General features: G+C 42.8%; 1 protein-coding gene and 1 pseudogene across 1 annotated transcript; one reads left to right on the forward strand and one right to left on the reverse strand.

Moving 5' to 3' along the window:
* The first annotated feature begins 8,888 nt into the window (after positions 1-8,888).
* On the forward strand, positions 8,889-15,954 carry LOC148055778 (uncharacterized; annotated as a pseudogene).
* Positions 15,955-31,140: 15,186 nt separating this feature from the next.
* Positions 31,141-58,616, reverse strand: GRPR (gastrin releasing peptide receptor). Its single transcript, XM_009476260.2, has 3 exons — positions 57,644-58,616; positions 39,493-39,844; positions 31,141-35,909 (listed from the first exon to the last, which is right to left on the reverse strand). Exons 1-3 carry the CDS (start codon positions 58,060-58,062, stop codon positions 35,517-35,519), a joined length of 1,164 nt encoding a protein of 387 aa, XP_009474535.1. The 5' UTR covers positions 58,063-58,616; the 3' UTR covers positions 31,141-35,516.
* Between the last annotated feature and the right edge of the window lie 13,473 nt (positions 58,617-72,089).

The following is a 72,089-nucleotide window of genomic DNA, read 5'->3' on the forward strand; positions in this document are numbered from 1 at the left end:
AATCCAGAAATAGAAGCCAAAATTTCCTATCTAAGTGACCAAGAATCTCAATTCTTCCCCATGATCACAATGTCACAATGGAAAAAAAGGTATTTTACAGGAAATGCAGAATAAATCAATCTTGTGTACAGGTTAATATCCACTGTAATGTGTGGAATACTTTAAAACCCTAAGGAGGTTGCCAAAGGCAATAACAAAACTCCCAGTGACTGTCACATTCTTTTGCTAAGGAAGAGGCATTACAATGGCCAGAAGAAACTGCTGCTATTATTTTTATCTTTTCCTTATTTAATGGATTAGAATGAACAAGCCAGCTTTTTTAGATCTGCAATTTGAGGGAGAGCTGCTAAATCATGACTCCCAAATAAAAAGCTAACACTTCTGCCATGTTGGACATTTGCCAGAAAGAGGAGGACAATGAAAGGTACAGAAGGTTTAAAATGGGTCACAGAGAGTCTGGAAAGGTGGTAGGAGATGAAAGAGGAGGGAAGGAATGTGTTGGGAAGAAATGCATGACAAAGGGAAGAGAGTAGCCTGAAGGCTGAGGTGGGACAGTACCTGCAAGACGCTTCCAGAGATTTTTTTTTTTTTTGCTTATCCTGATACGGACTTTGTTTTGAGGTGACAACTGGTTAGATGCCAACTTACAGGATATTCACACTGCACATCCCTAGAAGTAAGCACTTAAGCAAAACCTACCTCATGATAACCTATGTACAGGGGCAGGTCCTTAGTTCCTGCCACATTACGGCATCTGAACCCCCTCTGACTTCAGCCTCCAATTTGGACAGAGAGATATCCACAGACACCTGGCTTCTTGGGAATTGTCCAGAGGCATGTTGAACTATGCAGCTACCGTGTAAATGGCTCTCGAAATGTCTATCTAAACCCTTAATTTATGGATCCAACTCCTCACTAATCAGAGATCCAGTATACTTGCTACTGTCCTCCCCAAGAAGAAGAAATTATTATCTTGTCTTTGCTTAGATATTCATTCACTCTGCCCAGTGTCTGGTTAGCCAGCTGCACCACAAAACACATATGTGTGACCTGTTTCTTTGAGGACACTCTAGCTCCCTTTATCTCCCTTTTCCCTTCCAGGTTCGTATCTCAGGTGATTTTCTGGAAGGCTGATTTTCTGAAGCCAGCTGATTTTGATTTGCTTTTTTCCTTCTTCCTTTCTTAAGGGATGTGGATTCTGTCATCTCATGGTCACCTTCCCCTTAGTTCCATTTTGCCTCCCCGTTCTGATCCCAGTTCCTTTCTAATGTTTACAGTTCTTGCAGTGTCTCCTTTTCAGGTGCTTTCTCAGCTTGCAGTTGTTAAAAGCTGTTGCCAACATCAAGAAATTGCTGGATTGTCTGTGCTTTGCCGTATTCCTGTCCTGGATACTGGATTCATCAATGTTACTTATTCTGTAGCTACTGGCTCTTTCTGGAAGACAGAGCTGAAGACCTCAGGCTTTGTTTGCACTGGCGGTACACTAAAATGCAGCTTTTGCTCTACCATGTATTATTGCTTCCTCCTTTGTTCCCAACTGGACTGCATTTCAGACAGCAGAATGAAGCTGGCTCTCCCTAACTTTATTAGACTTCAAACCATCTTTGCTCATTTTGCATTTTACTGTCATAGCTTATGAGCAATGAAAAAGCTTCATTAATACTGATTTCTTGGATAATGTTCAAAGAGCACTGCAGTATGATCCTCCTCTCCTGGCCTTGAAAGCTTCACTCCTGGGCTATCACCATCCATCTGAACCAGGCAATTAAATACCACATCCCAGTTAACATGAATGTGGTGGTGACTGTTTCAGCAGAAGAAATCTACCGTTCGGTAACTCGGTCTTTCCAAAGGACCACTGGCACAGAGCACCCACTGCAGCCCACTGGATGTCTGTACTTCCCAGCATGACAAAGCCCACAAACAGGTTGTAAGGAGGGCATACTAGATTTGTTTAACAGGTTACAAATACCATGCAGTGTATATGGCATTTTGTGTTGTCTCACTGTCTCAAAGTCGAAGACATACAGTAATCTCACGTGGCTAGCCAAGGTGCAAGAACTGGCCAGGGTTTCTGACAGATCTTAAACAGAGAAAAGGGGTGGCCTTTCCCTGGAAATCTGGAGGGATTATGTTTACTAAAAACAGCTGAAGACCAACAGCCACCATGATAAGTGAAATCAGCCAAGATTCAAGACTTTGGTAAGGCTTGATACTTTCCAGGTTCAGGTACAGTGCAGCTTAGAGGGTATGTAAGTACTGGGAATAGATGAGCACCCAGCATCCTGCAGGTGTTCAGAGGAGAAGGGGTGCAATTTTGACAGTCCTATGGCATGTCAGCCTTGTTTTCCATGCATCTCTTGGGGAAGACTGAAAGATAGAAACTCATTTAGACTGTTAATACATGCTTTCAAAAGGGAGAACAGAAGCATGTACAGAAATTTATTAGATCTTGCCAGTGTATCTTATTAACCAGAACATTTTGTTAGACCAGGATTTATTGTGGAGAACTTGAACTCTCTTTCTGTGGTTCTATGTTCAGTCTTCTTGGAAGACTGCAATCTTGGGCTGAAGACTGCGAAATATTTATTGAGCATCTATCACTCAGGGACTCTAGCTGCAATATGCTGTATACCACAGTAGTGGACAGTAAGGTTTGAAGTAAATCAACGAATAACAAATATAAAAGTTTAGCCCATTTAACCACCCCTGGAGGAAGCTTGGACTGTTGTAGCGAATCCAGCTGAACACAGTTTTCTTCAGGGCTCTAACCCACTCATCTGCTTTTACTGTCCTTGGAAAGGAAGGGAAAGATAAACGTTTTCGATTGGAAGTCCAACAAGTTGTTGTGAAATTTTATACCACGTACTCTAACCACTTCCAAACTTTTACTGATATTTTCAAGCTCATTTTTCCTCTCGAAGTAGTTAAATGACTCTATGAGGATGACAACAGGGAAAAAAATTGATTACTGTTATTTTGTTGTGAGGGCTTCAGTGGTATTTTGAGGGAATTGATTCAACAAAAAATATACAGAACAGATTTGCAGGGCTGTTGGAGAGGAATAATAGTCTCACACTCTGCCTGTCTATATCATCATTATTCTTAATGGTCTGCTCTTGCATTTCTAAGATACAGTGTACCTAAAGGCGGAGGACTAGCTGTTCTTCGGGACTCAGTGCATTTGGATTCAAAGCTGCATTTTTGCTGGATATGGAAGCTCACGCCATAAATATATTATCTCTGTCAATGTTTCTCAGGCAGTCTCAGGTGCTGTATGTATGCCCTTCTGTGCTCTTTTCCTTTCGTTTTCTTTTTTTCTGATTTGTTAAGGACTGCCAGGGATAACACTGAAACCCAGTCTGACTTCTAATGCACCTCTGGAGAACTACTGGATGAATTGCTCTTCTTCTGTCAACAGAATTTTGTTTCTCCTGCACATCATTTATGGCACCTGTCTGCCATTTTCACCGTAACTTTGGAATGGGTTCTCCCAGACCACAGAGTGGTCATCACTTCCTTCAAGTTATTTTGCACAGGAAATTAAGACGTCCATGTTGTTTACATTGAGATACAGTCAAACAAGTGCACACTTTTTTACCGTGCACACAATATTCTGACAAAATTCTTTAATTTTATAAGGCTAATCTGCATTCATGCTTTTGTAATAAGGGATGCCTTTACTGCTAACAGCCAGCAAAGGAAGAAGCAAACATGTCAAATCAGGAATGAGATTACTCTCACAGATCAGATTTACAGGTGTATTCATGTGGTCAGAAATCATTTGCTATCCAAATACCATAAAAAATACACCCGATTTTTCAGAAGTAACTATTTAGAAAAGTTCATTTATTGATCCTCTTCAGGAAAATTAATGGACACGCTAACTTCTTAGAGTTTTGCCTGTCGGATATGCTAAAGAAGAAGCTTTTTACCATCCATCCCGCCTCCCGAACTCTGCATTTACATGCAAAGAGACTTGCCTTTCCTGAAGATATCTTACACACAAAGACTAAGCATGCTGCAGCAAAGAAATACTAGAAATGAATGGCAAAAATTACTCCATTTGGACCAAACTAAAGGCAGCATAAATGATAGTATTGCTCAAGGTAACATTTTTTTAAAATATGGATAGTTAAAATGAGGCTTCTAGAAACAATAAGGCACTGAAGAGTAAGCATTTATAACTTTTGGCCCAATTACTAATGTGGCTAAACCTGTGTTTGAAAGCTTAATTTTGGGAATGCATAAAAAAAAGAAGACAAAATAGGGTGTTGTATAACCTCTAGTCCAGAGATTTGCTTTTCTAAGTCTCTAACAAACACTTCAGTTGGTCATTTCTTAAGAAAAAAAGAAAGTAAAAAGAGCTATAGCAGATACCATTCAGAAGACTAGTGAACACTGAAGCTTCAGAAGTCCTCCAGAATATTTTCTTAGACTCTTGTAATCTCTGTGCTGAAATACCCACATGCAATAAAACTCCTTTTCTCTGTATTTTACTGTAGAATCATCAGAAGAAAAAACAACAAACCAAGGCATCTCTATTTCCACATTTTTGTTAGTGTTCATGAACAGTAGAAATCAGGGCGCCTCTTTCAGCTTCTGTTTATAAATTTTTACACAAAGAAAGCAAGCTCTGTGTAACTGTAGGCCAGTGCTGATTTCTAATGCAATCAGCAAATACAAACTGGACACCTGATACCAATCAAGAAGCTAGCCCACATCTCGCCTCTGCTGGGCCAGTTAATTCAAATCTATTAAAACTCCCCAAATCCTTCTTCCCCACTCACGCATGGGATTGCAGTGTGTTTAGTATCTGCAGCTTCAGGATGTTGCCTCGTATATAATTTAAAACAAGAAGCAGGAACCCACACCAAGGCAAGGCATGAAAAAAACCCCAACAAACCCAGAATTTAAAAGATGAAGGGAAAAATATTTCTTTGTCCGTTGCATTTGTTACTTACCAAAAAGAACAGGCTCTTTGGTGAAATGAAAAGTACCCCTTAGGCCGGAATCAGAAAATCCATGGCACATGGTATTTGTGACATGGAGTAGTTGTGATTTGCAGGTAAAAGAGTAGCAGAAGGAAAAGGAATCAAAGCATATAGCAGAGCTTTTCATATGAAACACAATCTCAGGTATCCTCCAGTGAATTATTTCACTTGCCTGCTGTCTCTTATCCAACCTCGCTGTCATGTCCCTGCGTGGGCTTCTGTATGTCCCTATAAACACAGCCACTTTGGACATGATGTCACTTGTTAATGCAGCCATTCTGTGTTTGTCTCTCTTGTGAGAGATGTTGTTCATGATGGAGTTGTGGGAATAACCTTGGGGGAAGGCGTTCTTCCCTGGGAGCTGGAGGATGACCACTCTCAGAGGGTGCAGCTCAGAGACACATCCCACCCTCACGTGAATTCACAGGTGGATGAGGTGATGATTAGGACCACAGCGCCCATGTGTTCAGAACACGCCTCTGTAGTGGCACATCTTCAGTCAGCATAATTAATGCCATTAACTTCAAAGAAACTATGCAGACTGCTCTGCGTGGCAGTCTGTCTGCCTAGATGAAAGAGGTAATGCTATGTCTGTTTCTTTCTGCAGTATGTGTCCACATTTCCCACAAAGAAAGAAAGTTAAAGCTTTATTTCCAATCAGTTTCAGCTTATATTAATCACAGCTAACAATACCCTGTGTCCCTGTGATTAATTCAGACACATGCATGTAATTGTTTGTCTTGGCAGGTTCAGTTCATTGCACAGTAACTTATGGGCTGAATTTCGGAAAGCCCAAGTCATACGCTGAAGTCAGCAAGCACTACAATTGCTCACCGCTTGCGGTCGGGCAGTTAATGCTGCCTGGCTTCCAAACACCTTTGCCATTGCCTAGAGCACTTCCTTTGTCATCTACCTTCATAGATTGTTCATGATAACTGTTAGAAAGATGAGCACATTGAATAAATTAGTAATCAAACACATATTTAAAAATCACAGTATCATTTTCAATGATAAAATTATAAATCTGTGTTATACTTTTCTGGCGATGATTGCATAAATGGTTACTTCTCTTGTTTAGGGCCTTGCTTTCCCTCCATATAGCATGAACCCATTACATCTGTAGCACTAGTAAATCATATGAAGTCCCAGCGTAAGAGAATGTTTCAGCATGAGTTGTCTTTAACTGGTTTACAGGCTGTACAGGCGGCTCGGTACTTGGGTACCTGCACAGCTCAGCCTCAGAAGCAACCCTCTTCCAGTGTCGCTGTCGCCCTGAAGCCAAGACATGCTTTTCCAGGTTCTTCAATAGTCACTTTCCAGTGGTGTCCTTCTTCTTTGGTTTCCCAGTTGGAAGGTCTGGGTCCAGCTCCCTTTTCTCCAGCTACTGGCTCTTGTTAGACTTTCCTCCCCAGAGTTGTGGTACTAAGGAACCACTGAGCGTTGATCTCTTCCAGTTCATTCTTCAGGATGACCTTTTCTGTTCACCCTTTTTGCCAAAGCGTTTTCCATAGAGTTTACTTCTTCTCTGAAAGACCAACACACCTTTCAGACACCCTGGTTTTCCAGGCACAGGCCCCTCTTCGACAGGAATGCTTGTCTTTTCTCCTGCCTTGACGTATAACTTGCATTTAGCTACACCAAAATGAACTTTCCTCAATGTGGGAACTTACGGAATGACCAACATGTTCCGTTTCCCCAGTCCTTAGTGTTTGTTGACCTCCCTGCTAACCTCTGTCATGCTTGTGATTTACCAGAAGTGACTGTATATCTGCTTGCAGATCACTGATGAGGGTGCTGAGTACCTGGGGCAGATCCATGAGGAAGATATATATTCCCATTCAGCGACCTCCCTGCTGACGGAAGCTTGAAGTCTGTCAATGAGCTAATTATTTGTCTCTCCAGCCTCTGTTTTTTTCTCTCTAATAATTCCACGTTTTTAATCAGAATATTTTGAGTTATTGAATCAAATGCCTTTACACAGTGTAAGTCTATTATATCAATGCAGTTATCTTTAATCATTAAATTTGTCATCTTGTTGAAGACTTAAATCATATTTGTTTGACAAGATTTTTGTTATCCAGAAAATTGTGCTGAGCAACACTAACTAGATTTCTGTAATTTAATTCTGTTTTAATCAAATCCTTACATTACCTTTTCTGTTATTTTAACTGCAATTTATGTCAGGCTGGGCTACAAAAAACTGTTCCATGAATGGAGGAGTTAGTCTCTCCCATACCTCATTAGGCACTTTGTTCTGCACAGTGCTGCCCAAGGTGGTCCCAATCTGTTTATAAGAACTGAGGCATTTTGGAAAAATAGCTTAGTAATAATATAAAAAATACTTCACCCGAAGTAGGCAAAGATAGACAGAAGAATAATTTTTTCTCCTTTCTTAAGATGAAGTACAGAGCATTGAACTGATAAAATTTTGCTTGCATTCTATTTGAGAGCTGCGAAGAAAATCCCATAATTGAATTATTAATGAATAGTATTTATTTCTATTTGTTTATTTAGATGTATTATTATAGAACAGTTTCTGGGAAGAAACCCTGCTTTCACTCAAATATTTATTTTGCAGAGCTCAGACCCTTTCAATAACTGCTTATCTGCATGTTTTTCAAAGCAAGAGCTCTGGACATTCTTGGATCTCTTGGCTGTTCCCACTTTCAATTAAATTTTTCTTTGATAAGCCAAGAGTTTTAACATTCTATTAAATTTTATTTAGATGTTCTGTTGGGAAATATGACTTTATTCCCACCCAAATCCACTTGAAGGTCTCTGGTCAGTAATGGTGCGTGTTCCACTAGTGCCTTCCCTTTGAGGCTCACTTCCCTGAGGATCTGCGTGGTCTCAGACATCTTGCAGAGCCTGAGTGAGTGATCTTGCTTGAATATCAGTTGGTGCAAGAGAGCACTGGGGAGCAGGACCCCTGGGCCAGCCTGGGAGAGCTGACGTGGAGTGATGTGACCATATGGGGGAAGCCCACATGGCATTTTTGCTGGAGTTGGACAACATGACAGCTGTGACCATGATCAGAGCTGGCCATAGCCCCACAGTTGCAAGCACAGACATACTCAGATAGAGCAGTGTGGTTCCTGCACTGTCATCTCTCTCCTAGGGCCCTGGTTTTGACCAGAGCTGTGCTGAGCCTGGAGGCTGGCAGGTGGTCCCTCTTTGCCTAGCCAATACTCATCTTAAAAGCTGAGAAGGGCTGTCAGAAAGTCAGAGCCTGACATTTTAGCCTGTGCCACGGGCAATTTTTTTCCATTTCCTCCCAACTAGTGGGAGTCAACAGGCCACCACAGCAGGTGACAACCCTGTATATGTGCTGGAGGCAGAGGCATGCAGGTATGTGGTACAGGAACAGGAATGTGTTTTATTCAGTGTGAAGTACTTTGCTGCTGAGATATTGATGTGCCCAGGTCACTGCCCGCCTTGCTCCCTCCTAGCTCAATGCTTTCTCTCCTTCCACAGCCAGTGCATTGTGAAAGTAGCAGAAAAGCAAGCTGACTGTGCACAACAGAGTTGTGTCTGATCCCAGGCTGACCCTACCTAGCCAAGACCGTGGGCACATTTCAGCAGGATCGGCAGGAACAACTCATGTCATCCCTTGCACAGTTGCTCTTCTGCACCCTTCTGCTTTCCCTTCTTCCTCTTTGTCCACCTTACCTAACTTCTGACCTCTGTGATGATCTGTCTCAGCATGCCTGTCAACACCATTGACTTCCATTAGTGCCATGCTAAGTCCACCTCCCACAACAGATCAGATTTGACAGGAGCTTGGCTAAAATGCAGAGTGGAAAAAAGGCATTGCTACTCAATGCCTTTTCTGAGCATGTGTTTCAGAATTGTCATATCAAGTTATGGATCTGGAGACTGCAGGAAGAGGCCACCATGGATGGTGAGCGTTTCATTATTTATACTAGACGCTATCACCTGGCCTAGTATATGCTTTCCATAACAATCATTTTGCTTCCCTCCTCTTCTTAGAAGGAGCCATCTCAATTCTTCAGGTCATTGGTAGTGACTCTCCCAATAAACATGAGAAAAGAGGATGTGGAGAATTATACACCAATGAGATTAAGAAATTATTTGAATCAAATGATGAAGTATTTAGAAAGTACCTGAAAGGTAAAGAAAGAGTTAAGGATGCAGTGGGGATTTGTAAGGAACAAATTGTATAAAAATAATCTAATTTTCCTCTTCAGCAGAAAAGCAGATGTGGAACTAACCTATAGAATTTCACTTTGGGAACTCTTTTGATTTGATCTTACATGACATTCTTATAAACCAGCAAAAGAAATACAGTCTGGATAAAATCACTAGATGGTGTATACAGAACCTGTTCTGTATCTACACTCAGAATTAGTTCAATGGCAAAATATAAAGATGCAGGAAGGGCTCTTCCAGAGGTCTTTCTGCTCTGATTCTGCTCAGTGATTGCATCAGTGATCCTGCTCATACACTTACAGAGGACACAAAGCTGAGTTGGAAAACAGATTTGGGGTTCAAAGTTATCTTGATAAAGTAGAGAAAGGGCATGAAAACCAAGGACAAGTGCAAGGGAATGCTCTAAGAGATGAGTGCTCAACTGTATGGGCACCATATATTTAACAAGTAGTTGGGTTGCTGTTTTCGGAGAAGGATCTGCAGGACTGTACTGGATCAGGAGCAGAACACAACGGTGTTCTACTGTTATGAAAAAGGCAACATCGTACCATGACATACAAACATACATGGAGTTGGCAAAACACCTAACGTATCAGTAAGGCCTGAGCAGGAATATCTTGTCTGGTTTTGGGCACTGTGGCTCAATGAAGATGGAAGCCAATGGGGGAGTGTCAAAAGAAGAGCAACGTGAGTGCATCCATACTGTTTAACTCTTTTGCTGTCTAAAATTGGCTGTAGGCAGACAGCTCCTTGGCCTGCACTAACTCATCAGGTATGTCCTGCAGCTCTCCAGGAGGGTGCTACCTGACCCAGGCCAAACTGGGCCCATTACTGGTTGTTATGACCTAAAGGGTTACTCAGCCTGTAGGTATATAAGGATCGTGACCACGGGTTTGCAGGATTCTTTAATACACAAGGACACAGAAGCTTTATCCTCTAAATTTCTCTACTTTATTATAGATCACCACAAATGCCACATAAAATCACCACTAGCAAGTATATGTATTATTAATAAAGTGAATATATATATATATCAAACTATTACAAATTACTATCAGCAATCAATAATATAGTATCAACCAACAGTATAGCAACAATCAATTGTATAGCAGCAATCAGTATCATAGCAACCAATAGCCAACAACCAATAACAGCAACAACTAAGTAGGTTGTATACACTAGTTGCAACAACTTAGTTGCAACAACTAAGTAGGTGTATATACTATTACAGGTTACTACAAACTTACCATTAGTGAAGCAAGTTTATCAACAATGTCGCAGCAGATATACTTATAACAGATTACTTATATAGATGTATAATACGTATTTCAGAAGGGGCCAAACCATCCCACAGGTGGAAGGACGAACCAAACTGACCCCAAAAGTGGGGCCAAAGGGTGACCAATAAGATAACAGAGTCTCACTTCAAAGATGATCCACATCACAGAGCCTGGAGTCAGTCAGCAGGGTCCCTGGTGAGAGTCCAAGATCTTATAGAAAGTTCATGTGGAGAATTCAACCTGTTTAAGAAAAGCAAAGCATGTGCATTTTGGATAAAATTTAAGTCCTTTTCATATCATAGAGACATAAGAGGGCATAGACATCATCACTTCAAGCAGCCAATAGATGCTGTAAATTTTGACTTTTCACATGTAAGAGACAATAGATGATGTTGTTTTCTGTTTTTTTCAGAACAATTTTTATTTTTCCAGACTCTTTTCCACCTTTTCAGAAGATAAGTTGCCATTACAGTCCTTTGTTTTTGCACTTACTGGTGGTATCTCAGGATGTCTCTTGTTTCTAGGTACCCCGGTTTTACTTCAAAGAGGCCAGCTGCACTTTTCAAGGACATTTCTGGTTCGTAGGCCTAGTTCCTAGGATCACAGCTCCCAGGCTGGCAGGCATTTTCTCTGTCAATATATTTCAGCAGACACTTTCTTCTGTTCAGTAATTTTCCCCTTCTAACCAGGTTGCCTTTGTGGCTGTTCACATCACTGGTCTAAAACCTACTGCCCAGAAATACTCTCTGATGTTGTTTGAATCATAAAAATAGACAGAACCTGATTTTATTACCTTCATCCTGGTCTGAAATGCCTGGCACCACCATACAAAAGAGAGCTTTTGTCTGTGCACACTGGTCAGACTCTTTGAAATAAATGCCTCCAGTAATAGTTTTGGGGCATGATCCTTAGCATTGTCTTTCACTCTCAGAAGAATCTGTGGATTTCATCCATTTGATCTGAAATCAGTACGAGTCTGAGTCTCACTGGTGTATAGAGCAACACATACATACACACTTTGTGAAGAGGTCTTAGATCATCTCCAGAGTCAACTCTTGTGGAGAACTTAGATCAAGAAGACTAAGACCTTCTATTGAAACATATACTATGCATTGTGGTTGCCAACAACAGGCCTTCGAGCCATATCTGGGTATACTGATTTCTTTGGTATTTTTTTTCTGAGTCAGTTGTCCTGTGTTATATTGAGTCAGTAGTTCAAAAGGCAGCTCTTTAAATTGATTTGGAGTCTATCATAGGAGAAGAGAGAGGCCTCCAGCTTTTTGTAGGACAAAATACTGTCTCAGGGGAACGTATACAGTGAGGCTCCCCTTGCTGCTATGGGCTCTTTGCTTCAGGGTCCAGGTGAGAAAAGGCTGGCTTTCCCTGAAGTGTCTGCTTCAGAAAGCTCAGAGAGGGTAATCTACGAGAGAGGGGGAATCTGTCCCATTAATGTGCCAAGCAGCTTTCAAATAATGATGTGACATGGAGATGCTGTTTTTTGAGGAGTGCCTGTATGGGTCTGTTCCTTGACCACCACTCTTGTAAGTGAGAAGATTTTTAATCCAAATGAGGTAGCTCTTCTGCTATCTCCTCAAGGATACCTTGTATGACACTTGGGTCTTTTCTTCTTGTGTTGCCCAGGGAAGGTACTTGGCTCTAGTTTTGCCCTTGTCCCACAGAGAGACATACAGACCCCAAGAGGTGGCTGGCACTTGCTTTTGTCAAGATGGCCTGAGCTTTGCATCTCTGCTCCCTGGGATGCTTTGGAAAATCTGTTCTAAGCCTGCAGGATCCCACAAGAGAGAGCCACCCCAGGAACACAATGGAGAAAAGCCACATGACATGCTGGGAGGGTTTGACCACAGTGTCTTCAGAAAGAGGCTCAGCTGATCCTGTGTCCTGTCCCTGATTTGGGCTGGTAAAAGAGGTTTAGGGAGGTGGTATAAACGTATTGCATGTGTGAAGAGATACTTCCTGAGCCAGAGATAACGCCAAGACTGCTTAGTAGTCTTGGATGGGCTTTCTCTGCACTAAATAATCTAATCAGTTTCTTAATCAATCTAAACTTCAGGCAGACACAAGATCATGTGATGATTAATCCATGGATAAATTATTCACTTTACAATGCCCACCACCATCTCCTTTAAAGTTTTAAACATGCTACCTGAGAATTTAATCAGTTGACCTTTACAGATTTTGTTGTGAGAAATAGTGAATGTGAGTTCCTATTCACTTCTACATGCTATTCATGACTATGTACACATGAATGTACACAGGCTCCTCTCTGATCCTTTTTGTTGAAAGATGAAAACATTTTGAGCTCTTTAACCTTTCCTCATATAAAAGTTATTCCATATGTTTGACTGCTCTCACCTTTCTCTCTGTATTTTCTACTGTTCTCTTGGAGGAAGAATCAGAACAGTGCATAACGTTCTTGACACGAGCATGTTTTACATGCAGAGGATTACTATTCTGTTTGTTCTTTGTTCCTTTCTTAAGAATTCTTAATGTTTTATTTACTTTTTTGATGGATCCTGAGCATGGCATTGAGATTCTAATGGAATTGTCAACAGTAACTCAAAGATCTTTTTTCCTGTGTGCTAATAGCTAATTTAGAGCCCATTGCTGTTATGCATGGTTAAGAATGGTTTTATCCATGTGCAATACTTTGTATTTATCAGCATCTCATCTGCCATTTTTTTCCCCAGTCACTCAGTATTGTGAGCCATCTGCAACTCTTCACAGTTGAATTCCATTTTATTGCCTTAAATAACAGAATATCATCAGGAAATCTCATTACTTCATTTTTCCAGATGACTTATGAACATGTGGGATAACATGAATTCCAGCACAGATCCTTTCAAAGAGCTACGAAGTGCAAAGGCTATGAACCACTTTAGTGGTTCTCTGGGGACTCATATGGAAGAATATCTACAGATGATATCACTGAAAGTTTCTAAAGATTCTGCCTTTGACTATTGCATTGGTGGTACTTTTGCATAATAATCTGCTTTGCTCTGTATCAAGGCAAGATCTCGTTTACTACTCAGTGGGTGCTACTGGTCTGTGGTGGTCCTTCATGCCATATTGTACTTAGGTTTCTCATCATCTGATCCAGAGATATATTTTTCATTTTAATCCTATACTCCCTACCTGTAATGTTACAGCATGAGAAGTCTCTAAGTCATGCCTTACCATAGTATTTTCAACAAAGTGTTGTAACATCAGTTATGTTTTCACATCATGTCTTTTGTTTGCTCCACTAGCTCCATAGCACAGATGAGAATTTCTCCATCCCCACCACTGCCCTTTCTCCCAAATACAGGAAAGGGCTGCATAATAAAGAACTTTTCAGAAAGGACCTGTTGGTGGCCTCTTAAACAGCTAATTCGTAGTCAGCAGCTTTTCCCCTTTCCCAAGCCTCTTGTATTGTATAGAGTAGCTTTGTATTTAATCAGGGGGCCTGGTGTACTGTCAACCATATCTCAGTTTTAATGTCTGCTTTGAGACATACACATATTCAATTCCTTTCTTTTCATCACCATTTGAGGCCAGGCTTCAGCAATTACATTTTTTCCCAGGCACGATGCCATGGCAGTATACAGTCCCAGTTGCAGCATCAAGAAGTGGCATGCTTCATTAGGCCTCTGAGACCCTCCCAGCACAGAGAAGAGGATGCTTTCAGTGGGAGTACCTAGCCACAAGAGCATTAATTTCTCACTCTCCTTGGGGCAGCTGGAGGCGGATAATATTCATGGTTCTGTTCCTCTTCTCTCTTCTTCTTGGTCTGTGCTAATTACAGATCAGGAATGACTGTATATTTATAAAGATGTTTGCTTGCAGGACTTCCCCCACCCCATTAGATGGTACAGGAAAAAAGGTCACATTGGAGCCAGGAATCAGGGTGCAACAAGCAGCACCCTGCCCCCATCACTGCTCTCAAGCTATTACTGGTGCCTGGGCACACAGAGGGGCAATCAGGATGCAACAGCGGGCTGCTCCCTCCCGGGGATACAAGGGGAATGGTGGCCACTGGAGACAATGAGGATCGCTGCATGGTCTCCAAGGTCCGCTTGCTACTGATGGAGCACTGCCATGGACACTGCGCTGTGTCGAGCCTATGCTTCGTCTAATTCCCCCTGTGAAACCTTGCGAATTCACTTTATCTACCAATCATCATTATTTACCCACCAAAATCTTCATTTTCAGCGCTTGCATCACTCAGGGAAGATGGAGTACACATTCCTTTCCACAAAGCAGATATACTTGGGCTCATGTCAGGAAGGAATTAAACTGAGTGGCAGCTTGGCTGGAGAAGAAAGAGGAAGGCAGCTATGTTAATGTGTGGTGTTTCCTTGGGATAAGAAGTCTGCCGAAGGCACTCATAGTGGATGGATCCCTCTTCCCTGACAAACCAGAGCCAGCATGAGGCTCCCAAAGGGATTCAGGGGGGGGATTGGTGTTCCTCATGTTTGGTGTGGTGAGATAAGCCCTGTTTCTCAGCACACAGCCATCTCTCTCTTTTCCAGGAGAGGAGTGGGGTGGTGTTGCAAAGTGGGGGGGGATGAAGTGTGGATCAAACAGAAACCCTTCAGTAGTATCACTGATTACTTAGGGAAGCATGGAATAAGCCTGAGTCCCAAATGCTCAGGAGAATGGGCTCGTAATAATTGGCATGAATTGGCTGTGGAAGAACAGCTAAAAGTGGCCAGGGGGCATATAAAGGATGGAAAAGGGAAAGTAATTATTTGCAAAATGCTGGATACCTGTTTAGAAGCTGCTTATCAAGATAGGAAGAATAACAATAAAAAGGAACAGGATCTAAAGGAAGAAACAGAAAGGCAGCTGAATTAATGCTGTCTTTGAAAATTGAGCAGCTGCAGAAACAATTACAGGAAGAAAAGGAGAAAAAACAAAAGTTGGAAGAAAAGGTCAAAATGATGCTTATGTGGGCTCCCCATCCCCCTGACATTGTACAGATAAGGAAATTAATTGCATCTCCTGAAGAATGGAATACAAACATATGGAGTGACCCTGATGATAGCAAGCCAGGGGAGGATGATTCTTTGTTTCCCTCAATCACCCTGAATATGAAGCCAGACCCATCATTAAAACAGAACAGCCTGAAGGACCTCAGGGTGGTGCTCCGCGATATACTGTGCGAATCATGCCCTGGGATCTGTTACAATTAGCAAATTTACAAGAAAAATATGGCAGAAAGACAGGCGAAACTGAAACAGGGTATTTGTGGAGAGTCTGCCTAAAGTGGTGGTGACCAAATAATGCTGAGTGGAGATGAAGCAAAGAGCTTTTGGGGTTCGGGAGTTCTCTTAGACTTAGGACCCGACCCGGCAAATGGAGCCCATTCTATCACCAGCAGGATAGCTTATTGGGCTGGGGGAATAGATGCTAGGGAGTAAGGTGAATCCTCCATGATCCCCATAAAATCTCTTAACGAGCTCTCTACAGCCATCACAAAAGCTGCCTGCATACAAGCCATGCACAAATGAGAATACAATGTTATCCTAATTATCTGCTACAATTGAACATGCAATGCTAATACTTATAGGAGCCCCGACTGTTCTTAAATTCTACTTCATCACAAAACAGGATGAAATTAAAAGAGACACAGAACACAATGAGGGATTAGGTGATAATGATCCCCACAACCAGATCCCTACCTGGGCAGAATTAATGCACAACATTGTAAACCATGCTCATGAAATGTGGTGGGACAATCCATTAGCCGAAATATCAGACCCAAGGCCCTGAAGAGAAGATCACTCAATGTGACCAGTAAACCAAGTGCGACCAGTAAAACAAATACCCCCACAGGGAACAGGAACTAGTCCAAAGGAAAATATGCCTAAGGACCTATGAGAGTCTTGAGAGCAGAGAAATGAACTGTGGGGAAAAGCATGGGCACTAGGCATTCCCAGAGCTGCAATTCAGAGACAGCCTACTGGCATTATTCTAATTCAAGCGTTCCAGAAACACGACGATCGCAAAAGAAGAGAGCTGGTGAAGGGTCTAGAGCACAAGTCTTATGAGGAATAGCTGAGGGAACTGGGGTTGTTTAGCCTGGAGAAAAGGAGGCTCAGGGGAGGCCTTATCGCTCTCTACAACTACCTGAAAGGAGGTTGTAGTGAGGTGGGGGTCGGTCTCTTCTCCCAAGTAACAAGTGATAGGATGAGAGGAAATGGCCTCAAGCTGCGCCAGGGGAGGTTCAGATTGGATACTAGGAAAAATTTCTTCACTGAAAGGGTGGTCAGGCACTGGAACAGGCTGCCCAGGGAAGTGATTGAGTCCCCATCCCTGGAAGTATTTAAAAGATGGGTTGATGTAGTGCTTAGGGACATGGTTTAGTGATGGACTTGGCAGTGCTAGGTTAATGGTTGGCCTTGATGATCTTAAAGGTCTTTTCCAACCTAAACAATTCTATGATTCTATGAATACTCCGGTGCGATCACCAGCTCCAGGAAAGCGCAATAACCCTTTCCTCCCCTTTAGGGATGAATTGCACCGGACACCCTAAGTAAAATGGAACAATCGCAGATGTCCCAATCTAGTAAAGAATTACAATTTATGGGTACTTTAGAATAGTGAAGAACACAGGCACCTGGATTTTGTGCATGCACCATACATGTTTCTCAGTTGTGAGTGCAATCTACTGTAACAGCAATTATAAGGGAAGGCAATGAGGGCACCTTGACCACTGAGATTCAAAAGGTAATTTGGGATAATGCGTCTCAATTTGAAAAAGATTTCCAATCTTGGTAGTATCTAGTTAATTTCACTTATGGCCCCACCGACAGCAAAGCCACAGCTTTTGTTTTGACAATATGCAATGCTTTGGTATGCACCATATACCCAACCATTGCGCTGGGATTAAATCACCATGGAACTGTCCTCTATCTGTTAGAACATAGAGCATGGGCCCAACAGAATGGGAACAAATGGCAAACTATTGATGTTGATGCATGTGTTGTAAGGAACAACAAGGATTTATTTGTGAAATTAATACCATTAGGGGCCAAGATATTTGTTTTGACACTGAAGAAAATGTTTGTCATTTTGAAATACATCCTGATGAAACCCCTGAGACTGTACTTGTAAATGTTGGAAATGGATGTATTTGTATGAGAACCCTTTGTGATTCCATATAGACAACATCACTGTTGATATATATATAATCACACAAATATCTGTATTTGTAAGTTTAGCAAAATTATAGGATGCCACTTTAACTATTCAGCACCTGTCACAACCCAACAACTGCTACAATCTAACTATACATTGCTTCAAGATTTACTACCTACCCCTATTGGAATGAATCTCACATTGGTGGGAAAACTGTTGCAACATGCTGCTCTGAGTAAATTGCTAAAATGAATATGAAGCAATGGACAAAGAACCCTGATTACCATCCATCACGATGCAGACAAGATACACCGTGTCCTAGAAAGAGTGAAAAAAGATGGAGAACATCACTGGTGGGAAACTCTTTTTGGATGCTCACCAACAGCAACTGGAATTTTGAATTTGATGCTGCATCCAATTGTAGCTTTTTTAGTTTTAACCTTATTATGTTTATTGCTCATAATCACTCTGTATATCAAAGTTTGGCAAAAAATAAAATAAATTACATCAATCCAGCACGCAAAATATATACAATCAACTGATTCTGTATGTAAAATGGGATATAACTAACATTAATTATGACACTTAAACGAAACAGCATATCAAATAATTGGACTCTTACCACTGATCTGCAATATGCCACATATTTATAACATAGAGGCAAGAGGTAACCATACTGCCACTCTATGAGTCAACAAAGTGGATTGACTGTAGTCGCAGGGTGGAGCATGATGGGTGTGCTCGACCCCTTGACCAGACTGGGGTGGTTTGGTGCACGCTCCAGAAAAGGTAAAGGCCTGAGCCGTAGCTGGGCTGTGAACTTCTTTAGTTCCAATCTGTTTTCTGAAAACCCACAAAGGAGCAGAGTGACACAGTGAGCATTGATGCATACGAGCTTGGAACACTGATCATGCAATTAACGCATGAATAGCGGGTGGCTTTTCCAAGACTCATTTATCAAGGAACAAAGAAAGTTGTGGGTACAGGGAGTCTCATGCATACCTTTTCCATCACACGTAATTTGGCTACGAGCCAACCAATTTACACTGTAAATACGACAGCCTAAGCAATCCTTCTTTGAGCTCTCCCTGCTAGGCAGTGTGGCTGCATGGCGGTGATCTCCCCTTGAGCTGGGATGCCTCTCAAGGTTGCTCCTCAAGGCAGGGAGACCTTTTACCAACGGCAGATCTTTGGTAAGTGACCGATATCGTGCATAACCTTGTAGTATGGTACCTTTGATTGCATCTTGGTAACTTTGATTGCGTGCTGAATTGATGTTAATGAAACATTGCATAAACAATCCCTTAGACTTAAACTGTTGACCAAGTCTGAAACTAGGTTTGGACCTAGTTGCACCCAGACTCCTCTCTGAGGAAGGAGTTTATAAAGCAAGAGGGTCTACTCTGAACCTTGTGATTCAACAGGAGGGTCCTCTGTACCCTTTTGCATCCTGGGTCTCTGTGAATCACTCCAACTTTTGTGTAACTCAATTTTCCTTTTTATGTTTCTTCCATGCAGCAATTAATAGAGTAAATCTTGCCATTGAACTTTGTTAAGTCGTACTTTTACAACATCATATTAAAACCACTTTTTCTAATACTTTCGACAGTGATTCTTTAAGCAATCTAAATCACCCATTCCTGACAGCTCCTTACATAAGACTGTGTGGTCCTGCTCTCTTCCGTTCTCTCACCTGCAGTCAACAACATGCAAAGCCCTGTCTCCAGTCTCTAGAATATATTAACTTTACATCTGTCGTAATTTAGTGGCTCAGAGATCATCTATAAACAGCTGGAATAGTCAGACAACCAGATTGTTACATAGAAGCTTTATATATCTTTTAAATGCACACAAGACAACTGAGTATCATTTATATTTACAATAAAGTACGTACAACTGTGGTACAACTTGCATATGGATCACCAAATACTTAATACATGCAGACCATAGTGTTTCCTTGTAACCACGACTGCAGAAGAGAGAAGGAACAAATTCCCAAGGCAGTAAGGAGGAGCAGCAGGTACATGCTGGCCATGGCAGTCTGACATACTCTGCTCCCTTTGACCATCCGACCCTGGGGGCTCTGGCCATGTTTCCTGGGTGAGGCGCTGCAGTGGGGAATTCGTGCCTCTCCCTGGTAATGGAGATATCAGAACCAGTCGAGTCCCTTCTCGGCCAGCTCCTCCTGGGTCAGTGCAGTGGGAACTGCTGCAGGGAAGAAGCCCTTTTCATTTCCTGCCCACTCACCGCTCCTTCTGTCACAGCTCTCTAAGCATCTCGTTTCCTAAGTCTTTTGACCTGGTGAACCAGAGTAATGAAATTTTTGTGAAAGACTGACTTAGCTCTGAGAACACCACTCACTGCACACCGTGTGAGGTAGCAAAACTTATTACTAGAGCTTTCAAGGAATCAGGGCACGAACTATAGGTCACCAAGACCCAGGGGTATTTTTTTACCTGCAAAAGTCTTCAGATCCAACTGTCACAACCAATTCCCTTTGAAGGGGGCCATAAGGCCAGCTGACCTGAGGGGGAGCTGGAGCAGAGCATGAATGGGGTGTGCACAGCTACAAAAGCTGGTGTCACACCTTGCAAACTGGATGGTTTTTAGCTGGGAAACTTTTCCCAGAGAGAGAGAGGTAATGTTGGGTGTTTGATAGGCTGTCCAAATGGATGCAGTCCAAAATATAAAAAGAAAAGTAAACAAAAGAACGTTTTTTATTCTTTCTTCTAGCTTTTTTTTTTGGGGGGGGGGGAAATTGCACCTCTGAAGTCAAAAGAGCACTAGAGACCCTTTTACATTGTCTATTCTAGCTCAGCTGGCACATATAAAAGAAACGATGTATTAAGCTTCGCTTCACCTCCTCTGACTCCTCCACAAACATGAACATCCACTAGGGGGACAAAAGTAATATGTATTTGTGACTTGGCAGCACGTCACAAGAGTGGGAAGTTGGGTCTACCCTTCCATCTGTTGCAGGTCACATTGAATGACAGCAAGATCTGGCAGACAAAACCATAGCACAGCAGATTTTTCTCTTACTTCTTTCCAGCACCTCCAAAGATAGCAGTATAGCAAATAATCAAGACAACAAGAAATAAATACCCCAAATATTTATCTTGAAGGTATACAAAGGATTTTTGCTCACTGCGGTTTCTCATGTCCTAGTTTCCTGCATATTGTACTGGATGATACCCTAATTTCCTTCTGATGATAATAATTCACTATTAAATTTCAGATTAAAAATTATATTTAAATAAAATTTCTGATATCTATGACACTAAAATAATCCTTCAGAAATCCAGAGAGATTTGCATAACTACTGAAAAATCCAAAAGATTAACAAGTTATGAAAGACAATTTAGAAATAGTAATAGAATTTGTGCCTAGAGAGACTCAAGAAAAGATTCTGCAAAGACAGGAAGGACAGATGCAGAGCATCTAATAAGTGTTTCACTCATGGCACATGAGTGATGAGGTACCCTGAAAGGCTTGGGCATTTTGGAAGGTGGTACTGGAGCTGGTGTTATGATAAAATTTATTTCTCATCTTGGGCTCTCACAAAGCATCTTAGAAGCGTGCCTTCAAAGCGTTACTTAATTAATCTAATGGGAATTTCAGGCTTTGTGATCTACTTCAAGAGGTATAATAAGGCATCTCTTAACAAGGTTTGAAGAAGATTGGATTACCATGGGAATTGAAATTTCCTTGGCATAAGCAGTAAGTCATGATTTTATGCAGGGTGCTATAAATCTTAAACACAAGCATGTCCCCACTGAAAAATGCCCTTGAATCTCTCAGCGCAACTGGTGTTTAGTGTTTTCCTTATGAAAACTGCCATGCAAGCAAGTTACTGTAAGGTAACTTGGAGTGTGAGTTTGCAGTGCTCCGAAACAACAGAGCATATGCACGCTCTGTCACCATGTTTAAGTGTGAGGTTGCTGACCGCAGGGCGAGAATATCAGAGTACCTCATGTTTACAGCCAGGTCCCTTGGGCAAAGAGCTTGTACAAGGGCTGGTATCACGATGTCCATACCTGACTGCTGCTGCATTTGCAGCTCCCCATGGAAAGGCTCCTAGACATTTCTGTAGGCACTGACAGAATCAGGTCTTGGAGCTTCCTTTGGAAAATGCTGCAACGTGCTAGTACCAGCTAGGATCTACGCTTACCTCAGGTTGCCAGAAGACAGGTATGCCACCATCAGCTGTAGGCAGACTAGAGGCATTTTGAGACAAAACAATTACCACAGTTATATAGAAGTGTTTTAAAAATCCCAACTTTGTGCAAAATACAATACTGGAATGAGACACCAGAAAAGGCTAGGGATACAGAGTTGTAACAAGCTTGTGACAGCTGATAGACTTGTGCCCCATCAAGCATGACTGCTGATCCCCTGCCCTTCAACCACTGTCAGGGACATGTACTCACCAAAGCACTGCTGAAAAGAAGTTTGAACCTGTGATCCAAGTCTTCAGCCTTGGTGGTATCAACACCAAGGATTAGAATGGGAGCTGCCTTGCGATGCCTCAAGATAGTCCGTTACCAACATCTGTGACTAAGAATATTCCCTTTAAGGTAAGAATTTACTATTAACAAACACTCATCACAGGAATGACTCATCGTGTACATGGCTCAAATGACAGTTAAAAATTGCAGTTTGAGAAATTTTTTTTTACATGTCTAAATCCACACCACCCTGACTAATTTTCCCTTCAGCCTTTCACCTTTTGTGGTAAAGTGCCCTGACAAGAACCTGCACAGCCACCTTAGAAAATAAAAGGATCTGAGAGTGCCAAATGCAAACAGATCTGCTGATGTGGCACTCCGCATCTCTGCCCTTCAAACACTGCCAGAGAAACACATGAGCAACCATCAGTAGGCAAGGACCATTCAGATACACCCAGGAGAAGGCCCATACTCACATGTCTTTCTTCAGTATTCAAGACAGACCCATGTTTCTCCACTTTGGAAGGTGCTGAAGGCTATATTCAATCCAAAACAACACCTAACTCCCTGTATCTTTCTGTAAGAAGAGTCTAACGGGTTCTCACAGTATCCTTGAAGCTGATGGACCATCCATCTCCAAAGCGAGTTAGAAGTGGTGCTGTGCTCTGCTGTGTGTCCAGCTCATAACCATTGCAGCACACAGGGAGAAGATGAACTTTGCTTGTCATTGGGGCTATAATTTAAACTGACTGACAAGACTGATAAATGCTTAATGAAAAAGACTACTTTATAAAGGAGCTGTCAAGGTTTCCTACAACTCCTCATTTAGAAGCAGGAAAATTAACATTAGCTTTTTGTTTCATGTTGGTATAAAGCCAAACCCTTCCCTCATATCTGTGGAGATGTAGTTCTTATGGTAACGGCAGCTATGAAAGCACAGAACCAGTTTTTTTCTGGTGTTTGCATTTTGTCTATACTTCACCAATTTTAATCATAAAATTCACTGCAGTGAGAACCAAAATGTAAAAGCAAAGAATCATATTTTTGTCTTTAGTCATGTGCCTTTCTTTTTGTTTGGAAATTATGTTTAGACCCTCCTTAACATCCTCCATATGCTGCCAACAGCTATGTTCAGATGAGAAGCTGATCCTGCGCTCATAGAAGTCAGCATAACAATTATGCACGTTCAAATAATGTAGTAAAAAGGATTTAAATCTTTAGCAGGAGTGAAATCAGTGTGACTCCCTCTTTTCAATGAACAGGGTTCAGCCAAGGCTAGGTAAGGCACAGCTTTAGCTCACTGCAGCGCCCATGCTGGAGACAACATCAGAGACTGCTATGCTTTGAGAACTGTCTTGATGTTTTGACTCTGAAAAAGGGAGTAGAGTAACCCTGGTTTTTCACTGAAAGTAATGCTGGCCTGTATGGCCAGTCACTTTTGCAAACTTCAGCCTTCCTCTTGGATTTCTCCATCACTTTTTTTCCATTGTCTCCCTGCCCATTTCCCCAGACACAGCAACTTGGTCTGCTTTTCTCAAAAAACATCTTGCATTGCTTGAGAAGATGCCACTTATCCTTCTCCACAATTTTCTTTGAAGCCTTATTTTCACACAGCATCTAGAAGACATCTGCTAAGAAGTCAGTGCTGCTGGAAAGAGCCGACAGGGACTGTTTTACCGGGACTTTCCGTCACATCTGTGCTTGTACACCCAGTGTGCTCACAGCTGATCCTCTGGTCTCCCCTCCTGATCACCAATCAGTGGCTCATCAGTTTTGATGTTTGCGATTCATACCTGCTTGTATGCATACGCTATACATAAAGCAGCAAGGCCCCACTACAGCAAGCAAAGAGAAGATAACACTTTTAATCAATAAGGGTACATTATAGGGTCTTGCAACATTAGTGAGTGTGGTTCAGCTCCCACTGTTTGCAGTAAAAGAAAGCTTGCTGTATGAGCAGCAGAGTGGCACAGGTTTGTGCAGGTGGACGTACGCTTTTATAGAACTGCCTTTGTGCTTTCTTATATGGAGCTGAAAAAAGACCTGGGTGCATTGGTAGGGTTCAGGAGATGTTTTAAGATTGATCTGCCGCTACAGCCTTGGACTCAGAGAGGCTTGTTAACAGGCTACATTAAATGAGATTAGATTGAACGAATAGGAGGTGTTTCCTTTCCATAGGGAACATTTTTATCTCCAACGTCGGAAATGTTTCAGCTCACATTTCCCAACTGCTTACACATCACAATTCAGTTGTAGCAATGTTTCAGTTCGTCCTTCCTCCATAAACTCGTTTTTGCTCCTGGAAAAGTTCTATGTATCAGGCAGACTTTGGAGAACATCATTGCAGAAAGTTATCCTGGGCTGGCAAGACAGCAGGGAGACCACATTTTTGTCATCAAACATTTGTTTGTTTCCCCCAACACCATATGCTATATTTCCTTTTTCAGTGCAAGAGAATGTATTTGAATTTTATAGTACTTTCCAAGATCTGTTTGTGTGACTGTATAGTGACTTCTTATCAGATCTGTTCCCTTCTTACATGTAAGCTGCAGTCCTAAGTTCACTGGAGTCTCTTTTGGAGTTTTAGCAAATTCAGGAACAGTTACTACTAATAAATTCAAACTGATAATAAAGAAAATAATAATCTACCTAAATCAAAGGCCAATATTCTCTGCTCCAGCAGGACTAGCAGGCAGTTGAGGTTACACAATACTTTAGGTAATCAGGACTATACCTTACATTAAAAGGGGGTAGGGAAAGCATAAGAATCAGTTCTAAATCATATTAATTAAACTGAATTGATTAAGTGGCCTGAAGGACCCTAGAGTAACTCCCAGTAAAAATATCCTTAGCCACATTTGACCAGCTCTGAAGGAGAATGCAGCTAATCCTCCTAATATAAATATAATATGGGAAAAGAAGCTTCATTGGCTCCATTGCCTGGTAAGGGTCTCCTTTAAACCTGTGGCAGAAAACTTAATAAAACCCAATAATCTGAGGAGCTACTAGGTAGAGATTTGAAGTATTTTCATAATGAATATCTTAATAAACCCCTAAGTCTGTGGTAGAAAACATCGCAGAAATATCCCAGTAGAGAGTCTGTAAGATCTCCCACGCAAATGGAAATATGTGTGAACTGGTAATTAATGTTAACATTGGACACCGTGCAGCAGAAACAAAGAAAAGCACAGAAAAGTGGGCAGAGACAGAAGTTCTGCTCTGGAACATTTCTACCACTTGCAAGTAATGTAAGGCAGCATAAGGCAATTTTTTCTATGTATTGTATGACGAAGCTGTTCAAGAATTGCTAATGCATGCTACCATACAAAGGTACAAAACTTTCCTAAGGTTAATCAATAGCCAATTTAGTATCATTTTAGAAGATAAGATCTGGCATTAATATCAAATGTCCCATTTACACTTCAAAGCTATTCAGATAATTTCTCATACTTCAGGATTTTTGAAAATATCAGTTGGCATCCAGATTTCTTTAAAAATCCCAGTCTTAAAAGCTATGCAAAGATATTTAAGTATTTCTTTACTCTTTCATGTGCACAATTTATGAGATTGCTGATGTGCCAGCACAATTCATACTAGCCTTGTCTGCCTGAGCAGAGAGAAACCAGACTGCAGACGTGTAGAATTTGCAGTCTCCAGGCACTTCATCACGTACAGTACTACAAGAGACCTTGCAACACTTTTCTCTACATTACAAGTTTTACAGGGAGTACAAGGGAGTTTCCAGTTTGTGCAAAGTGCTACATTAAAAAAAAAAAAAAGGGGCGATTATTTGACTCCATACATTTTCATGTCAAATTCACACAAATTCACAGCAAAATGTCTGAGTTTTGCTACCCATACCGTCTGAAAATACCTACTCAAATGCAGTACTATGCTTATTTCATGGTTTTTGTTACTATAATACACCAACCCCTTGGATTAAAATGCAATATAAGAAGCAGTTTCATGTAATAATATATAACAGAACTGCAGCCAACAGGATGGAAAAAGAAATTCAATGGTGGATAGCACAAATATGTAAAGAGAACTCCTCCAATAAACAGTCCTTTGTCAGTTACCTATACTGTTTAAGCTTTAAATAATATTATTAATAGTAAGTCAAACATGGAACAAAGTGTGAGCAGTAATATAAGTCTGAATCAAATAATGCCAAGCCGAAGAAACCAAAGCATGAAGGACTCAAACAAACAGCATCTGTTAGTATGACATTCTGCCTCCTGCAGCACTCTTTTACACACCTAACGCCTGTGTCCAGCTTGCAATATTGTTTGTAATAAGGATGGGAAAGATGTTAAAGGCTTGGAGGAATGGTTTGCTGACCTCAACTGCAATAATGCACAACAAAAGCAGCGTCTCCTACAAGCTGCATTTGATTCTTGGAGGGCCAACGCTGTTGTGTAACAGATGTTCGAAGTGGTATGGATGTTAAAGCAAAGACCACTCACAGCTTCTTTCCAGTGAGCCAGACGCAAGGCCCACTGATGCCAACGTAGCACAGGAGAGCTTCCATAACATGCCTCTGTATTTTTCCTTTAATTAATCAACCTAATGCAGCTGAGTTTCACAGCCAATAATTGCTAGGCACATTCAATTATTCTAACACAATTGCTCTGAGCCTTTTGTTTTTTACAGGTGACACTGACTGCAGCTTTTCATCGCTCTCTCTGGCTGTGGCCTCCTCTGTCCCCTGCTCCGTCCGCAGCCCCCTCGCACTGCATCTGCATCCCCATCCCCATTGCTGCTGCACGTCAGTGGTGGCAGAAATGGGAGTACTAAAAAATTTAAAAAACCTCTGCCAAGTCCTTAGAGTCTGCACATCTGTTGTCAGACCAGTGTTGCCAACAGGAGCAAACTGGATCCAGGAGGAGGATTCTCGGCAGGAAAACAGAATTCCCGAGTCGTTTTGGTGACAATGCCTCTGCCGTTGTCTGTTTGGTCACTGGAAGGTAACCCTTTCTAATGCTTGAAAACAGACAAAAAAGCAAGTGAATAAAAATGCTTATGAAACTTGAGATTTTTGCTAACTAAAATGCAACAAAAGCCTTCTTATTTTGTCTATCATGCTTTATTAGCTGTAAGCTTTGTGTAATTCAATATTTACCTTTTGACAGAGTGTTCAGTTTGAGTCCATATTTTTATAGAGGCTATTCATGAGCATTTTTAAAAGCATGGTGTATAAAATTAGAAAATATATCCAAAGGCAAAGAAAAAACTCCAAATGAGAAGACATGCTTTCACTTTTTGACTTTTTTCTTCTAAATTTCCTTCTAAATATTATTTCAAGGGAGCTAAAGCATTAACATTAATGCAAATTTTCATCTGATAAGGAAATTACTTTTCAGTGGTTTTCATACCAGATTACACAGCCTCTGGAAAAGACAAAGCAAAGCATGTTTCAAGTAAAATAAACTGCATTGCCTCTGTACACAGCAATTCAAGACATGTGCATTCTATACGGCTGGCTGAATGCATACATACATTACTTTACAAAGCAATAAGGAATATTCATAGGAGATATAATTTACACACACTATGAAATATGTACAGTCTTGTAGTTCATAACTAAGCTTTTGCACACATGCACTTGGAAACTGATATGAAGTGTGTTGTGTCTTCAGCTGTCTTCAGAGTGCACTGTTGGTAAAGCCAGTCTATGATATGTGACTGCTTCTCTCTGTCGTAGTTTTTATAAAAAGCAAATACTGTGTCGTCTCTTTAAGATATTTTTAAGTGCATGTCATGGTAATGGATCGCCATCCTGAATCGATTCCTGGCTTGTTCTAGACTGCCAGCAACTGGTCGTGAGTGCACATTCAGAACAATTAGAGGAACACAATGATTTTTCCTCCAGGAGCAATCAACTGAACTGGAAATGCCTTTCTGGAATTCAGCGCTCACCGACCATTCATAGTGCTCTGCTTCTTGGAAATAAGAGGGGTTCCCCTTGGAGACTCCTAACCCCTGAGTGAGGGAAGTGTTTTACAGTTGTAAAATTAGAGGGGTTTTTTTCAACCTAGACTCAATCCCTCAGATTGTATGGCACAACTTACCTCTTCCCTGAAATGCAACACAATACTTACAGGGAGAAACATACACCACTTTCCTAAAGAGCACCACATTTCCTTCTGGACATCAATAAATTACGTTTTTCCTACAGGTTGCCCCTTTCATGGCAGATATAATAGTAGCGTGTATCAGACCAAGGGCCATGACTAGCCATTGCTCTTGCTCTTCACCTTCAACCTCTGCCATAGATAGCAAAAGTGTAAGCACCATAGGCATGAGATTGGCCTCAGAATTTTCTGGATTTGCTGTTATCTTCTCCTGAATGAGTCTATGGCAATAAGACATTTTTCTTCAGAGTTTTCCTCCTATTCAGTCTGCTACGTGAGTAACCACATGGCACAGGGGAGACAGGCCAGTGATCTCTTAGACTTACGGTCTAATAAAGCCTGAGTGAGATGTCTAGAGTCATCCCAAACGATGACTGTGGCCATTAGGAGTGTATTCACAACAGGTTCCCTCTATCATGCCAGCAGCGAGCTAGACAACCCCAGAGGGCCAGTCAAATGAACAAACACCTGAATTACTATCTGAGGAGGTCTCCTGTGTACCTCATTAAGCTGACTTATGAGAAGTAAAAGCCCCTTTCTCCTTGTTAAACCATCTTAACAGCCTGCCTAACATGGCATCAGATGGTGGTGACAGGGCTACAGGCAGCACTTAGTAAGAACAGAAGAATGGGGCACCATATGTGCCCTTCTGCTGGCCAGCATGGAGGCAGGGCAGGCCAGTGAGGGGCCGTGGGCTGAGACTCAGGAGTGGTGGTGGGACTTGGCTAGACAGACATAAGCCATTTCAAAGTTAAGCATCTAGCCTATGCTGGTCATCTAGAGTTGGTACGGGCGGTGAGAGATGGGGTGCTGCATCTCATGCAAAGGGAGGTGTCCAAAACAGGAGGTATGATGTGCCCTGGATGTGTCTGTCCATCTCCATGGACAGTGGAGAGAAGATGGCAGCTCGCTGAGGCTGAGTGCCTGATTTTTCAGGGCAACAGGAGAGAGACACCCCACCCCTGGGAACTATGCTCAACTGTGTTGCTGACCTCCAGGGCCAGTAGGCCATCCATTTCTACATGCTTTGGCTTGGTTTTAGGCCAGTCATAAAACACAGATAGAAACACTACTCTTTTTTTTGCAAAATTCGTTGAACCCTTTGGTCAAGAAGACTTGTTCGATGGCCAGGTGTTACAATCATTGTTCTCTGCCTCACAGTGCAGAGACTGGTGTCAAACCCACCTCCTGCCAAAAAGCAACTGCAGGGAGATGGTGATGTGAACAGCAATAATACACCATCTGACTCTGGAGCTGGAAGTGCTGACACAAAGCCCAAGTCCATCCACTTCAAAGCAACATACTGGATGGCCCTAAGGGACTGACTTGCCTTGAAAACAGAGCAGCCCTTACAAAGAGATGTTCAGCATAAGGCAGGCATTTTACCATTAAGTGTAATTAATTTACATTAAGATAGATTAAATCCTTTATTTCAAAATAATTCCATGATCAATTCTCTTTAATTCATATCCACTTATGGTAAAATAGTCAAACTAATCACAGAAATCATTTGAAGTAGCTATTTCCATAAACAACCAATTAGGCACTTTTAAAATTAGTTTTGGATGTGAATTTAATATAAAATCAGATATAGTCTTCATTGATAGTCTTAGCATTAAGCAGAATGTTATTCAGTCTCTGTTCTTAAACGATTTTATGATTGCAGTGATCAATTATTATGAAGTACAAGGTAGACACATAAATACTCATCCATTCACATTAGCAGCGATGGACTTGCCAATGGGGCACCCTTTCTAAAGGGGACTCTTTCATCCCTTTTGTGGTATGACCTACACAGATGCCCTACCTGGGTGAGGACTCATGGGTTAAATGTGAATCCACATCCAGCTCCACCAGTTTTGAGGTGCTGAGCCTTCAAGGTGGCCTGTGCAATTAAACTTTGGGCTTCCTAGGGAAACTGTTACAGAGGAGAAATAAGTTATAGGAGATCTTGGACCTGGGTTACCTGCACTTGGAGCGCCTGAAGCGTGATTTGGAGATGGGTAGCATCTCTCCTTCCCAGGGTCCTGCAGGATGCTGTGCCCACCTCCCGCGTATCCCAGCACTCCTCTCACCTAGCTGCTTACAGCCCCAGCTGCAGGCAGGATAAGTAGGGGCAAACCCCTGCCAGCTCTTTTGGGAAGAGAGAGGGGTTGGGGACAAGGTGGTCTTCCCAGAAGAGATGTGCTGGCACGCAGCTGGCGCAGGGCCGCTGGCTTTGGAGGAGCAGTCTGGCTGCAGTCTGTGCATGTGAGCTGTATAGCCCACGTGCAAGAAATCCCGTATGTAAGGGAGGGCTGCAGCAAAAGGACCTCGTCCGGCTCACCATCTGTCATGGAGACCCAGATGCAGGCTGGCTGAACCCTCTTGTGAGGGATGTCTGTAGCTACCCAAGCTAAAATACATTTTACAGCCCAACAACAACTTTTCTGTTCCTAAATAAACATCAATTTACAGAAGACCCAAATCAGCTGTCTTTTTACATGCACGTTTTTCAGGCTTAAAAGATAGTATTGTGTATAAAGATGGTGTCATAAAAGAAGTTAAAATTAAGTAAGGACAGCATAAATATTTCAGTACAGGTGCAGAAAACTTTCAGTTTTGAATAATGCCATCTAACTGCTTCCTTGCCTCATTGAACTGCTGCCTCCTTCCTCTTGGAAACGGCAATATAAGAAATCTCTAATGATTTATTGTGAATGATACAGGCCCATCACCTGCTGTGTTTTCCCAGGATGGAGAGGATAAGCTACCACGATATCATCGTGGTGCCTAGCACTAACAATGAGCCATGCAGTTAACATTCAGGGGATTGCTTACTGCTCAGATAAGCAGCACTGAACTTCTTGCCTTTGAAGAAGGCTGAAAGAGAGGGGGTTTTCCCAACTGAATACACACAGATGGTTTTCGGCTGTAAAAAAAAATCTGTATTTTGTCAGAAAAATGAGCAAGAAGGTATATTATTTCTGCCAAACCATGCATAAAACTGTAATCTTTCTGTTTTTTAACTATAACATTTTTTCCATATAAATCAAGCTAATTGGGAGAATCAGAATTACACATATCAATAACAGATTTACTGTTTTATTGTTAGGTAAATAGAAGCTTTTTGAATTATTTTGTTTGTTTATTTAAAACAAAGAAAAATTCATTACCTTATATATTATTTGGTGTTTTTTTCAGTAAAATAAATATTTGTGTTCAACAAATATTTCCATAAATAAATATTTGTGTTCAATAATACAATCCTTCCTTTCCACCATGTGACATTTTTTCTTGCTTACAACTCTTGTTGCCATGCAGCAGAATCAGACACCTTTGATTTTTCATATTTAAACATTTCCTAAAAGGCATTACTCGGAAACACTGCAACACAAATGTCCCTTATAGGCAGAGCTGAAGAACTCAATCCTTTACCTGGTGTCAGTATTAGAAAGTTCCTATAGTTTTTGATTCTTTGCAGCGATTTTCCAAACTTATGAGAAATCATTTTAGAGCCAAACTGCACTGAATAATCGTAAACTAAAGCAAGAACAGCTGAAAGCTGTGATTTACTCAGCGTCTTCATCTCCCACCATGTTCAATGGGAGCAAAGGGAATTCAGGAATCTCAGAAAATTCAAATTCCTAATGAAAAACAATGTTTCATCCTATTTAATTTCTCCTCAGAAAGCATGGACATAACTCAGTATGTCCCTGTTAAATATTAGTTTCGTATTTCACAACCAATTCATCTAACGTCAGCTACATATTTTTAATAACCCTCTGACCTGTAGTACTTCTGACCCGGGACAAAAGCATAGCTGCACTGTAGTAAATAGCAATACTCCCTTGGTGTGTAACATACAGCATCCTGACCCAGGGACCATTCTTCCCCCACCCACACCCTGCAGCTGGTTGAACATAACACAACTGCCGTGTGTCGGATGGGAGAGAGCAGACCGAACCCATAGGGCCATCTGGTTCAAGGGGAATTTCACGTGTTTCCAGTTTTGGGGGAGGTCTATGTGGACCACAACTGGAAAATTCCTCAGCCTCCCAGGAGTCAGGCATTTCAGGGACGCTGTCTTTCAGAGCCCTGAAAGGCAGCATTTCCCAAACAACGTGGTCTGAGATGCCACCACAACATTCCCAGTGCCGGTGGAGAGAGCCAAGCTGAGAACTGGGGTGCAGGCAACCCCAGGGTCACAGCCAGGGGCTCTCCCCATCGAGGACCACAAAGTTCCCAGGACCAGGCAGTATCTGAGCGCGCGGCTCTGGAGTTGCCTGCCAGGGCAGGGGTTTTATCTTGGGCACTTTGAAAATTTATCAAACACATGAAATGCTGCAGACAATGCTCCAGGTTGAAAGAATCAGCGCTGCGGGTGTGCCAGCAAACACCGAGATAGCTCTAGATAAGGGATTAGACTCCTGCAGCAGTGTAAAGTACATTGTGTTTTTGAAACCAAGGTAATGAGACAAGGAGTGAGAAACAAGAAACCAATTACAGCTACAAATATTTCAATTACATGTTGGGTTATTTCAGAAAACTTTCTTGAATCTTCCTTCCCTGACCTCAACTGCTGCATTGAATATTTTCATTATTTCAATACCAGGATGAAATAGAAACAATTCCAACCTCAGATTTGCTCTTTCTATGGTATTAAAAAATGAAGGCAAGTTTGTGAAATACATTCCAAAATACTTTTTGTAAGGAACCTTTTTTCGATGGATTTTTTTTTTTTCACAGAACTGCCTAATTGTCTTAAAGATATTAAATGGGGGGCAGGGATCTGAATAAAATGAAGAATATTAATGAAAATTTACATCTCATCTGAAAAGGTTTGGTCTAAGTTGCTAAAAATTAGAAGAAGGGGTAGGTATCTTAGATTCTGATGAAAGGATTACATTTTGCATGGAAGTCCTCCTAAATTTTTGCCTATCAGCTCCAAAAACAAAGAGAAAAGGAATACCGAGCAAATTAAGCAATGAGGCTGTGACACATGTGGACACCTGCAGCTGCATTTCTGGAAAGCACTTTCCAGATCAGAGCCAAAACCATCTTTTCTGTCCTTGGAGGAGTTGCTAGCTCTGTTAGGAAGAAAAGGGTAAAATCAATAGCACTTATTTAATTCCACGGTGCCATATCTTCATAACTCTCCCGTGTTCAAAACAGCATCTTTCTCAGGGAGGCAGGATCTGTATTCAGCTTAGCCCTGAGGGAGCTATAGCAATGCTCTTTTCCCCATATTTATGATTTTTTTACATCATAGCTGTGCTTTCCCCTTTCCCTCAGAAACAAAACTTCAGAAACTATTTGAGCCTCTTGTAGAGCAACAGTAATCTGGTGTGCATTACCGAACAGGACACGTCACATAGCACAGATGGTGTGGCTGCTGTTGAAGTATGCAATTCCTGCTTGGCTTTGATTAAATTCTTACAAGGCTGAAGAAAATATTTAGTAAAAATATCTCAGCCCAGGTAAATTTTTCTCATTTTGAAATGACATAAACAGCTCGATACTCGACCAAACTCTCTGAAATGGTCACAGACTGGGATTCTGGTACCGTATGTGGCTTCATGTTAAAGATCAGGGAAAGTGACATTCTGCTGAAAATTTTAGCAAACGAGGACCTCATATATCCCAGAAAATTGAAATTAATGCCATAGCTACACAGTCAGCTAAGCAAGGGAATTGACTCAGCTGTAAAATAACCCCATCACATTAGCTTTCAGGCTGATTGGGGTGTGGGGGCACTCATGCCTGCAGGAGGGGGTGACACAGGTGGTGGTGCCCAGGGATGGTGCGGGGACAGGGCAGGACTGCCCTTAGGAGCACATCAGGGCGGTGGTGTGGCCACATCCTGAGCTCACGTATCGCGTGTTGAGCCTCACCCCGAGGGCACCACTCTCAAAGGCAAAATCAGTTAAAGTTTTCAGAGCTCTGCCTTTGGCATCGCAGCCCTTTTGCAGTCCCTGGAGAGAGCAGTTCCCACCAGCATCCCTGGGCAGCCGCAGATGCAGGGCTGAGTGTTTTTACACTGCACATGGACTTTTTCTACATTCACAGAGAAAGACCAACACAAAGTTTTACTGGCTTTCATTTCTCTTTTGCCATGGTAAGGAAAAGGATCATCATCAAAGAGGATGACGGCCATTAAAAACTCAATATTCTGCTACAGTGGTTAGTTTATGGCCTCATTTTGCAGCAGCTTTCTTTATCAGGTGTGCGGCTTCATTGCCTGTCCTATAGCCCATGCACTTCAAGAGTTTGTTATCTGCAGGACATTGTGCTCCTGTTTCCAGAATAGCTAGTACCTGGCACAGGAACTGCTCTGGAGTGAACATTACAGAAGACCTGATTCTCCAAGCTGTTAGCCAGTTTCGTCTCCACAGATTTCTGTGAAAAGAGAAGGATAAAACTTGTGGCTTGGAGATCAGACCTTGCATTGCTGATAGTTTTTACCAAAAAACTAGGGTATTTTACAAAGCACTACTGCATGAAAAATAGCTGTGCTTCATCTTCTGTTAATTGTCTGCCCTTAGCCAAACCCAACCAAAATTTTGTGATACCCCTTAGGTGATGAAACATTCCTTATCTCACACCTTGAAGACAGGAAGAGCAAAATGTAATGCTTGGAAAATGTCCTGCTGTCTCCACAACATGGCAAAAGCTCACACATTTGAAAACTGTAAACATATTCCAACTCACATTTATTCACGTTACTGCTTTCACATTGATGTGGTGCAAGATACTGCTCATTTCAGATGGGGTCACTGACATGCCCCAGTAAACTCTTGATAGCTTTTATACCATGAATTAATACTGTACTCAGAACATTAATAAATACTTGAGAAGTCTGTAAATGACCTACACTGAACTCCTTTGTGAAAGTAATTACCTTATTTAAATGGATTTATTTTGATGTCAAAATATATTATACCATGAACTGCTGGATGCAACTGTTCTGACAAATTTTGTGCACCTGGTATGGACTTTGTCACTGCTGTAAGTCTGCCCGAGTTCGGGATTGAGCAGAAAGTGATGAAGAACCTGCAGAGCCAAACTAGATTTGATCTTAAGCAGCTCACTTTGCTCTCAGTAAAAGCAGTGGGTCTTGAAGCAACGCAGCGCTTCCCAGGGAGCTCCTGTGGGCTGGTGCTCAATGATTTGCTGCTCCAGACATGCCTCAGCCCATGATGAAATGTTGGATGCTTCAAGGTCCTCTGAGTTCTCATCAGACTTCCTCGCATGCACGTGTGCATGCATGCGTGCGTGCGTGCGTGCATGTGTGTGCTACTCACCATCCCCATGGAGGAAAATGAAGCAGCCGTGCTAGGTGTGTGATGCAGCAGTCCATGACTGTGCGCTTTAGACATAGCCTTCATGGCAGACGTGGTTGCCGTTGATAAGGCTGAAGGTGGCCAGGGAATGGTTGGTGCTCTTGAGGGAGGTCATTCGTGTGGTGCTCCTGGCCATGCTCTGGGACCGGATGAGGAGGCGAGCTCTGCAGCAAAACAGCTGGTTGTTGAACTGCTTCCGAAAGCTTTTGCTGAGCAAGTAGAGAGCAAACGGGTTGACACAAGAGTTAGTGAATGCCAGGATCCGAGCGCAGATGCTGGCAATGAAATGCAGCACTGAGGTGTCCACCTCTGAGTAGTGGTAGGACCGGTATAAATAGATGATGTGAGTGGGAAGCCAGCAGAAGGCAAAGAGGCATACAAAGACCAGTACTGTCCTGGCCAGGCGTTTACGGGATTCAATCTGGAAGAAGAAAGAGAAATGCAGATTAGCAGTTATTCCTAGCTCAGACTAGTAGCTAACTATTTTGCCTGGTGCTGCAGCTTTGGGGCCAGCACGTGACAGGCAGCACAGCCAGAGCAGGGCAACCTGGACCTCAGGTGAACATACAGTCAAGATCCCTCCTTGTGTCTCCTCAATCCCCTTCCCCTAAAACCAAATAATTCTGAAAATTTATTACATAAAGGAGTAGTCTTTCCTTTCCTGTTTAGAGATAAAACTCCAATGGTTTGTCACTTTGTAAAATCTCAGCTCAGGCAACAAAAGCGTGGACATCTGCATTAGTTATCCACACATAATATATAGATGATCTTATGCACTTTATATATATTAACTTATTATTATTACTATTATTATTATAACTATTAATTATGGGGTAGCGGTCTGGGATATTTCACAGAGCCCAGAGGCAGGACTTTCTGCCTTGGGGCCATGTGGTATATGTACACAAAAGTGCTGCCAACAGCTGACGGCCCTTAGAGAACAGAAGGAGCCCTCAAAAGCCAAAGGAGCCAGAGACACTGAGGGATGAAATTCTGTACTTAGAGAAACACCGAGGCAGTGGTGAGGTGGACACTTCATCTGAAAGAGCTGGGGCCACAAGGAGAAGGCAGTATGGGGTGAACAGATGGATGACCACCTCTCTTAGCATAATTTGAGCTTTGTCAGGGAAAGGTGCTTTTACAATGTCAGCTAGCACACAGTATAACCTTCATGCAGACAAGCCACACTTCTGTTTTACTTACGTGTACAGCCTTGGAGTCAACCCAAATGTATTGCTTTAACCAAGGTGAGCTGAGGTAAACCGTACCTTGTCTTTTGTCCACCAGTGCTGCACACTAAGATAACAATGCCACTGAAAAACACATCTTTCTTCCTAACAAAGGCAACAGCCATGATGGAGGTTGCCCAAAAGGAGAGGACAGACCTGCTGAAATACCCTGTTCCCTGAGAGAGGTTGAGCAGCCAGAAGTTTGCAGGCATGCAAAGTGTGACATTGCTGACTTTTCAGGGCTTCGTAATGTTCTCCTCTCTGGTAATCCCCGCACCCCTTCCCAGGCACTCTAGGGAATTCGTTGCCACCCGCTCCCAGTATCTGAGTATGACCTGAATGGCCTGAAACCTCCCCTGGCGCTGCTGCCCTTGCTTTGCCCTGGTGTGGCCAGGGTGCCTGGCCAGGCTCCCAGGACACTTCCCCATCCTCACTCCCCTTCTGAGCTGTACAGGTAAATCAAAACTGAGCAGCTCACACAGGCTGATCTTTTCTCAGGACAGCTGCAAGCAAGGAGTAGGCAGGAGAGACCCGACAAGCCCATTTTGACTTTATTTTTTGCTCCTTTAACAGCACTGACTGAAAATCAGCCAGTGAGCTTAGAAAGGATTGACATGTACCAGATGATAATGTCTCCAGCAAGCAGGCTGAAAATTAAATCCTTTGCGAAAGGGCTCTCCTTGGCTAAACCATATATTCTTTTTAAATGTATGCTTAATTTGATATAGGGCTATTGAGGCCACATCTGCACTATAAAGAAAGGAAGCAACGCAATAAAGAAATCAATACCAGTTATCTCAGATGGAGACCTATAGCTCCTGAATGCACTACAGGACGGGAATGATGGACTGATGGTGCTAGACTGCAGCCTGGCCTTTTGCTTTCTTTAGAGTTCTCTCCCCAAAACCAAAGGGGGAAAGGGCTGCTTTTACTACTCACTTTATTGTCACTAATCAAAACAGTCATCGAATCAGCAGAAAAATGCCCTGCAGGGGAGAAAGATTTACACACATTCAGAAGGGGAAAAGGATAAGGATTTCAGGGATCGCACATCATTTAACGGGCAGAAAACACAACTTTCCAGCCCTGCTGTTTCACCTTAGCACCTGAAGGCTATGTGAGATGACTACGTTAGGTCAGCCTAAGGTGCAGATGTCAGCTGGGTGCAATTATATGAACATTTGTTCAGCTGAAGAAGGGCTTGTGTCAGTTTAGCTTAGGTTGAAGCACAGCTCAGTTGAAAGGAAGAGGTAAGGTAAATAAGGTAAATACATCAAGGTAAATAAGTTGTTTAGAAACAAGTTACCCTGCTGTTGCTTTCTTACTTGGACAGTGTAAGGCTCAGATGCATTCAAATTTAAGCAGTGACCCGAAATACCCAGTTGCTCGTGCAGGATTTGGATTTCACCCTGGAGAATACTCTTTTTCTCTCCAGTTGCTTACAACAGGAGCAGTCAAGAGAAAACAGTCTCCAGCTGAAAGGCTGGAGTTAGGTTGGCCAAATCCTGGCTAAATCCCCTCACTTGGTTCAGGACTCGCACATTTTCAGCCACACATTTTCAACGAGAGCATGAAACTCACTTGAAATACATGGGTCCCAGCTGAGCCAGCCCGACCGTGAGCTCTGTGGTGGGACAGTTTGGGGAGTTTTATAAAAACCCCCACTCACGAGTGAGAGTAACAGAAGTAAGTCTTCTTTCAAGGGTACAAAGGGAAGTTAAAAGACTGCATGGTGTGCTTATATAAATCAAAGACCGTCTTAAGGTGAAACCTGAGGCTATCAGTTATTGGACCAGAAGAAGAATGACCAGTCTGGCTTATTAGAGGGCAAATAGCAGGTGGACAGGTTACTCTGTCCAACACCACTCCCCTCCAGAGACCCTGCAAAAGAGGCATTTTGAGAAGGAAAATTATAATGACCAAAGGGTATAAGGGAGGTATAAAGCCAGGACTTTCCTCCTGAGATTCCCCACTGCAAAGATCACACCATGCACAAGGCACGTCAGCGCATCTGTAAGGACCCCACACTGTCCTGCTCTGTCCTCCTTCCTGGGGACCCTGTGCCCACCACCATCATCCTCTGGTCTCCACTTCCCCAGTCCCTCTCTAGCCTGTACTGGTTTCTTAACGTGGCACAGAACCAGTGGACAGGAGCTGGAGCCACGGTGAGCGCAGGAGGCATCGCCCCTCTTGCAGAGCAGCCACGCACCTCCCACTCTGACCGACTGGTGCTGCTGACCCTGGGGGGCCCTTGCAGAAGGAGCTTCCCCCACCTCCACTCCCCCATTGCTGTCTCCCATTTGCTTTTCAGTCCTGGGGACCAAATTACAGAGCCAGCATTTCCCTCTGCGTGAACAGGGACCGCTTCGCGGAGCAAGGCTTTATCCAAGGTCCTCTCTCTGACAAAGCAACTTAGAAGTTTTGATTTGCTGCTGTGTCACTCTTCAGCTTCAATCTCCAAGCACTGTCCCCAGGTCTGCCTCTTTCCCTGCATCCTAGTCAATATCTTCCCAGGCTTTGGCATGGGTCTCCTGCTGTGTTTGCCATGGCAACCACCCTGCCAAAGTCTCTGAACTTAGAAACACGAGAAGATGCTTTAACTGTTTAGTGCTGTGCCATGGCTTGTTTCAACAATTTAAATTCTTTTAGACCACTTAATCTATTAAAATTAGCACAACAGGTGCAGTCTGCTTCAGTGTATATTTGCCTGAATGCACACTCTTTACTCCCAGATTCACAGGGAATGTGGATTTTTGAAGAAAGTCAAGTCTCTACCTGTTTCCTCACGTGCACGTTTCCTTCCACGGGGATGTTGTAAGCACTCCGGATCAAATTCTTAGCAATGAAATAATAATATACTGAAATGACAGATAGGGGAATGATATAAAAGATCAGAAATGATGCCATGGAGTGAATTTTGGGATGCAGCCCATCAGAATGTGGGTAAGGAGCACAGCTGACGAAGGTTTTATTAGTCCCTTTGTCATGGAAAGGGTGCAGATCTGAAAACACTGCTTCAGGGATGGCAAGCAACATGGATACAATCCAAATTATAGCAGCTCTCACACAAATCTTCATCAGTGCATGGGATGCTTGGATCTCCATTGGCCTTACTATAGCTTTATACCTAAAAAAAATAAAAAGAAAGAAATAATTTATTGACCACGACACTCAGACATTGTATTTTTACTTGTCCCTTCTATTTAGAAAAAAATTCCAGACAAAATCTTTCTTTACTCAAGACTGTGAATTTTTTTCTGGTATTTTAAATTTTGATGTTTTCAATAGATTTTTCATTTTAAACCAGAGCCACCTGTCATGGGTCCATTCTTTTTCATGTGTATTGATTTAATTTCATTTCATTTAATTTGTAATAGACCCAACAAAGCATGGTGCTGCCTGACATTAATATATACGTATCCAAATAGCATTAAGATAGGAAGTGCAATCACAGATTTCTCTTCAAAAGCATACAGCAGTTTACACCCCTTCACAGAATAGTGCCAAAAGAAACTGGATTGAGATTTTGCTACGTTTCATTTTGAGCTGTGAGTATGCTGGCTTCCTGCAAGCCAAATCTTATGTTTTCTCAAGCTACAAAGAGCATGTTGCCCGCTTTAATTGCCGTTTGGTGGTGTAGCTGGCAATTAAGAGTTGTCCATAACTCAATGCATCCAGGCTAAGTAGCCAGAGCTGCTGACTTTCTTGAAGAAAAAAAATATTATTGTTTGCTATGCTAGATATGTAGAAGACTTTGATTTGCAATTTTGTCTTTTATGATTTCAGCCTTTCAGAAAATTGTACTTTAGAATCCAAGAAAATGAAAGAAGCAAACTTATTTGAACCTGATGTGTGTAATGAGAGGACCAGAAAACAGAAGAGCTTCATATCTGCTGGAGCCCTGCTCTGGCAGGAGCGTACACTCCAAGTAAATCACAATTCACAAATGCGTATAAGGAACACAGTAGAAAAATAAAAGATAATTAGGAAGGAATATCTACAGGTTTCATAAGTTACTATTTAGGATCATTATCATAACAATTACAATCTGTTGGATGTTTTTTCCAGGATCTACCTCACACTGCCCATGGCCCATTTGGTTCCTTGGTCACTGTCAGCTTTCTGGGGATTGATGGGTGCCTGGGTCTTGGCATGGCAGGGTACATCCCCCTTTCTCATGTGCCTTCTCCAGAGTTCATTTCTCATCTCCTACCAGGATCCCGGCTCTTTCAGCCAGCCGAATTGCCACTGGGGCAGGAGCGGAGGTAGCAAGAATAACGCCCTGCCTGAGAGCAGGGAGCACGCAGCAGTGTCCATCCGCCTGGCAGCCCAAACCAGGGACACTTCATATATGCAATTGATTCCCTATGTACTGTAGCCTGCATTATCCTAAAGCTCAGCATTTCAGAGGACTCTATCAGTCCTGTACTGTTTTAACTGGGTAACTGCCTTATTTGCAGGATAAGGACACAGTCAGCTTCTAGTTATAAGCAATACCCTGTTCAGCACGCCTACCCTTTCCTTCTATGTACATATGTATATGTGTGTACATCTGTGTGTGTGTATTTTATACACATACACATATATTTATATGCATATATTTTATATATATGCATGTATATACATGTATACATAAGTACACACATACTTACACTTACTTACAATTATTTATATTTATTTTTATAAAGACTGTATCTGGACATCTTGTCATTTGCAGATGTTTCTTCATATAATCCCACAGGTGTCTTGTGTAGATGATGCTTTCTTTAATGCACTGCAAACACCTTGCTCAATAGTCTTCTGTTTAACCACTTATTCTCCAAGCTCTCCAGCTCCCCTTTATTCCCACTATACAGCTGCAGAAGCCAGACAGTATTTTTCAGGCTTGCTTAGCACCTCTTTAACTTGCAGTCTGAAGCTGGGAATTGAGTGGTGTCCTACTACAAAGCACAATCTTCCAGTACAAGATCATCATCTCAGGTGAAGAAAATCACAGCACTTAAATATGATATTACGACTATTGCAGTAATAAAAGGGAAGAGCTAGGCAGATTACTGAAACAATGTAGCTGAAAGCTCAATTTATAGTCTGATTCACCAGCTATAAATTACTGACAGAAACACTAGCTAACTGAACATCTTCAGTAAACCCTAGGGAAGATAAATGCAAAAAGAAATTAATTACATATCAAGGTATTAATAAATTTAGTTAATTCAAAGGTATTTCAGCAGGTGCTTATTGTACACTTATCAACATGGCACGTTAGCATAATTATTTCAGAGATTTTCTTACACAATATAGCCAGCTGAGAGAATATTTTCCAGGATTAATTTCCAGTAACATGAATGAATTGAAGAATGCAGAGAAAGAGACATTCTGTTTTAGGGAGTAGGGAAAGTCAGAAAATTAATCCATTTTAACTTATTAGTACATTTTAACTAGAGATGGCATTCCAAACTATAATTTTGAAAGAACAGAACTAGAAATGGCTAAGAATGCTGGCACAGATTATGAGGCATTTAGTTTATTTTTTAAAGCCTGCTACAGCAGATACGAAAGAAGATCTGCGAGATGATTTTCTTGCAAGGGGCTCAGTGAAGACCCAAATCATAAGGTCAAAAGCACAAAAAGATAAAACACAAAAAACAAAGCTAGAAAATAGTTGTTGAAAATGTAAGTTCTCAGATGCGGGAACACAGGTAGATATTTTCTTAAGAGCCTGACAATTGAATCAAATTATTTGCTGACTATCTGCACGACTTCTTTGATGGTGGGCTAATTTATTCAAAAATCTTCAGTAATCTGTGTTATCCTCTCAGTAGTAATACTTAATTGATCAGTATTGATCTGGTGGGAGTCTCCATTTCCAGTCACCTAGCCGATGCGTCGATGGGTCTCTCCTCAGCTTGCATCTCAGCAGCTCTACTCTCCCACACCAGCTTGGGTTCTGGACAGCAGCTGCAGGGGCTCTGTGCAAGGGTACGGCAGGGCACACGTGAGCGATCGGAGCCCCGGGCCGGGGCTTGGGCTTCCACATCACTTTCCTGATAGGGTCAACCCTGGATTTTATAATTTATTTGAAATTTCTGAAGAACTTCAGCAAGGTAGACTGGATTTGAGCAGCAGCTGGTCCTGTTTTTCAGCATCTGTATTTCCAGCTTGTGTGTCAAACAGTATTTCAAGCTTTCCACAGCTTTGTCCTCTGCAACTTCTTTTTCAATGAGTTAGCCTGAGGCACGTAACTTTCCCATACTTAACATCCAGCACTTGGATAATCCAATCCACTTTGAAGGGGAGATTGATGAATATATACCTCAGTGGAGCCACGGACTGAGGTGGCCAGCTGAGTGAGCCCTCATGCTAAGGTCTTAAAACAGCATTATTTTCAACCCATGCAGTAACACAGGCTCTGAGAGTACATGTCACATTGCATGCTCAACTTGTCTGCAGTAGATTCAGACATGGCCCTGTATTTATCACCTCTGCTTGCTCTCACATTCAGTCTCTAATTATTGTTTGATATGACTTTTTTTTTTTTCCCAGCTGAACTCCTTTCCCAACCCGCATTTAAAGAAATTTTTGGAAAAGATTAAAAACCAGAGGTATGATTCATGTCCTACAACAAAGGCCAAAACTTAAAAAGAAAAATATGCCTTCTGAAGATTCAGTTGAATAAAAAATGATACGGTCAAGAACTTGCGTCAACTCCAATCCCTCTCCAGTTGTCAACCCAGATGAAAATGACTGGGTTGCCGATCTGGTAGGAAATATGAAAGAGATGCTGACCTTTACTACCGCTCAGTCTTTGAACTTCCTTGTTCCCACTGTGCTTGTGAAGCAGCAACCTGCCTTGTGCACAGCAGCTACCAATGACCTTCTGGCCAGGATGGATGCCAGTCATCTTTGTGTCTCACAGTCTTGTTCAAAGAAGCCCACACAAAGAAATTGCACATAGGGCTATCTTAAGAGCAATTAATATAATCACAGTTCATGAGGCACCATGAGGATTCACCCTGTAGGGCAATCCTCCCCTCCACTGGCCATGGTGGTGCTGTCCCTCTTCTCCAGATCAGTCTCCAGGCCTCCAAGATGAGCCTGGTGAGAGGGCTGCTTCAACCCAGAATGCCAGAATCCAGTAACATATTATGCATGATCACTTCTTAACCTAATCCCCAGAATTCATTGGGGATTGGTAGGAGCCCACAGAGCGTGTGCCTCTCCATTGAATCATGGAAAATGTCTTATATACATCTCTTAGGATCTCTGTCGTGCTCATTGAATAGTTGTTTCTCACAATTGAAACTACTGAAATGAACATAAACCACGAAAATGTGACACACAAGGTTTTTCTGTGGTAAATACTTTTTCCACTGAGGTTAATATGCCAGGGAAACTGGAAAACTATGTCATTATCCTTGTGTTAATAATAATGTAACTAACAATAACACCACCTAATGTATTCTAAAACTGTGACTATGCAAACATTGGTTAATACAGTACACTTAGCCCCAAGGCTGCAACTTCATGTATAAACACAGAAGTAGCTTTATCATGAAAACGAGTTACAGATATACTCTTCAAAGACACAGATCGAAATAAGGCCCCAAATGGATGCCAAAGTTGCCTAGATGAAGCTTCTCTGCTGGTGCAAAATATTTTAGCCATCTTTGTGGTCCTCAGCTGAGCCAAGAAAATACAAATCAACTGAAGTATAAACAGACTTTGCTCTCAAAGCCATATTGCCTATACGTTCCTAAGCATAGAGATACGAAGGGTTGCAATTTTGCTCTCACAATGGGGAAGAAAGGACCTTATCCCTAAGGCAGCAGCTCCAGTGAATCCCTCATGTTTTTTTCCTGTCACCTTCATCCACTTACTTGTGCCCGCTACAACAGCCACAAAAATTAAATTAAAACAATTAAAGCATGGGAGGAAAATCAGATGTTTCCCTTGGATTGTAAACTGATTTAGCTCCATACGTCTCACTGTCTGGTTTTTATTTTATTATGGAGCATAACTTTATGCTGTGTGGCGAAGCTGGTGCTGTAGGCAGCCTTAGCTTGCTTCCCTCTTTTATGATTGCTTTGTATTAATACCTTTCCCCCCTCCCTTATGTCAGCAATTAAAGCTAATATAGTTGGACCATACAACAACCCTCATTGTATATCTGGTAGGTATGGGGTGCAAAAAAAGAGACATGCTTTTTTAAGCTGGGAGATACCACCTTCTTCGGTGTCTTTACAAGTGGTAGGTCAGTAGATCTTAATTTCAGCCAAAATAATTTGTGTCCTCTGTAATAACTGCAGTTGCTGCCAGTGGCAATGGGAAACAAACACCTCTCCCTCATGGCAGCGAAGGCAGCTGGTCACACAGGTAGGTGGCTGTCGGAGGTGTTCCTGGTGACCAAATATGACAGCAAGGATTGTAAGGCAGCTATGTGCTGGCCACTACATCCCCCTCATCTGTTGAATTCCACTTAATAAGAGGCACTAGGTTGATTTCAAAAATCTTTCTCCCTTACTTTTTTCAGCAGGAGGAGTGTGGCAAGAGAAAATGGCTGAAATAGACTCTGTCACAGAATACTGCCCTTTTTTATCACAGTCCTTCCAAGCATTCCTATCTTCCTGCAGCTGAACCTCATGCTTGCAAGAAATACACAAAGAGAAAAAAAAAATCCTCCCCATCCTTCCTACAGGGAAACGGGACACTGCCCCTCCAAAATAAATTTGAAAGAGTACTTTAGAGTGAAGGAAAGTTTCCTCTAAATAGTATCATCCATTACTATGTCTTACACTGTTTACATAAAACGATCCTGGGCCCCACTCCTGAATTTATATTATGGTTTAAAAAAACAAGTGTGTTAAAACCTGTTCAAACAAAATTTCAGAAGGCTTGCCCACCCCTGCTTCATTACCAACCCCACTGTTTAGACTGCATCAGGCTGGTGGAAAGATTTGCCATATTGCTGCTTTCTGTTTTTTCTCTGAAGTGAGAAATCCACTTATAAACTTTTGAATCTGTTTAAACTGAGCTCTATTTTCAGATGTTGGGCTAATGTGAACCTGAAACTTAAATAAAAAAGCAGGGATTAGTTGGAATGAACTGATATCTTACAAAAATAGTCATGTAAATTACTGTGAAGTGAAAACGCTGAGTTCTTCCCAGCTCTAGAAAATGAGCTCCTGAAATTGCAACCACTTCCTATTGTAATGACGAAAGAACTGCCTCTCGGTCAGCACGTCCCCATATTTCTTCTGTTCGCACCTGTAACTGAAAGAGGGAGAAAAGATGTGCAATTCACAGTTCCTCTGATCCCCAGTCATCTGCTCCCATTTATAAGCTTAATGTGCGCACATCGATTTGGTCTTGGCCCATGAAGAGACTAAATGAAAATCTTCTCATTAAAATTTTGTAATTATGTTCTACTAGTATCACTTTATTGTTTTGCCCACATAATATGAAGGACTGGCTCAATTACCATGCAACAAGCCTCAAGCAACAGAAAAAAAGTTGATGCTATGCAAAGACTGCATAAATGAAACATGTGTAGCCTTGTTGAGTGTGAAGGTCCACTTGGAAAATAAAGAAAAAGTCTTGCTAAGAAAAAATTTATGAGAAATGCAATGCCCCAAACTTTCTTTGTTGTTTCCACCATGAATGTTATGAATATTTATAGCTCTAAAGACAAATAATTCAATAAATCCACAAAATTGCTACGCTGTCTAACCCATCAACACACTCCAACAGTCTATTCTGGGTCTATCTGCTTTCCGCATACTTAGTTAAGATTATCATTATTATGCATGATTCTTGAATGAACATCTGTTATTAACATCTTTAGTTTGGTAAATTGCGTATGGGCACAAAGACATCTCTAATGGGCTAATCTTTTACATACATTGGCAGGTACTGCCTACTTTCTCTCTCTTTTTATTAATTAACATATAAATGGAAAGAAAAAGGAGGCATTGATGGAAGTGGCATAGTTCTCACTTTTTGAAGCACATGTTCAGATTTCAGTCTGTATACCTGCATACTGCTACATCATCATGGAACCTGGATGAATGGGAATTTCAGTCCGGGGATGACTAAGGTCAAAATTGAGACAGAGTGTTTTAGAGACCGTGGAACTGCATAACACATTGGGGAAAGAGAGCTTAAAGAGTAACCTTTTGATAGTGGCTGTGCTATTCCTAACCATGACCATCTAGAGCATAAAATATTTCAGAAATTAACTATACATATGGAAAACAAAGGATGTAAAGGTTACTGCAGGAAATAGTGGGAGTCCCATGGATGGTGCTTTCCTTACTAGAAAGACTCCCATTGCACCCAGGGTGCTTATTCCCTGTAGGTGATCTTCAGCCAAGTCTCTGAATGAAAGCCTGATCCCAAATCAAAGATTTCACTGGGGCCAGCCTCACAGTTTGCCACAGTCCTTGCAACTGGATGTGAGACCTGCCGTCTGAAGGAAGATGGGGACCCATTAATTTAAAAACATCCTTTGACTTCCAAACCAATGATGAGTTCCCCCGCACAGCCAATAGCCCAGTGCCTCGGCACCAGCTAATCACTGTGCACCTTTCTATGTGCTCAGCGCCCAGTACAGGCAGACGGATGTGCCCATGCTCACGCTACGTGATGCCGGATCACAGCCTGGTGGAGCAGCTTGCTGGTGCCGGGGTTGCAATGCAGTGTGCATCCGGAGCCGAGCTGGGAAGGAAGGTGCTGGCACCTGGGCCACAGGGCATGGGAAGGAGCAAGCCCTGATGACGCTTTCCATCCAAGGCTTTGCTGTCTCAGCCCAAGTCATCAAGGTTGTCAATGGCGCGGGACCAGGGGCTTGGCACACCTGTAGATTGAACTCTTACCAGGGCAACTAAAGCTGGGGCTTCAGACACAGACCCCTCATCTCACTACAGAATCAGCCTAATTTCTCCTGAAAGCACCACCTTTGGTGCATAAAAACAACATCACTGGGTAACCTAAACATGTGGCATAATTGCTGGATATCTCACAGAGCCAGTTATAGAAATTCATTGGAGTTTCTAAAAATGGTAGTTTCTCAACCCAAAAAGTCCTGCCTGTGATGTGCAATAAATCAATATTGTACCTTGTTCTGACAGAGAAAGAACAGTTCATCATTGACCTAAAAATTAGCAGTTCCTTAAGCTATAGCAGCCATGGTGTGCTTATCTTAATTTTGTGGAAAGAATAAAAAGCCATATATATATGTATATATGGAACTTTAGAGAAGCAGGTTTCCTACAGTTAAAAACAGCTGTCAGATCAACTGACTGGGAACATAAATGTAAAGAAGGCATGCTAACAATACATTAGTAGCTAACCCCCAGCCTCCTCCCTTGTCTCCCCCACCTTGCCCTGAAAAAACTGTGCAGGGCAAAAACCTGCCCTGAATAAGAGAAAATGAAGAGTCATGCTAAAACCTCAAAGAAGTAATTAAAAAAACTGATACACAACAGATGGGGAAAAAAAGCAATATCTGAGTTTAAAAATGTCGGTGACTGATAAGGGAAGCTGGAGGAGCCAGCAAAATATCAAAGGTCACTGTGTAACAGACAAATGTGCATTTTTTTAATACATCAGGAACAAAAAAAATCAGTAAGTCAGACATACACGTAAATGGTGAAAATATGAACAGTGATGAGACAAAGTGAAAATCAATGACTAGATATTTCTCTTTAAGATCAAATGTGGAGGAGGTATCTATACCATGTGTGCAGTGGTATAGAAGTAGCAGAAAACTTGTCAGCTGTATTAAAGAATACGTGAGCCAACATCTGCTAGCACAAAACACTTTCACACCAGCAGGCCTGAGTAATTTACACTTAGGAATATTAAAGGAACCAGTTTGGGAACAACTGGTGTTATTTTTTTTACAAATCTTGAAAAAGTGGAGAAATTCCCAAGGAGTGGCTCCAAAGTTGTGAAGTTCAGAAAGCTGGTGGATTTCTCAGGTGTGACCGAGAAAACTGCAAGAATTTGGATTGCCCAAGGCCAGTTGTAGACAGAATCATGGAGAGGTTAATCCTACTAACAGATGATAATTTATATGTCTCTCTTGTTTAATGCATGCCATACATTTTTTTAATTTTGTCACAACATTGTAGGTGATGTAAAAGGTGTGTGGGCCATGCTGGCGTACATGGGATGCACAGCCTGCATGGGCACATTGGCATGGGTGACTGTGCATGTAGATATGTACATGCGTGTGCCAGGGCACTCATGGTCCTCCCTCCCCTATCCATGCTCATGCAATCCCAGCCCCTCTCCCATGGGACAAGGGTTAAAATTAGGAGTCCTGGCCTGAGAGGTGGAGCCGTGCTAGATGGGGACCCCAAGCCCCATGGCCTCCCCAGCAGCTCTTCAAACATGTAGGTAAAAAGGTAGCAGTGCGTGGAGCCATTTCTAGCTTGGGTCCTGGGAACCTGCTCTAGCTCCAGTGTTATTTATTGCATATATCAGCTGCCTTGAGCAGGATATTAAACCTTTGCTGGGAAAGTTTGCAGATGACACAGTGGCTGACCAGACTGTAAAAATATTGTAGAGTCATTGGGATAAACGGCCACAGTCTAACAGAAGCCATTTTAACTCAGTCACGTATAAAATAGTATATCTAGGCCTCAAGTGAGCAGATTATGCCAAAAAATTGGTGAATCTTTCAAGGAAAGAGGAGACCAAGAGAAGACATTGGAGTGTCTGTTCTGCATGTGACAAAATGAGATATCCTGTGCCATTCTCACCGTGTCATGGCTTTAGTGTAATCAGTACCTGAGCTAGCTAGTATAAATCTAAGTCAGTTATATGATGCTTAAGTCCTTTCTGTGGCTTCAGTAAACATAGGTGTCACAAGACCACCACCTCCATATGAACTTTCAGTTGCATGTTGGGGCTGAAGAGTCTAGTGCTATCCTTGACTTCTGTTATCGTAGAATCACAGAATAGTTTGCGTTGGAGGGAACATTTAAAGGCCATCTTGTCCAACTCCCCTGCTGTGGGCAGGGACATCTTTCACTAGATCAGGTTGCTCAGAGCCCAGTCCAACCTCACCTTGAACATTCCAGTGATGGGGCATCCATAACACCTCGGGGCAACCTGTTCCAGTGTCTCACCACCCTCATCATAAAAAATGTCTTCCTTATGTCCAATATGAACGTATCCTCTTTCAGTTTAAAACAGTTGCCCCTTGTCCTGTCACTATAGGCCTTGGTAAAAAGTCTCTCTCCATCTTTCTTATAAGCCCCTTTAAGTATTGAAAGGTCACAATAAGGTGTCCCTGGAGCCTTCTCTTCTCCGGGCTGATCAATCCCAGCTCTCTCAGCCTTTCAGTCATGCTATTAGTTAGATTATTATGCAGTGCTTAGAGGTCAGACGAATTTCAATTTGAAATATGACATAATTTCTAAGCAGTGAGGATAACAGGATGCCAGACACGAGGGGGACAGGGTGATATGTGCACCTTTGGTCTGATTACTCAGAAAGTTGCCTGGTGTCACTGAAAAGTTCTGTTTTAATCCAAATGCTATGAGATATTCAGCAGCTTCTGTGCACGGGTGGGGGCAAGAAGAGCTGCTGAACTGGATGGCTGGTGCAGTTGGTGCTGGCCCACCATCTGCATCTCTAGTTCTCCCAGGTCATTCGAACATCCATGACTAAATTTCATGCTTCAGGTCTATCTGCAGGTGTGAAGAAATGGTTTTGCCTCTCAGGGTGTTGTGGTACTGTTTTTCGTTTCGCCTCCCCATGGAGCTGCAGAGACTGGCCATAGCCGGACGGTGGGCAAGGACAGGATGGGCAGAGCTCTGGCAGCACTTCTCCCTTTGATGCTCCACAGTCTTCTGCACTCTGGTTAAACTGATCCCTAGCCTGGCGTCAGGAGGGGAGTTTCCTGCAAGGGAGTCCAGCTTTCTGCCTTTCGCTACAGCATAGCAATTGACTTGCTGCCTTTTGGTGCCTCACCACTGCGAGGGGCGCTGGCACCACCCTCGGTTTCTGCCCCAGGGCACAGGCTGGTCTTCTGGACACCGAAATCCCCTGCTCCATCTGAGGTCATATGCAGCAGGAGGTGTGGGTGTGAACTGAAGAGCCTGCTATGAGCAGGAGCTCGGACAGGATCTCTCGTGTCTTATGTGGTATGGGGTTAGGTGGCACATGGGTGCAGAACAAGGCAAGGGGACTCAGCAGGGCTAGCGCTGGAGTCTCTTTTCAAAAACAAAAGGAAAACAGGTTATTGCAAGGGTTGTCTGTGAGCAAAGTGGCTACTGGATGTTTCACTGCATATACAGGACAGGCTGTGCCTGCTTCTCCTTTTTCAGCTCAACTCCCTTCTACTCTTTTCGGCGAGGCTGTTGTCCAAATCTGAGCGCCAGTACTAACGCCTGAGCTGATGGGACCACCGTGGGCTCGTCTCCCTGCAGCAATGCTGGCGCCCCAGCCCACCGCGTTCAGTCTGGCACACAGCCGGCAAATTCTCTGCAGCCAGGCGCTCTCCTTAACGGTGTGTACAGCACCTCGTATCATGAGACCATGACAACTGATTGGGGTTTTTAGGTTTTACTGAAATGTAAACAATAGGTAATCCAACTTTTCTTCCTTTTGATTGCTTAAATATTGACAGTTTCCAGCACATTAGCACTGAATCTAACCTCAGATTTGCACACCAGTCCCACTGATATAAATGGAGCTCAGATGTTCCTGGTTATAGAAGTGCATCTATTGTGTTTTGGCCATCTGCTCCGGCTAATCAAGATATTCAGAAAGTTTGTGCTGTTTGATCTCTTTCTCTTGGTGCAGACGGATGCAGGGGCTGAGGAAATGAGAGCTAAAACCAAGGGTGTAATGAGTGTATGTATTATACTGACACAGTGGCCAGCAACACAGGATCTAAGACTCTGTGTATCAGCTGAAAGAGATACGCGTGTCTCTCTCTGCACGCACCCTGTGCCATCAGCACAGGAAGAGCAGTGGCAGGGACACCGTGCCAGCGGTAAGGGTTGAGGAGGGGCTGCCTGGTGCTTCAGTGGGAGGGAAGGCTTTGGGCTGGGGTCCGAAACTCCTCCGATTTTCTTCCCTGGCTTGGAAGGACTGATGTTGTGGCTGAAATCATGTCAGCGGATCCAAAATGTACGTGTGGAGGTGTCATGCTGCTGACTCGCATTGACTGCATTAGAGGCTGTCTTGGTAGCACAGAGAGTGGCTTTCTCCACCACTCTCTCAAGACCTTCCCGAGGCTGCACAGTAAATTACAGCACAAGTAAATTGCCCCAAAATAGTGCCTTACTGACCTGAAGAGATTTCATGAATGGTGTGACTAGACTGCCCAGAATAAATTCATAACCACTATGGACCGACACTTTACAACTGATGGTATTGGGAAAAAAAGTGTCACTGTAAATCAACTCAACGGAAATCCAGTTTGGCTTTCTATAGCTTTATTTTAGGGTGGCACACTTCCCTTAATCCTCTCGTGGAGACATAATCCAGTGATTGTAAAGTAATACAAATGAACTGACATGTAGATATTACTCCTCCTCTGGTATTGTACATAATATTAATAGTAGGGGCTGAAGACGTCCAAATGACAGAAGAGTCCATTCAACAAAGATTTTTGCATATTTAAAAGTATCTTCCTAGAAATTCTGGATTTGTTTCTTTCTTCCCACCACTGTTTTTTTGGGAGAGAGGGTTGTTTGAAGTTTTTTATTTCTTAGATAAACAAACTGTCATATGAGTTCAGAGGAACATCAAAAGTTGTGGTTGTGACCCACTGCAAGGGACCCAGCATCTAAGCACTGAGGTCAACATTTCCAAAGTTAACATCCTCATTTCAGGTCTCCCACATGACTGCAATTTCTGCTGTCTGCAGCTGGTCTTACCAAGGTAAGCCACCTAACCTCACAGGTAATGTCACCCCATGAGTCTCACTACACCGTCACTCCCTTCCACCCCAGGCCAGCAGGCAGCTCTGGCTGGCAGGCATTGCTGCAATGTTCCAGCACTAAAATCCACGTAAACCAAGGTGCTTAAAGTAAAGATGCTGCTCGTAAACGCTAATTAAGCTTTACACTTACTCTGCTGTGTGCTTGTAAAAACAGCATTACTTCAGGAAGGTTTCACTGCATGAGCACCAGGGCATTTCGATTTTTTACAATGTCAGCAAAACAGTGGGGAAGTATGATCAGTGCTTGACAGCTTGGGTAATTCAAATGCAAATGTATAAACCCTGTCAGTCATGGGAGAAACAGTCAATTAAATAAAGACATTTCCCATGACAAGGGCAATTAAATGAGCTGCTTTTCCTCTTGCTGTGCAAAGATTTTCCTTAATTTGCTGTCACTTGCTGAGCCAGCCTTGGCTTTTCTGCCTGGGGTAGAGACCCAGGTGTGACTGCTCTCACAGGCACCTCTATACCCCTTTCCCTTGCACCAAGGAGGAGGAGGGCAGGCGAGTGGGCAAACCCTAACTCCCTCTTTGCTGGGATGAGCTGAAGAAATCCACTGCCTCGACAGAGCAGAGCAGCAGGGCGGACAGATGTCCTTCCCCTGCCAACGTCATTTACAGTTCTTCTAAAACACACAAACATGCATACACATGCATCGACTGCTTGGTTCCTTGCTCTTGTATACTCAGCCCTGGCGCCTTATCACTCATGGAGGGTGGCTGTAAGCACACCACAGGCCTTAACCCTCTCCTGGTTGCTCTGCAAATTTGCCAAGCTCGCAGGAAAACAGGTTTCACAGCCAGCTCCCACAGCTCCTGCAAACGCTGCTAGACAGATGCAGCTTCCCTGCAGCCAGTGGAGCAGTCCCACAGAAAATCAAGTTCTAATATTGTTAACTCTTTTTTGCCCTTTCTCCCATACTCTCTCAAATAATTTAACTTTAGCCTGACACAATCACATGATTGTACACAGACCCAATCTAAGCAACTGGGGATCCTTTGGCTATGCCCTACCTAAGCAAACCTGTGCAGGCATGCTCATCTGCATCCATATGCATGCAGAGCACCTTGCAGGCTGGGAGGCTCCCACTGCAGGAAAAGCTGAGATCAGCAGTTTGTCCCTCTGTTTCTCCTTGAGAAAAGTTTGCAAGTGAGCAGTCAGTCCTCCAGACAACCACTAGGTCTTGGTGGGTCAAACCACTGAGAAGCTTTAGCTGCTCTATGGTGGAGGTTGGCACCAGGAGATCATAGAAATGGTATTATTAACCCTGTCTAACACATGGGAAAGTGGAAAAGGAAAGAATACCATGGAAAAGAATGGCAAGAATGGAACTGTACCTCAGGAAGGTACACCCTTGTGCCCATGATGTGGGCTGTGCAAAAATCTATTAAAACTGGGCCACTCGTCTTCAGAAGGTGATCCAAAGCAACCAAGAAGTGGCTGAGGTCACTTGGCTTGTTCAGCTTGGAGAAGAGAAGGCTGAGGGGGGACCTCATCACAGTCTACAACTTCCTCAAGGGGGGCAGCGGAGAGGGAGGTGCTGATCTCCTCTCTCTGGTGAACAGCGATAGGACACAAGGAAATGGAATGAAGCTACGTCAGGGGAAGGTCAGATTGGACATTAGGAAAAGGTTCTTCACTGACAGGGTGGTCGGTCACTGGAACAAGCTCCTCAAGGACATGGTCATGGCACCAAACCTGTCAGAGTTCAAGGAGCATCTAGACAACGCTCTTAGTCATATGGTTTAGTTTTAGGTAGTCCTGCAAGGAGCAGGGAATTGGACTTGATGATCCTTATGGGCCCCTTCCAACTTGAGATATTCTATGATTCTATGAGATGATTTGTACCATTGTTGTAACATGTAGCATACATGTTTCACCCCTCTCTCATGTACTGTATCTACCCATCACACCTACCCACTGCCTTTCATCTCGTGTTTTGATGACCACCTCTTTGGAAACGACCCTGTTGTATCACACTCCAATGCTTTTCTTTACACAGCAGATTTCTGATCCCAGAGATGCCAGGTGTCTCTAGGCATCACAACAACACCTTCAGTAATGTAAGCAGTTGTTCCCACTTGCTTTTGTCAATTGAAGAACACGGGAACTGAAGGGTTTTTATTATTTTTTTTTGCAGAAGACGAATTATAGACAAAAGGTCTGTGGTGCACTGACAAGTCTCCCTTCCCTTGGAGACAGTGCCATGTGATGCTATTCACAGCAGAAGGTTTAGGAGGTTTTTCTCTGCCATGGTCCATGGCTCAGATTCATGAGAACAGGGACATTCACATTCCTCATGTGAGCATCTCAGGTAGGGTTCACATCACTGAACATTAGCTGTCTCAAATATGGGCATCTAATCTGTGCTAAACAGCAAGGTTTCCTCTACACCCAAGGAGGGAGCTTGACACGGTGATTTATCCTGTCTCCTCTGGAAGCATCTCTCTCCATGGACTAGGGGACGCCTTGCTCACCAGCATTACCTGCTGGACTCCTGAGTCCTCGTGTTACCCTGCTCTCACCACCATGCCCCTGTCTTCTGCAGGTGTTTCCCTGCAGGGCTGAGCTGCTGCTCAACCTTCGTGCAACGCCACGTCTGACCTCGGAAATGGTTGTCTATGAAACCACCCCAGGTGCCAGTCTCAGCATCTCCCTGCCCCAGGGGCCACAGCAGGGTATTGGGCTGCCAATCCCTTCACAGACCCAGGCAGGCATCACCATGCCGGTCACAGCCAACTCTCACCTTGGAAGTTTTCCCTGCACATTTTAAGTTTATTTTCTTAATGATTCTGACATGATTAATAATGCGTCCTAGAGTTCAGGGTGACAGTTTTAAGAAAATAAAGGTAGACTAACAGGCTGTGAGCTGACGAAATATAGACTGTATTATTTTGTAACAAAATTATCCCAGCACTGTTGTTATATACCAAAACAGAAACTTCAGTACACATAATTGATAAGGTCCATTTGTGGTTCAATGCACAGCATTTAAGATTCATAGATCTAATAAATGTAAAAGTTTTGTTATTACCTCCTTCTGCAGTGGACAGCAGATGCATTAGAAGAGGGTAAAATGAACCCTTAAAAATGGGAACATAAAGTCTTTTCCCACAGGCATGCCTGTCTCCCTTGTAGCCAAGTGGCATTGAAAACCGTGGTAACATTTGATTACCAATCCAGCATGATGGTTAACAGGATCCAGATAAAGCTGAAGCTGAGAATTTAAAGTCACCAAACCCCAAGCTTACCACAGCTGCTGTTTTCTGTTCTGTTCACTCACTTCAGGGAAAAAATGCTATTGATGTGCTGCTCAGTAAAAGCACTTGCAATGTTTACTTTATATGTGGCACGTGATCAGATAGTAACAAATCTCTCTAACATAATCTTCTTCATGATGCATTTTTCTTTTCCTGCTAGTCTTTAAAACAACTTACATTACAGCTTTGGAAAGATGAGTTTCCTGGAGAAATGCTTATTATTTTCCTAACATTTTCCTCAGAGCAGGTTGGGGGTCCAGCCACCATATGAAATCCAGGAGTGAAAGCATAGGTGGTCCTTTACTAGAGGATTTGTGCGCTTTTCCTATTCTCCCAACTCTTTTAGAGCAAATTGCTAGAAGAATTTTGTCTACACGTAGGCCTGTTTGTCATCTGCTATTGGGGCAGACAGTGCTATTTTTATATGTACACCAACGTGAAGGAGTTAATAAACATATTGACCATTCTGTCTCTGAAACATTATGGAGTCATCTGCTTTCATTGAGACCACATACTGTATATTGAAATATGTTTATGAACTACCTTGAAAACTGAACAAAAATAGTCTGATGTTTTAAAGTAGGAGGTTAGGAGGAGACACACAGAGTGGCATGCAAGGGACTACCGAAAGCAAACCTAGTTTCACTTCTTTGTGACCAAGAACTACAATCCCCAGGTCTTCTTTGAGCAAAACAAAACTGAAATAATTTTTCTCATTGGAAATCTTAGTACTTCTGTGAGATTTTATACCTTTAGCATGATGACAATGTATTCCTTAATCTCTTTCTGAAGCATCCAAATTAGAAACAAAACATCCTGGCTTCTCTGACGTACATAGGAGTTTCTATAAAAGCCAACAGTCTGATAAATACTTAAAACCTTTCCAGAAGGGTAGGCTTCATCCTTCCAAATAACATACATATTAAAATGTCTTTTGAATTTAAATCTGAATGCTCTGAGACAGTTTTCCAAAGCCTCACAGAAATCTAAAATAGAGCTGGCTTATTAGAAGCATATCATTTGTTAAAGTCAAACTTGTTTTCACATGTTCTAAAATAGCATAGCTATTACTTGTTATTTTTACCAAACATTATTGGAAGATAAAGTTTCCGAACCAACAGCACAAATCAGTTTTGACTGGATAAGGGACAAACGGTTTAATCAAGGGAAGTATACTGGCTATAGTGAACTGAGATGCCTGGCTTCAGGCACCTTCATTTGAACATTTGGAAAATATTTCATGAAATATTGCCTCACATGTAATTAGCCTTAAGGAAGCAAGCCACTAGAAAGAATTGATTCTAACTGCACTTTAAATTGCTGCTCCAGTGCCTTCACACTTCATGAAATATGGATCAATTATCTTTTTGGCAAATATGAACATGCTAGCTTTTAACAGAGCTTCATTAATGGTATTTTCTCTCTCTGGTCTTTAGCTTGATCTGCTCGTGTTTTTCTTTTAATTAAGCTAGACTATTAGCTAAACTGCACAAATTTCGTTTAGCCTAGACAAAGTATCCTGGGTTCAGTCTGCATCCTCCTCAAGCTGTGTGCTCATAACCACCAGAAATTAACTGAAGTCGTTCTTTTTCCCCTCATTAGGTTAAAAATATACTTGTTACCTGAAAATACGCATTCATAATCATGCATTTTATGGAGTCACAATTATGCAGACTTCTTTTCAAGGCTACAGCAGCCAGCTTACCTGTCAGCCGAGAGCGCAGTGAGAGTAAAGACTGACACCCCTACAGAAGTGAGCTGTATGAAGGGGATAAGTTTGCATCCAGTTCTGCCGAACAACCACTCGTCAGCAAGGTACCTGCTGGCATCCACAGGCACGCAAGTCACTAAAAGCAGCAGGTCTCCCAGAGCCAAACTGGAGATGAACAAATTAGGGACATTTCTCATGGATTTCACAGTACAGAAGATCTTAATCAAAGTGATATTGCCAATAAGGCCTATCAAAATGATGATCCCGTAGATGGTGGGGATGGCGTAGAGGAACGCTGGGTAGAACCAGTCGTCACCGAGGAGGGAGAGGTTTGCACTCTGGTTGACAGAGATGTTGTAGAGAATGAAGTTATCTGCTTCTAGGTCTAGCAGAAGGCATTCTCCAGATGCCATTGTCCTACCTTGCTCTTCTCAGAAGACAGCTTTCTTTGAAAATCCTCAAGTAAACTTCTTGCTGTAATTTTGCTGCTGCTTGCTGGCTTTAAACAGTCAGAAGAGTTTAAAAGTCATATCACTTTGTGACACATCTTGACAGTAAACAAACCAAAAAGCAGCTGCAGCTTGCTCAAAAGTACTGTTTCCATAAGGTGAAAGGAGAACATCTTTTAGCATAGTTTGAATCCCGAAACTTGCTTTTTCCTCGTTGACTTGTCTCCCTGTTAGGTATTCCTGAGCTCTGGAAGGCCATTTATCAAATTCAAAGACCAGTGAGTGGGAGGCATTTTCAAAATCAAGGCTTGTTAAATTCCCAGCTTCAGGTCTGCCGAGCAGAACCGAGTCCGAAACAAGGGAATTACAAAAAGCAAGAACTTTTGGTAGTTGCTGTCACGCTGCATTGCCAATCTCTCCCGGCTTTCAGCACCTGCACTCTCCAGCTGGATTTAAAGTGAGGAAAAAGCAGGGCTCCGCTGACGGCTCAGATCCTATAGGCAGGATCTTCTGGACGTCAATTCTTCCCCTGCTTCCCATGCTGAAAGCAGGCTCGCTTAAATGATTGCGGCAATGCCGGGGGAGCCGCCGGCGAGCGCCGGCGAATGCCAGCCACCTACTGGACAGTCGAATCACTGCCTGGGTAGAAGGGGAAATAAAAGCCACACCGAAATCACCGTTAACTCTTTAGATGGGAAAAAAAAAAATAAATTATCTACTCATTTATAGATCGTGAGATGATGTCCACTGTCTCGCCAAAAAAAAAAAAAAAAAAAGTTTATTTCCTACTGCAAATAATGTGATCAGAAAAGCAAGCACACCTTCTTAAATAAAAGCACACATACTTTGTTTGCACTCTGGTATTCAGTTGTTCCAGTGAAAGAGAATAATGACATGAAGCCAAATTCATCCCCCAGGGCAAATGAACTGAATAAAGCCAATTAAGATAAAATCAACATTATAGTTAAGGTAGGCAAATGAGTATTAGCACTATGCACCTGCAGTTAACCAGGGAAGCCTGAACGCTGCACATTTTTTGTTAATGTTTTAATTTGGAGGTAACAATAACGAGGGACAAAGTTTACCGCTAATGCGATCATTTCTACTTATGAGGTACCCATCACACTGGCATCTATAGGTAATGCATGTTTAGACGCAGCAGAGAAAAACTTGCTTGGCTTATAACAGCCTGAAAATTCTCTTTCTTAGAGCTTAATTAAGATATAACTATTACTGATGCCTTACTGCTTTACAACAGATAGGCTATTTATGATTATATACAAGGACTTTCTGGACTGCAGAGAAATACAGTTAATTTGGAAACCAGCCTGAAAAATTAAATGACGCTGTAATTTACATTTCCCCTTGCAACTGCTCATTTTTGCAGGCAAAAGAATGTTTTACCAACTGCTAGAACTACTCGGAAGCAAGGGGGGAGGTAATTCAAATCAGAAATTAAAGTGTGATCACTTGTTTCTAGATAAAGGAAGCATTTCAGGACACAATCTGGAAAATCTCCAGGCGCTCGGCAGCCGTGTCCCAGGGTGGGATTCTGAGCAGGAGCCTTCAGTAGTTGTTTTTCTGCCTCATTCTTGTGACCCGGGTCAGTGTTTTCAGCTGCTTTGCCGCTGTTCACTTTAAGTCAACAAAGGACTTATGTGTACTCTTAAGTAGGGCTACGTACATATTTTTTTCAAGTCAAACACCTGAGAGAGTGCTGCGTTGAGAGCTCGAGGGAACAGAAGAGAAGCCAAATTTTCTGGTATTCCTTTCCTTCAAAAGCTTGCTTTTAAAAATAGACCTGAAGTTGCCACCATTAAAAGCAGAGGATGCAGACAGCTACTGTGCAGTCTGATCAGGGCACACAGGCAAAAGTGCTTCGGTGGGTCGGGGCCAGCTCCGTGCAAGGCTGCCAGGTTGGGCAGAGGCCAGCCGGAGGCAGCGCCATGTTCAGCGCAGCAGGACATACTGAAGGCACGGAGAGGCACCGCGGAGCTAATGAAGCAGCCCAGCCACACCGCGTGGTGGGACACCTCTCCCAGAACTTCCGCCGGGATATTTGGGAGACTGGTCAGAGGGGCTGCATGACAAAGGGACACACATTTCCCCCTCTCTGCTTTCCGAGCTTTGTGATAAAGCAGAAAGGACATTGCTGGAAGCGAGATAAGCAGGGGGAGCAGCCGCTCAGTGCAATCCTGATGGACCCCCGTGCCCAGCAGCCTGGTCGGCAGTTGGCAGTGACCTGCTCCGGGCAGGAGGTGGGACCAGAGACCTCCTGTGGTTCCTTCCCATTCAAATGACTTGGTGACTCTGGGATTTGTAAACCCACCACTCAGGGACATAACATGTCCAGATGGACAACAAAATGGTCTGTTTGCCAAAAACCCTCTAACAGAACCACTAAGTCATCATTCATCACATCAGTTTAAACTCTTCTGCACTGAAATCTCTCATACCATTACATAGCAAACTATGTGGGGTGAGCAAAGCGAGGCAAGGGACGTAATGCTAGCGCCACTTCTTATCTTCCAGCTGACAGCAGTGTTGATCACTCTTCTTTTGAGATGAGTGTAGGCAGATCACCATGTCCCAGGTGTCTCCATCACTGATGGAAGGGGCTCTCATGACCTCTGAGAAGATTTGCTTCACCTTCACCTTTGCAAGGCTCATATTCCATTCCAGAAAGCATTTCAAGTTTACAGCTACAGCTTTCTAATTTTTGGTTTTGCCAAACCCAGGCTTCAGGTTTTAGGACAATCTTTTTTGGCTACGGAGAATGAGAAACTGAAAAGACAAATGCAGAAAAGGAAAAAAAAAAAAAACAACCAACAGATCCTGTGTATCTTGAAACTTAGTTTCGATCATAAGAACATTCATTATTTATGTCAGATGTAATACTGTTTCAGGGCACATGACTACTACCAACACGAAGGACACAGGTTTTATTTGCAATTGTCTAGCCTGTAGGCGTTCCCCAGAAGTAACCTAGAAATCTTGAGGATGTTTCCCGGAGATGTTTTTGTCTTGTCGTAAATTGCATGAGAGGTTTTGTTTATTATAAATGGTGTACCTTGTTTGCTAGAGTACCTTGTCACTCTAGCATTTATCTTCCCTAAGCAGGCAAAAGGTCTGGACATTTATATGAGCATAGCCACCTCTGCTGTAGTGTTCATTTCAAGCTCCCAAGCCTCTCTCCAAAGGAAGGTAAGCATCAATACCCGTATTTCACCAGTGGAGTAACCTTCTTCCACACAAAAAAAGAGAAGTAACTGGCACAAAGTTACTTAACAGGCTGTTGGCAGAGTTGTGAATAGAATAATGCAGGTCTTGCGAGCCTGGTCCTGCATTATAATGGTTTTCTATTGGACAATGAGAGATTCCACAGATACTTTCAATAGATGCTTTTTTTCAGTTCTCAACCTTTATCCAGCCTCTAAATGACAGCTGCAAAGAGACAATCTTCTTACTCCTTAATTGTGCACAATGGGGAGATTTGTAAAAGAGCTCGATGGGTAAAATTTTCAAAAGCAGTTAAACCTATTTGAAAGGTAATGAAATTTAGGCTTCTACATTGCTCATGAGCTCACCACCCAGAAATGGAGCCAGAGTTTCAAACAAATGCAATCTGCATTGAGAAAAGTACACGAGGATCCATTTTTCAAAGGCGCTTGGAGAGCTGCAGCTGCCACAGTGACAGCTACAGGCAGATTTTCAAAGCGCCCAAACACCCAGTGTACCGAGGTCTTTTGAAAGACACTGATCATTTATTCTACATACCTAAATGGACTTCTATTGAAAATCTAGTGCAACAGGGGGTTTCTGAGCCCCTGTGAGGTTCCATGGGAGATGCTTTGGTGACGGGAGCCAGAGGAAGCTGCTGCGGCCACCTGCAGACCCTGAGGCTGGCCGAGGTTGGCACAGCCATCGCCTTGGAGGGCAGGAGCACGCCAGCTGCACCAGGGCAGGCAGCCCACGCAGCATCCTCCACACCAGACACTTACAGCACTCAGGTGACGAGGGGGCGATGGGGATCATCTCCTGGAGAGCATGGCTCTTCACCAAGGGTGTCATGTTTGTTATCTCGCCACGGTATGACTTTCCTTTGTAGTGGCCTCTTGCATATCTCCTCAGAGAAGATGGATAAACTCCATTCCACAGCCAAGTGTCAGGAGAAAAGTCCCTGTGCTCAGGGCTCCGCTGTTTCCTGATAACTGGATTACTGGGGCTAGGAGCCAGTGAACAAGGGATTACTCCCTGCTGAGCCTGTAGAGTGCAACATCTGCTGATTTACCAAATATTCTCCTTCTGCAAACTGTTCATCTCCCAGAGGGAACAAAGTGGTGGAAAGCATCCTGCCTATAATATCTTCAAGCAAATTCTTCATTTTTATTGATCCTTTTGTTTTATTTTTATCACTCCTTTTGCTTTATTTTTATTACCCCTACCTGCTCATATCACGCTCCGTGTCTCAGTTCACTACTCTGTTTCAGTCACCAAAGTTAACAATAACTTTTCACAAAAGGGTGATTTTCTAACCCAGTCCATTCCAGGGATCTGATTTACAGCAGAGCTTTACAGACAGTTAATTACATTAAAATATATGTATTTTTTTGTGCAGTGATTTGCGCTCACACCCACATGACTGAAGGTCAGAGGGGCTGAAGAGGGAACTGAATATAACTCACAGTGTAAAAGGTCCGAGTAGATACTACGTGCTGGTTTCTTGCATGTGTAAAAAGGGAAATGAAGCATTGTCAAGTTTTCTCCTTCATTGCGCAGCCTTGCTGATGCACAGCCTGTACTGTAAATGAAGATGCAGGCCACACAATGTGAAGTGCTCCCACTGTGCCTTTGAAAATAGCTTATTCGTCCTAAATTAGACAACTCCTTCAGTTTGTTATTGAACTTCATAAATCCTCTACTCACTCCCAGCATCTCATCACGACACACAGTCATCAAAAACTGACACAGCTGGAAGGGATTTAACCTAGGATGCGTGCTCACAGAGAAGGAAGTATTTGAAGGAGAGACCATGCAGATATTTATTTACAGACATCTCCTGACAGGCTTGAAGAGTAACACAGCCAAAAGCATAATGGCATCTGAAAACGCAGCAAGTGAGAGAGTAAGGTCACATGGTGGGCCAGTAGGAGCAAGGAACCAGCCTGTGCCTGGTAAACGAGGGGTGAGAAGGAACTTGAGAATGAAGAGAGCTGCCTGTGTGAGGTGCTCTCAAGGAGGGGACAGCTGGAAAAAGTGCACAACTTGTGCTGGTGTGAGCCCATTGCAAGGAAAAAGACCTTGGCAGCAGCCCTCTGCACAGATTGGAGGCGCAACACTGCATTTTTTGAGAGCAAAGAGTGCTGTAGCAGGCAAGATATGAGATAGTGGGCATCTGGGCAAGAAACGTTAGGTATAAAAGGGATAGGAAAAGCTACATCCCACATACTTTATACAAAACTCCTCCTGCAAGACAGACAGACCTGAGGATGCAGAGAGAGGAACAAGTAGAAAGCGGGCTTGAGTGATAAACAATCAAGAAAAGTGCTGCCACCTTGGTGCAGAGAAAACATTAAAATCTCTTTTAACCATGCTGAGCTCCTACTGGCACCTGATCATTCCCAAGGAAACATTGCAGGACAAGATTCCCATCCTGATAGGTGGAGGCAAAGCAAAGTCACAGAGATTTGAAGGTCATCTGCATGAACAGATGACGTAAGTTTGTGGATGGGGACAGCTCGGAGGGGCAAAGAAGGGTACAAATGAAAGAGCATCCCAACATCCCACAAAGAGATGAGGGGAGATGAAAAGAAGCCATCAAAGATCCTGCAGAAGGGAAACAGTGGGCAGAAAAAAAGAGGGCAGCTGAGGAAAGCAGGGGAAGGCAAGATTCTGGGTTAAGTATATAATCAGATATATCATCCCAAGTAACTACCTGGCCAAGGAAGGTGAGGCTATTGGCACAGTTTAGGCTAGATTAGGCTAAAAAGAAAGAATTATAGACTTTTGTGAAAAAATTTCAGTGCAGTGGAAAGGGAGGAAGCCAGATTGAAAGTCTGGGCTGGAGCTGAAAAAGAAGACGCTCTTCTTCCCTGCAGTCTGTTTTCCAGGGTAAGAGAAAAAAAAAAGAAGCTGGGTGCAAGGAGGCTGGGGACAGCAGCATTAGAAAGGGCAAGGAAAGTGCACATGTCCCATGCTTGTCCTCAGTACCCTAATTCTTCCCAGAGGACACTTCATACCCGGCACTTTGGTCAAAAGTTCCTGAAAGGGGTGCTTCTGCTCTCGGCTGTCAGCAGAGCCAGAGCTTGCCTGCAGTTGCTAGCCCTTAGCAGGGATGTGGAAGTGTTTCCCTGGAGAGACAGCTGAGGAGAGCAGAGCACGGGATGGCACATGCTGCAAAACACCATGCCCCCTGTAACAGCAACCTCAAGGCTACAAACCCATCTTACTAGCACATTTTTTTCAAGGACCTACTGCCAGAGACTGCTGAACTCTATTGGGACCATTACCGGTTACCTCTACCAATTTAAAATACTTTATTTGCTAGGTGAAATCTGGGCAGAGTCAGCCTGAGTATTTAGCTGTATCACTTCACAGGCATCTGTAGGTGCTGATTTAAGAAGACTAAATCTTCCCTCCTGGCCCCTGGCATGCAGAAGCGGCATTCAGACCCTGCCAGCCCTTGTAGCTCTTTCCCTGGTAGCTCACCCCTGGTTTTGCTCCCTTCCCTGCTACATCCCAGTGCCCTCCTGTGGGCTCCTGGGGTTGGAACATTTTTTGCTTCCAGTGCTGTCATTGACAAGCAGCTGGTGCAATAAATTATTGCTGAATGCATGCTGTTCTTTCCCTTTTATAAGGAAAGATGTACTGAAGATGTACTTTTTTTTTTTTTGTCTTAGTTGTCATGGGAGAGGACAATTCCCCACCTAACAGGAAAACAGACAAAAATGGCAAAATCGTTATTATTAATAATAAAAATTGTACTCTGGGAGAGGGGAACAAGTGAAACAACACAGCATCAAATACATATTTTAAGAAAAAAACCAGTAAAACTCGTTGTCAACAAGGCTGTTTAAACTTTTTTTTCTAAAGAAGTGATTCCAAAGCTAGCAGGCAAAAATCACCAAGAAACGTGCTAGAGAAACAGAGCAATGTAATATTACCATTTACCATCTTTGTATTGTACCTGAGGGATGTTTCAGGGAGAAAATCACGTAATATGGAGGCATTCAATCACGATAACTCTGAACAAATTGTTTTTCTCTACATCTAGCATCTGATTTGCTTTATGTATCTTCTCTCTCATGAGAAGGAGAGCAGAGCTCAGATAAGGGCAATGATTTGCCTCCTCAGTTACCCGGGAGGACGGCTGCAGTTGTGAGAAGCAGGAGGGAGCAGAGCCGGCCGAGCCCCCGGTGATGCTCTGGCTTAAGCCCTGTGTGAATCCCAGCAGCAGCCTTGCACCCCTCAGCCCAGACCTGCACCCCTGCAGCGGCTTCCCGTGGGGAGGGGAAAAAAAAAACCCAAACCCTTACAGAAACGTTGAGGGCAGGAGTTTTGCTTGAGAAAGTCCTTTGCGCTGTATTCAGGCAGATCCGACGGGACGCCGTGCAGAAGCCGGTCGGCGGGGCCGGGCCGCCTCGGCTTCTCCCCGGGGCTGGCGGGTGGGAGGTTTTGCTGTCCCACGGGAGAGGGGGGGACCCCTCCTCGCTCCCCGCGGCCGCTGGGTGAGCGCGGCCGCCAGAGGACGGGGCCGAGGCGGGCTCCTCCCCAGCCGGGCTCCGCGGAGCGGGGCCGGGGCCGGCGGCAGCTGCCGGGTCCCTCTCGGTACGGCGGCTGCCTGTGGGTGCGAGGATGTGGAGGCGGCTCCTCCCGCTCCCTGGGGGGGCTCCTTGCAGGGTACACGTGTTCTCATCGAGGGAAAAAAAGGCCCCGGAGGGCACAGACCGGTGTTTATCTCGGGGACTTCTCCCTCCTCATCAGGGCAGCAACCCCAGTATTATCTGACCACAGGGAGCAAGAGCTGGGGGAGACTGTGCGAGTGGGTAGTTAGAGGCTACCCCTTTTTTTGCAGTCAGCGTGTCAGCAGGAGAGAGAAGCCGGCAAGGAACAGGTAGCAAACCATAAACAACAAAAGAAAAAAAAAAATCTTTAATAAGGTGACAAATAAAGCCTTGTAAGAAGGATGGAGAGCCAGCTGTGGAGGTGTTTGGAAAGCATCCCCCATGAGCACTTGAAAACCAGCCCACACTCTGGGACAGAGAAATGACTCTGAGGATGTCACTGTGCTCTTGGGAGGACACAGAGAAATGGGAAAGTGAGATGCCAGCAAACTACTCCACTGCACTGAGCGGTGCTGATGGGTGACAGATTTGGAGGATCCTCCTACAGCAGTGAGAGGAAGATGCAGAAACTGGACAGAGCTTCCTCTCTTGTCTCTGTTTAATTTAACTCTGGGTTTAATTTGGTGGGCTGTGCTCCCTTATCCCCACCACCCATTCGCAGGATTCATTTTAGTGGCTTTGCGTATCAACAGAGCATCTGTCTGACTGCCTCCATCCTTATTGCTTAACTCCAGCTGAATTGAAGATATGAGCATGTCTGAGGAGCAAGGGAAGAATGGGGTTTTCTGGAAAGCAAAACCACCTACCAGTGTAGTCTAGTTTCTTAAAACACCTCCTATGAATTCGGCAGTACTGGGTTTTGTGCCAAGAAATGGGTTTGCTCTGACAAAGGGTAACAGAAGGAAAGATGGTGCAAATGTCGCATGGATGTCCAAAAAGTGTGGAGAGAGAACTAGGGTGCTGCAGGACAGACACCTTGCTTCTGGTGTCTGAATAAGACAGTATATTAAAAAATAAAATCAGTAGCTATGTGGAGAAATACACGGTATTGGGGAAAAATCAAGACAACATTTATAGAGGGAAGTCATAGTTCACAAACCTAATGCTGTTTAAGTTAGGTGTCCGTGAGGCTGTAAATAAAGGTAATCAGACGATACACGTGTGCTTGGACTCTCTGAAAGCTTTCAGAAACTTATGGTTTAATAATGGCTACAAAATAGGAAAGCAAGAGTAGGAATGAGCCACTCTTTGCCAAGGAGAAAGGCAACCAGGGGCAGTCTGGGGAGCAGTCCTGCACTCTGTGCAAGCCAAAATATTCAGAAGTGATCTGGAAAAGGGAGTGAGCTGTGAGGGACCAAAGTCTGTTGGTGGTCCTGAGTTGCTCAAGGCAGTAACAAGGAAAGCTGATTGCTAAGACTGGCAGAAAATCTGGTGTTTGGGTTGAGGGGATGGACAATAAAGGACAAGTTATGGGAATAAATGACTTTGACTAATCATACCCATATCTGATAGGATCTAAACACCCTGTTTCCAGTAAGAAAAGCAACCTTGGCATCACTTTGATTAATTCTCTGAAAACATCAGCTCAGTGTGCACAGACCTAAAGGTAAAGAATGATGAAGGAGTGATGAAGGAATAAGGAGGGAACGAGTCACTCATTTTAATGCCTGGGCTTCCCGTCCCTTACAAACTGTAGCAATAATTGCATTAAAGAATGGGAACTACTCTGCGTGGCATGAAATGCCTTAATCTGCATTTGCCAGCAGTTATCACATGGTAGTCTTTGAAGCTGCTGGGACATACTTATTTGTAGTACAGCAGAAAATGGGACAATGCTGAAGCATTGGCTGGCAATCTTTAGTTTTTAGTGTTTTCAAATTGAAGTACTTACATTGTCTTATGCTGAGAAACTGGTTATGTGCTACCAAAACCATGGACATTATTGTCCATGCCTCCAGAATTCATCTGCAGGCTGATCGGAAAGACACATAACCACCATTGGCCCACATGCACAAAAACATTTAGGAATATAAGTCCCATTGTGATCACTGGGAGTTAAGTACCTAAATGCTTTGTGAATCCAGTCATCTGCTGCCAACTTCTTATTCGGTGGCTATAGAGCAACAGAACTGATAAAATATGGATGAAATTTTAAATAATGATCTTTGGATGCTCTTGACATTCTTGTGCTAATTAACATATTGACATATTCAAGGCTTACATTGTCTGATGGACACTCATTTCATCTATAAAGACAAGATATGAGCCCTGGGCTCTGCCAATGTGCTAACCAATGCATCACTGTCAAGAATATCCCAATATCATCAGAATCCAAGCTGAGATGAAGGTTACGGTCTATCAGTACTCATTCCTGGGCTCAGAGGAGAGAGTGTTTGATGTAATCACCACCTTAGTGACACCTGAAAGAGCTCCACAGCTCTGCTCATCAGTGAAGCTGACATCTACTGCTAGAGGTGCCATAACCTTAACAAGTCAGAATATTAGGAAAAAAAATTTAAAGTCAGTATCTGCTATCACCATTATTAGATTTTTCTAACTAGCTAGACAGAAAGGCAACAAAAGGGAACTAAAATTTCAGACAAATATGGCTTTCTGTGATAGCAACCATGCTTTTAGTTTCACATTCAGTTCCCCTGAACGAAGTCCCAGATTCCCGTCATAAACTGGGATAGCTCAGTCTTTTTTTCAACCCAGATGAGGAAAATTGACAATGCACTCAAAACATTTCATTTTAGGATTCTCCAATAAATTCAAATTAATTGGTTTCAATTCAGCTAAATAAGTCATTGCATTTCCCATTTTGTGGCATTACTGTATGAAAGTTTTTTTTAGGGAGGCAACTGTCATAACTCTCTCTTGTAAGCCAAATCTTACAGCATCCTCTATGATGCCCCACATCACTGACTTCACAAGAAAAAAACACATTTGCACTCTGGAAAATACAGCTGGATCCATAAAAAAGAACAGGGCCATAAATTACAGCTCTATGCAGGAGTGGACTGATATGGCATGTAATTTAATTTTTTTTTATAATTGATGCTGAATGGGACATTTCTAATCTGTTCAGGATAATGGAGAATTCCAGTTTGAACCAACCCAAATCTAAAGACTTAATTTGGAGTTTTCTGATGGGAAATCTGATTTTGTATTTTCAGTCAGAAAGTCATTCTTAGAAAAAACACAAGAGCCCCTGTAGTGTGTCACGAATGTCATGCTGTCCTTGTCCCTGCTGTAGACTGCAGTCATCCTTCTGCTCTCGAAGGGGAAGAAGATTCCGACTCAAATAAATAAAGCTAAGACATTGTCCCTTGAAAAAAAAGCTAAACTGACTAATGCAAAAGAAATGAACAGACTCTTGGATTGCTTTGTAGCTTATTTAAATGTAGCTTGGAACAAACTACCATTTAATCAGTTTACAAACAGTTGAAAGAAATATTTGATGACTGTGCCAAATCATAATGATGTAGATGAGTGGATCTGACAGCAAAACTGTCAAAAAAATTTGCCGCTACAGATCTACTGGTTTCAGTGGGCTCCATTAACACATGAGGACCACAAGGTGACAGGAAATTATAGAGGATTTTGGACTTTCTGCAATTTAAACTTCAGGAAGTGGAGAGGTTGAAAACAAAATAAAGCAAAAAGTTGGAGGTTATGACCAGGTGAACAGTTATTCAAAACTTAGATAGCTATACTGAATCAGGCCCTCAATTTAATAAAGTGTTCAGTACTCACAGTATGGTGACAAGCTGCCAGCAGGCTGGTGGATGAAATTATCTTATTTCACCTGTCTGTGCATGCTGGCTCTGATGTAAGACCCAACTCAGTAGCTCCCTGAGAGAGGGCTTTAAGGACAGCAGAGGCTTAAATAATGCCCCTCTCCTCTCCACTAGCAAGAACATTTCCTCCACCATCGTGCTGAGAAGGAAGAGAAAGGTGGACAAGGAAAATGTAGCACAGCCACGAGGCAACACGCACCGGTGTGGGGCTGGGAACAACACCTGGGGACTGGGACTGAGCGGAACCTCCTCACACCAGGACCTCTGCTGTTGCCCTCCCCATGTGAAATTGCACTCCTGCTTCAGTCTCAGTGGTTTCAACTGAAGGACAGGCTCTGTTAGAGGAAGGCAAGGCTAACTGGCCAAGGAGATGTTGTATTCAGAGGAGTGCTTTGTATAAACAACTTCTGAAAATATATGGGTTGACAGATATTCAGAACGGTCTTGTGATATCTCTGAGTATCTAACATATGATGAACTAATGAAGGAAAAAAAGGGGAAAATCAATCATTTGCAACAAGCAATTAGATTAGCTACAATGAAGACAGAGGGAAGGTGAAGACTTTGAAATAGAATTACAAGGCTGAAATAACTGAGCTTTTATCCCCAGAATAGATACAGCATCAGAAGGAAACCTGAAAGTGTGAAATTGGTCAAGCTTTGTCTTATTTGGAGCACAGCTTTGCTTGCAATGAGACACATATCACACTGGTTTTCTAAGGACATAACTTCCCTGAACTCAGTGGTTTACTGTCGTGACTTACCACAAAAATGCACATAACAATGTTCAGCAAATTCAATTCTGTGTTTATAGCAACTGCAGAGAGAGGCAAGACTGAGATGCAGAACTATGTGTGCACTTGGAAAAGCCAGCCCTGAATCAGGAGAAGAAAGCTCGCCACCCTTTGTAAACAAGAACAGCACGGCATGCAATTCCCACTCCATCTGCCGAGAATTCATTCATAAACATGTTCCTAAACTTCACTGGGAAATCAGATTGCAAAAGCTTTGTAGAGAATGTGCCAATGGATATAATTTACCAAGACCTCAATTCAGTTATGTCAGTGCAGTAAAATACAGCTCTTCTTTGGCCACAGCTTCCTATGCTGGATGATATCTGTATGAAATAAGAGAGAAAGGAGATCCTTGAAGTTTACAGCCCTAACAGTGGCTGTAATGCCTCACTGTGAGTGCTATTGGGAAAAAATCTTTCAGAAAGATGCATAAACACTCAGCTAAAATTAAATCAAAGTCCGTGTAAAACACTATTTGTATTCTTGTATGTATTGACAGCTCTCAATGCTCCTTTCTAAGTTTTGGCAAGTCGGTGTCCTATTTTATTTAACTGAATAAACAAATTATTAGTTTTCTGGGCAGACAGACAAGTGGGTGGAAAAGAAATTACTTTGAATCATTTCCTCAGCTTAGCACTGTGCTTCAGCAAACATCCTATTCATAGAAATCCCAAATAAGTGGCTTCTGATACAATACAACAACAAGAATAATTATTGCTGCTTCTGCATTTCATGGAAGTAATCCTATTATCTGTCAGACTGCAATATTAGAAGAGACAGGAATTCAAGTACAAAGTGAATATATAACCCTGAAAGTTCAGTGAAACTTTGAATAAAGGAAAAGACAAAAGCATCTGACAAATGCTTTGAGGATCCTTTACCAATAAATGATTCTATGCGATCATTCAACTGGAGCTGTAGTTGTCACATCTTTATCCCTTTGCTTTGATCCTTTTTCCTGGGACATGTACACATAGGACATTTACTTACTTTGGAGTGGTTTTCATCCACCATGCAATCTACTTATTAGCCTACTTCTAGTTTGCCCGGGTTGTTAATTTGGATACGACATGCTGTGCTAGAAAATGCAAAAGAACTGTTAATAGCTGTCAGTAAATTTGTGCTCACAGAGATTGCTTCCAGCTGAATTAAACAGATTTGATCATAATATGGTCTTGTATGCTCAGTAGATGTATGTCACTTCTAGAAGAGCTTCACCTTTCAGCAGCCATAGGGCAGGAGCTGCAACATTAATACTCACACAACACAGGGCTCCCAGGTCGTACGGAATATGCATTTTTTCACTCAAATGACAAATATAAAGTAAACCCCTTAAGTAATTTATGATCATTGGTAGTTTCCCTGCTAGCTGAATTCCCTTTCAAACTATCCCTGACCCTTACATTGAAAGCTGGGATGGAAGAAAGGGCAAGGAAGTTCACCATCATGAGCAGGTGCTGTACCATCATGTACACGGTATCTTCCAAAAAGTCAGAGGTGAGTAGACTGAACAATAAAGATATAAAGTATGTTTATACATCCAAAAGACAGCT

The sequence above is a fragment of the Nipponia nippon genome, unplaced genomic scaffold, assembly GCF_047370975.1.
Source record: "Nipponia nippon isolate SJK-2023a ecotype South Korea unplaced genomic scaffold, ASM4737097v1 scaffold_2, whole genome shotgun sequence".
NCBI classification, from domain to species: Eukaryota; Metazoa; Chordata; class Aves; order Pelecaniformes; family Threskiornithidae; genus Nipponia; species Nipponia nippon.

Bases quoted from the DNA above. Each gene is read 5' to 3' on its own strand.
- GRPR (XM_009476260.2), bottom strand. From the start codon at position 58,062: ATGGCATCTGGAGAATGCCTTCTGCTAGACCTAGAAGCAGATAACTTC. The intron at 39,845-57,643 runs GTAAGCTGGCTG...TATTTTTTTTAG, and splicing joins ACTGCGCTCTCGGCTGACAG to GTATAAAGCTATAGTAAGGC. The intron at 35,910-39,492 runs GTAGAGACTTGA...TTCTTCTTCCAG, and splicing joins ACGTGCACGTGAGGAAACAG to ATTGAATCCCGTAAACGCCT.